At 46.8% G+C, this 72,089-nt stretch overlaps 1 protein-coding gene across 1 annotated transcript; it reads right to left on the reverse strand.

The window, feature by feature from the left end:
• Positions 1-7,373: 7,373 nt before the first annotated feature.
• Positions 7,374-42,238, reverse strand: LOC140721790 (zinc-binding protein A33-like). The gene is made up of 6 exons (XM_073036592.1): positions 42,206-42,238; positions 42,024-42,119; positions 40,982-41,215; positions 39,449-39,471; positions 39,233-39,351; positions 7,374-7,989 (listed from the first exon to the last, which is right to left on the reverse strand). Exons 1-6 carry the CDS (start codon positions 42,236-42,238, stop codon positions 7,457-7,459), a joined length of 1,038 nt encoding a protein of 345 aa, XP_072892693.1. The 3' UTR covers positions 7,374-7,456.
• Between the last annotated feature and the right edge of the window lie 29,851 nt (positions 42,239-72,089).

A 72,089-nucleotide genomic window follows, 5' to 3' on the forward strand; every position in this document is an offset into this window, starting at 1 on the left:
CACTGTACTTACTATCCTGTCTAGCAATCCTAACTGAACAAATGACTGAAGCCTCACGTCACTGAACGTCTCATGCTTCGGATCTCCGATTGGCCGTTGCTCAATCGTTCTTTATGTTTTGTGCTTTTTCTTAGCCGCATCGGATCCGGAGTAACAATTATTTCGTTCTCGTTCACACTTGTGTACAGGAAATAACATTATGGTGCCGCCTTCAACCACAGGGTGGCGGTGACGAGCGGCCCAGAGATCTGCGCAGTTTCACGGTGCAGGATCGCCATCCGCTGTCGAGAATCGGTACTGCAGGAGGAGCGGAAAGAAAATGAGGCAACTCTCGGGGAGGGGGAAACAGGGGCAAGAATTTATTGTTTACGGAATGTGGGCTTCAACAGCAGGGCCAACATTTACTGTCACCGAATGTCCTTGAAAAATGAGCGACTTAAACTACTACATTCCGTGTGGTGTCATCCATATACATGAATTCCTTAACAAAAATGTTAAACAGTGTTTATTAAGGTTAGTATTCTATTAACAGGTGAAGTTATTGGATAATTAATCTCTCTCTCGCTCAGTTCAAATGGGTGGCCACAGGGAGATGACGTGCTGGAATGGGAATGGGAAGTGGAATTAAAATGGGTGACACTTCTGTTGGGGTCATTCACTGTGTTCTATGCTCCCAGTGAGGCCTCCTGTATATCTGTGAGACCAGACGTAGATTGGGAGACAACATCACCGAGCGCCTACGTCCGTCCACCAGAACAAGCGGTATCTCCCAGTGGCCACTCATTTACATTCCACTTCCCATTCCCATTCAGGTATGTGCACCAATGGCCTCGTCTACTGTCATGATGAGGCCACACTTGGGTTGGAGGAACAACACATATTCTGTTTGGGTAGCCTCCAACCTGATGGCATGAATATTGATTTCTCCAACTTCCAGTAATGCCCCTCCACCCTCCCTCCTTCATCATTTCCCCTCCCTCAACTTATCTCCTTGCCCGCCCATTGCCTCCCTCTGGTGTTCCTCCCCCCCTTTTTCTTTCTTCCATGGACTTCTGTCTCTTTCACCAATCTCTTCCCAGCTCTTCACTTTATTCCTCACATAGAACATTACAGCACAGAAACAGGCCTTTTGGCCCTTCTTGGCTGTGCCTAACCATTTTTCTGCCTAGTCCCACTGACCTGCACCTGGCCCATATCCCTCCAAACCCCTCTCATCCATGTACCTGTCCAAGTTTTTCTTAAATGTCAAAAGTGAGCCCGTATTCACCACTTCATCTGACAGCTCATTCCACACTCCCACCACTCTCTACGTGAAGAAGCCCCCCCCCAATGTTCCCTTTAAACTTTTCCCCCTTCACCCTTAACCCATGGCCTCTGGGTTTTTTCTCCCCCAGCCTCAGTGGAAAAAGCCTGCTTGCATTCACTCTATCTATACCCATCATAATTTTATAAACCTCTACCAAGTCTCCCCTCATTCTTCTACGCTCCAGGGAATAAAGTTCTAACCTATTCAACCTTTCTCTGTAACCCAGTTTCTCAAGTCAGGCAACATCATTGTAAACCTTCTCTGCACTCTTTCAACCTTATTAATATCCTTCCTGTAATTAGGTGACCAAAACTGCACACAATACTCCAAATTCGGCCTCACCAATGCCTTATACAACCTCACCATAACATTCCAACTCTTATACTCAATACTTTGATTTATAAAGGCCAATGTACCAAAAGCTCTCTTTATGACCCTATCTACCTGTGACACCACTTTTAGAGAATTTTGTATCTGTATTCAAAGATCCCTCTGTTCTACTGCACTCCTTACTGTCCTACCATTTACCTTGTATGTTCTACCTTGGTTTGACCTTCCAAAGTGCAATACCTCACACTTGTCTGTATTAAACTCCATCTTCCACTTTTCAGCCCATTTTTCCAGCTGGTCCAGATCCCTCTGCAAACTTTGAAAACCTTCCTCACTGTCCACTACACCTCCAATCTTTGTATCACCAGCAAATTTGCTGATCCAATTTGCCACATTATCATTCAGATCATTGATGTAGATGACAAATAACAATGGACCCAGCACTGATCCCTGTGGCACACCACTAGACACAGGCCTCCACTCAGAGTAGCAATCCTCCACTACCACTCTCTGGCTTCTTCCATTGAGCCAATGTCTAATCCAATTTACTACCTCTCCATGTATACCTAGTGACTGAATCTTCCTAACTAACCTTCCATGCGGGACCTTGTTAAAGGCCTTACTGAAGTCCATGTAGACAACATCCACTGCCTTCCCTTCATCCACTTTCCTTGTAACCTCCTCGAAAAACTCTAATAGATTGGTTAAATATGACCTACCACGCACAAAGCTGTGTTGACTCTCCCTAATAAGTCCCCGTCTATCCAAATGCTTGTAGATCCTATCTCTTAGAACTCCTTCCAATAGTTTGCCTACTACCGATGTCAAATTTACTGGCCTATAATTTGCCGGATTACTTTTAGAGCCTTTTTTAAACAACGGAACATGAGCTATCCTCCAATCCTCCGGCACCTCACCTGCAGATACCAACATTTTAAATATATCTACCAGGGCCCCTGCAATTTCAACACTAGTCTCCTTCTAGATATCTGAGGGAATACCCTGTCAGGTCCTGGGGATTTATCTACTTGATTTGCCTCACCTCCTCCCCTTCAATCTGTAATGGGTTCCATGAGCTCACTACTTGTTTGCCTCACTTCCATTGACTCCATGCAAGTTTCCTTAGTAAATACAGACGCAAAAAACCCATTTAAATCTCCCCCATTTATTTTGGTTCCATATATAGCCAACCACTCTGATCTTCAAGAGGACCAATTTTATCCCTTACTATCATTTTGCTCTTAATATACCTGTAGACGCTCTTTGGATTATCCTTCACCTTGACTGCCAAAGTTACCTCATGTCTTCTTTTAGCCATCGTCATTTCTTCCTGAAGTATTTTTTTGCACTTTTTATATTCCTCGAGTACCTTATTTGCTCCGTTTCCTATACATGTCATACATCTCTCTCTTCTTCTTTATCAGAGTTCCAATATCCCTAGAGAACCAAGGTTCCTTATTCTTATTCACTTTGCCTTTAAATCCCTGACAGGAACATACAAACTCTGCACTCTCAAAATTTCTCCTTTGAAAGCCTCCCACTTACCAATCACATCCTTGCCAGAGAACAACCTGTCCCAATCCATGCTTTTTAGTTCCTTTCTCATTTCTTCAAATTTGGCCTTTTTCCAGTTTAGAACCTCAACCCGAGGACCAGATCTATCTTTATCCGTGATCGAGTTGAAACTAATGGTGTTATGATCACTGAAACCATAGTGTTCCCCAACACACACTTCCGTCACCTGCCCTCATTTCCTAATAGATCATCTCATATTGCATCCTCCCTAGTTGGTACATCTATATATTGATTTAGAAAACTTTCCTGAACACATTTCACAAACTCTAACCCATCTAGACCTTTAACAGTATGGGAGTCCCAATCAGTACATGGAAAATTAAAATCCCCTACTATCACAACTTTATGTTTCCTGCAGTTGTCTGCTATCTCTCTGCAGATTTGCTCCTCCAATTCTCGCTGACTATTGGGTGGTCTATAATACAACCTAATTAATGTGGTCATACCTTTCCTGCTTCTCAGCTCCACCCATATGGCCTCGGAAGACAAGCCCTCTAATCTGTCCTGCCTGAGCACTGCTGTAACATTTTTTCTGACTAGCAATGCCACCAACCCCCCCCCCCCCCCCCCCCATCCCTCTGCCTCTATCACGTCTGAAACATCGGAACCCTGAAACATTGAGTTGCCAGTCCTGCCCCTCCTGTAGCCAAGTTTCACTAATGGCTACAACGTCATAATTCCATGTGTCAATCTAGATTACCACCCTTGAGGTCCTGCTTTTTAACTTCCTACCAAGCTCTCTGTACTCACTCTTCAGGACCTCCCCACTCTTTCTTCCTGCGTCATTGGTACCGATCTGTACCATGACATCTGGCTGATCACCGTCACATTTCAGAATGCTGTGCACGCGGTCAGAGACATCCCTGACCCTGGCACCCGGGAGGCAACAAACCATCCGGGAGTCTCTGTCACGACCTCAGAATCTCCTGTCTGTACCCCTGACTATGGAGTCCCCTATCATTACTGCTCTCCTCTTCTTCCTCCCTCCCTTCTGTACTGCAGAACCAGACTCTGTGCTAGAGATCCGGCTGCCACAGCTTGTCCCAGGTAAGCCATCACCCACCCCCCCAACAGTATCCAATCGGTATACCTGTTGTTGAGGGGAATGGCCACAGGGAAGCCCTTCTCTGCCTGTCCTTTCCCCTTCCCTCGCCTGACGGTAACTCAATTACCTGTGCCCTGTTCCTTAGGTGTAACTACCTCTTGGAAGCTACTATTTATAAACTCCTCATTCTCCCGAATGATCCGGAGGTCATCCAGCTCCTGCTCCAGTTCCCTAACGTGGTCTGTTAGGAGCTGCAGCTGGATGCACTTCCTGCAGGTGTCATTGTCAGGGAGACCGGAGTTCTCCAAGGGGAGCATTCCAACATCCTGCCTGGCATTCTCTCTACCTTAAACAAAACAAATCTTACTGGACAAACACGAGGAAATCTGCAGATGCTGGAAATTCAAGCAACACACACAAAATGCTGGTGGAACACAGCAGGCCAGGCAGCATCTATAGGGAGAAGCACTGTCGACGTTTCGGGCCGAGACCCCTTGTCAGGACTAACTGAAAGGAAAGATACTAAGAGATTTGAAAGTAGTGGGGGGAGGGGGAAATGCGAAATGACAGGAGAAGACCGGAGGGTGTGGGATGAAGCTAAGAGCTGGAAACGTGATTGGCAAAAGGGATACAGAGCTGGAAAAGGGAAAGGACGGGAGGCCTAGGGAGAAAGAAAGGGAGAGGGGAGCACCAGAAGGGGATGGAGAACAGGCAGAGTGATGGGCAGAGAGAGAGAAAAAACAACTAAATATGTCAGGGATGGGGTAAGAAGGGGAGGAGGAGCATTAACAGAAGTTAGAGAAGTCAATGTTCATGCCATCAGGTTGGAGGCTTCCCAGCCGGTATATAAGGTGTTGTTCCTCCAACCTGAGTGTGGCTTCATCTTGACAGTAGAGGAGGCCATGGATAGACATATCAGAATGGGAATGGGACGTGGAATTAAAATGTGTGGCCACTGGGAGATCCTGCTTTCTCTGGCGGACTAAGCGTAGGTGTTCAGCGAAATGGTCTCCCAGTCTGCGTCGGGTCTCACCAATATATAAAAGGCCACACCAGGAGCACCGGACGCAGTATACCACACCAGCCGACTCACAGGTGAAGTGTCGCCTCACCTGGAAGGACTGTCTGGGGCCCTGAATGGTGGTGAGGGGGGAAGTGTAAGGGCAGGTGTAGCACTTGTTCCACTTACAAGGATAAGTGCCAGGAGGGAGATCAGTGGGAAGGGATGGGGGGGACGAGTGGACAAGGGAGTCGCGTAGGGAGCGATCCCTGCGGAAAGCAGAAAGGGGGAGGACGGAAAGATGTGCTTGGTAGTGGGATCCCGTTGGGAGGTGGCAGAAGTTATGAAGAATTATATGTTGGACCTGGAGGCTGGTGGGGTGGTAGGTGAGGCCAAGGGGAACCCTATCCCGAGTGGCGTGGTGGGCGGATGGGGTGAGGGCAGTTGTGTGGGAAATGGGAGAGATGCATTTGAGAGCAGAGTTGATGGTGGAAGAAGGGATGCCCCTTTGTTTAAAAATGGAAGACATCTCCTTCGTCCTGGAATGAAAAGCCTCATCTTGAGAGCAGATGCGGCGGAGACGGAGGAATTGTGAGAAGGGGATAGCATTTTTGCAAGAGACAGGGTGGGAAGAGGAATAGTCCAGGTAGCTGTGAGAGTCTGTAGGCTTATAGTAGATATCAGTAGATAAGCCGTCTCCAGAGATGGAGACAGAAAGATCAAGAAAGGGGAGGGAGGTGTCAGAAATGGACCAGGTAAATTTGAGGGCAGGGTGAAAGTTAGAGGCAAAGTTAATGAAGTCAACTTACCGGAATCTACCCTCGCCTCTGCCTGTTCTCGCCGAAGCCTGATTGAGCCAAAGCCGTCCCACTCTGCCTCAGTCCACTCCGACGATGGCCGCTGTATATGGCGGTCTTTTTTTTTCAAACCTTTTCCCAGCTCTTTACTTCATTCCTGCTGGTTTCACCCAACACCTGGTGTTTCTCTCTCCGCTCCCCCCAAACTTTACAATCTGCTCCTCAGCTTTTATTTCTCCAGTCCTGCTGAAGAGTCTTGGCCTGAACCCTCGACTGCTTTTTTCCATAACTGCTGCCTGGACTGCTGAGATCCTCCAGCATTTTGTGTGGTGAAGTCAGCGGCCATGCAGCATCTATGGAAAGGAATACAGTCAGCGTTTTGGGCTGAAACCCTTCAACAGGATTGGAAAGGAAGGGGAGAAGGTGGGGAATGTGAGGAAGATGTACAAGGTGGCAGGTGATAGGTGGAGACTCCAGGAGAGGGAATTGGCATGGAATACGAATTCCACGGATTGGGACTGATGCATATTACCAGCATTTCCTCGAACAAAAATGGGTTTGAAACTAACTAACTGATTCCATGTGGGAACCTGCTGGGATCCCGGTTCTACTTGTCTCGTTCTGTCTGGGCAGCCTGCAACCTAGCGACATTCTCAAACTTCCTGTATTTACCCTCTCTGTAACTTTCCCTTTTTAATTCTGTCTGCCCTTCTGATCCTCCAACCCCCCATCACCCTCTCTCTTCCCCCTCCTCCCCACACTCCCTATCTGCCCATCCCCCAAACACTCCCCCACCTCGTTCCCTTTATTCTGGCTCTACTTTCATCTCCGAACAGATTCCATCATCTTTGTCACTGCCATCTCTCACCTCCCAGCTTCTGACACATTTCCACCCTCTACCCCTCCCTCATCTGTCAATCACCCCCTCACCTGGATCCACCCATCACCTGCCAGCTCTTACCCCACCCTTCCCTTCATCATTCCACACCGGTCACCTCTCCTTTTCTTTTCAGCCCAATTGAAGGGAACGGAACCAGAATGTCAATTATCCATTTCTCTCTATAGATGCTGCCTGACACGCTGAGATTCTCCAGCCTGTTACCATCACGTGTCCCACCTCTGCAAGATTCACCTTGACCTCCCTCTCCCAGACACCATCACCACTACTTGTCCCACTTCACCTGTCCCGGGGCGGGTGGACTTTAGCACCCGGGGGAGCCGGGGAGCTCAGGACCCGCCGCCCGCGGCTGCTGCTGAATCCCCAGTGTTTCTGTTCCGTTGACTGATGCGATGAACGAGTTAAAATTAATGGATCGATAATTCTCACATCGTGTTTATTTCACTCTCTGCACATTTATATTTACACTGACTGACTCCTGACGCCGGTCCCGGACCCGACCCGTTTACAGACCCGGAGCGGAACCGGAGCAGATTCTCAGCCACTCGTTTTCATATCCAGTCCAGAAGAAAGGATAAAGTTTCTCCGTGAATTTATTCCCAATGAAGGTGTGGAGATGGGACTTGGTCTCCGCGTTGTAAAATGAAACTGTCCCGGACTCGTAACTGAGATAAACTCCCACCCTCCCGGGGATGGGACGGGCAGGGAGACGGGACACAGGGGAGGTGTAAACCCGCATCCCGTCATCAACCCGCGCGATGATCCAGAATCCGGTCTCCGGACTCACTCTGACCCATCCCTTCCTCTCCACAGACTCTGCGGCGACTCCCAGCCTCCAGTTCCGATTCCCCGTCACCTCCACCTCCCAGTAATGTCTCCCCGATGTGAATCCCTCCGATCCCAGCACACAAGCCCCGACTGTGAACCTCTTCCCGGTGTCAGGGAGATCCCTCCGGGTCCCGGTCCGTCTCACACTCTTCCGATCCTCAGACACCTCGAGCCCCGGATGCGCCGTTTCCACATCCAGGGTGACAGAGACTGGGGGGAGAAGCAGAGAATTAGAGAGTCCCCGGGGATCGGGGGAGACTCGGGCAGCGCGGCCCCGGGGATCGGGGGGAGACTCGGGCAGCGCGGCCCCGGGGATCGGGGGGAGACTCGGGCAGCGCGGCCCCGGGGACCGGGGGAAGACTCGGGCAGCGCGGCCCCCGGGATCGGGGGGAGACTCGGGCAGCGCGGCCCCGGGGATCAGGGGGGGAGACTCGGGCAGCGCGGCCCCGGGACCGTGGGGAGACTCGGGCAGCGCGGCCCCGGGGACCGGGGGGAGACTCGGGCAGCGCGGCCCCGGGGACCGGGGGGAGACTCGGGCAGCGCGGCCCCGGGATCGGGTGGGCGACAGGACCCTTTCCCGGGGATTTACCCAAACGCAGCGGATGGACAACCAGCATCTTCCCGAGGTTTTTCCAGGAGGAGAGCGGATTTTTCCCGATCAACAATCACAAAATTCTGGAGGATCTCAGCGGGTCAAGCGGCGTGTGATAAGGGAGATGTACAGTCGATGTTTCAGCCGAGACCTTTCCTCAAGATTGGAAAGAAAGACGAGAGATAGCAGTGGAAACGGGTGTGAGGAAGGAATAGAGCAACAACTGGATCCAGATGAGGATGGGGTGAGTGAACACTGGAGGCATTTAAAGAGGAGGTAAGGCAGAATTCATCCGTGACGACCAACTCACTATAATGAACTAGTTTTTATTTGCCTGTATTTGCCCATTATTCCTTTTAACCCTTTCCCCCCCAACCCGTACCCGTCCAGATGTCTTTTAAATCATTGTATCCACCTCTACGGTTTCCTTTGGCAGCCTCCTGAGCTCCAGGAAAAAGACCCAGAATATTCAGCCTCTCCTTATAACCCAAACCCTCCAGTCCCAGTAACACCCTTGTAAATCTGTTTTATACCCTCTCAATTTAATGACATTCTTCCTATAGAAAGATCACCAGCACTGGACAGACTGATCCAAATCATAAAGACAAGAAAATCTGCAGATGCTGGAAATCCAAAGCAACACACACAAAACCTTGGCCCAAATCATCAACTGTTTATTCATATCCAGAGCTGCTGCCTGACCTGCTGAGTTCCTCCAGCAGTTTGTGTGTGTTACTCTGCTCCAAATGTGGCCTTCCCAATGTCTTGTACACTCATAACGTGACGTCCCAGCTCCTGCACTCAGTATTCTGACTGATGAAGGCAATCACCTCCTGGTCTCTCTGTTCCACAACACTCTCCAGGGCCCCCGATTGATGTGTAAATCCTGTCCTGGTTTACCTTCCAAAATGCAACACCCACATCTCTCTGAATTTAAATCAATTTCCATCCAATGGCCCAGAGACCCAATGAATCAAGAACTTGCTGTAATCTTGGATAAACGATGAGCAACAGGGTTATGTAGTGGATAACACAATACTGTTGCACCTCAGGGTGTTCCGGAGTTCAGAGTTCAATTCCGACACCATCCGTAAGGAGTTTGTACTTTCTCCCTGTCACCTCGTGCATTTCCTCCGGGTGCTCCCGATTCATCCCTCAGATTGGGGAGGAGTGGACAGCGAGGAAGACCATCATTACTTGCAGTGGGATCTGGGGCAGCTGGGAAAATGGGCTGAAAAGTGTCAGCTGGAATTTAATGCAGACAAGTGTGAGCTGTTGCTCTTCGGTAGGACCCCAGTGTCGGTCTTTCACAGTGAATGGTCGGGCACTGAGGACTCTGTTCTACAGCAGATCTGGGAACACAGGTCCAGAATACACCGAAAGTGGTGTTACAGGTTGATGGGGACATAATAAAAAGCTTTTCTTTGGCCTTCATAAATCAAAGTATTGAGTACAGGAGATGGATTTTATGTGTAGTTCTATGAGATGTTGGTGAGGCCTAATCTGGGATATTGTGTGCAGTTTCGGTCACCGAGCTACAGGAAAGATGTAAACAAGTTTGCAAGAGTACAGAGAAAATTTCCAGGGATGCAGCTGGGACTGGAGGACCTGAGTCATGAGGAAAGATTGAATAGTTTAGGACTTTATTCCTGTAACATAGAAGACTGAGGGGAGATTTGATAGAGGTATACAAAATTATGAGGGGTAAGCATAGGGTAAATGCAAGCAGGCTTTTTCCACAGAGGGTGTGTGGGATTACAACCAGAGGTCATGGGTTAAGGGTGAAAGATGAAAAGTTCAAGGGGAACATGAGGGGAAACTTCTTCATTTAGAGTGTCGTGAGAAGGTGGAATGAACTGCTGGAGGAAGTGGTGTATGCAAGCTCGATTTAAACACTTAAGAGAAGTTTGGACGGTACATGGATGGTCGGAGTTGGAGGACCATGGTCCCGGTGCAGGTCGATGGGAGCAGGTAGTTTAAATGTTTCGGTATAGAGCAGATGGGCTGAAGGGCCTGTGCTGTTAGTTTCTATCACTCTGTGACGCTCGTACAAAGACATAACGGTTTGTAGGTTAAATGGTCTTTGTACATTGTCCCGTGATTAGGCTGGTTTTAAATAGTTGGGGTGCTGGGTGGAGCGAATCGTTGGTCTGGGATGGCCTGTTTCACACTGTCTCTAAATAAATAAATAACCTCTTCACTGTCCATGAAACCACCAATTTTAGAGTCCTTCACAAACCTACTAAACACATCACCTACATTCTCTCCAAATCAATCATAGGAATGATGAGAAACAGTGGACCCAGCACCGATCCCTGCAGAACAACCACTGGTCACAGGACTCCACCCAGACAACTCTGTATCCTATTCCAGATCGTACTGTATCCCATGTGATCTAACTCTCTGCTACCTTGTCAAATCCCTCGCTAAACTCCATGGAGACGATGTCTACTGCACTTTCATCAGCTGTAATTTATTTATTGAGATACAGCACGGAATAGGCCCTTCCGGCCCTTTGACCCCCACCACCCAGAAACCCCTGATTTAATCCGAGCCTGTCCATGGGACAAGTTACAATGACCCCCACCACCCAACAACCCCTGATTTAATCCGAGCCTGACCATGGGACAAGTTACAATGACACCCACCACCCAGCAACCCCTGATTTAATCCGAGCCTGACCATGGGACAAGTTACAATGACACCCACCACCCAGCAACCCCTGATTTAATCCGAGCCTGACCATGGGACAAGTTACAATGACCCCCACCACCCAGCAACCCCTGATTTAATCCGAGCCTGACCATGGGACAAGTTACAATAACCAATTAACCTGTCAACCGGTACGCGTTTGGACTGTGAAACCGGAGAACCCAGAGGAAATCCACACGGTCACGGGGAGAACGTACAAACTCCTCACAGGCAGTGACGGGACATGAACCCAGGTCACTGGTACTGTAAACCATTGTGCTAACCAGGCTTTTCCAAACAGCCTGTCTTCAATAAAGTTTCAACATTAGTCTCCCTCCAGTCTTCTGGCCTCTCACCCACAGCTATCAATGACACACATATCTCCAAAAGGGCTCCACACTTTCCTCCCGAACTTCCCACAATGTCCTGGGATACTCTTGATCAGGACCTGGGGATTTATCTACCTTTCTGCATTTTAGGTCCTGCAACACATTTGCTTCCGTAATGTGGTAGAAAATGAGGTCGATCATCTTCTGTAACACGGGGGAATTGAGGGCCCTGTGGAACTGGCACAGAAGAGGAGTTGAGACCTGGGACAGAGAAATGATGACAGGGAAGGTTTAGAAGGATACGGGCCAAATGCAGGTAAATGGGCCAATGGGTGATTTGCCAGAAATATAAGGTTATGAGGGAAGTAGATTGAGCTGATGGTTGAAATCTTCTTCCCACAGGAGGGGGATCAAATACAAGAGCTCACATGTCTGAGGTGAGAGGAAGGAGTTTAAAGGTGAGTTTATTTGAACAGGGAGTGGCTGATGTTGGAACTTGCTGCCAGAGGAGGCGATGGAATCAGATACAATCACTGTGTTTCCAATACACTCAGACAGACACTTCAATAGACAAGGCACAGATGGAGACTGACCTAAATAGGTCAGAACAGAGGTGATGGGCCAAAGGACCTTTTTCTCTGCTGTACGACGATGACTCTGTGACTTTAAATGAACTGAATAACTGAGACCCCACAGCCTCCGATGCAGAGAATTCCAGATACACCATCCTCTGAGGGTTCACCCATCCTGAGACAGTGACCCCTGACCCTCGACCCCTCAGACAGGGGAAACATCCTCCCTGCATCCTGCCTGCTGCATTTGGAAAGACAAGGACTGATCAGGGACAGTCACCACGGCATTGTGCATGGAAAATCATGTCTCACAAATTCCAGTTTGTTGAAGAGGTGACAGAGAGGATTGACCAGGACAGGGTGGTAGACATTGTCCACATGAACTTCACCAAGGCCGTTGATGTTGATCATAGACCACACGTGGAGTATTGTGTGCATTTCTGGTTCCCCGACTCTGGGAAGATGTCATTACACCGGTCAGGAAGCTTCAGGAGGCTGTAACAATGGCTGGAGGGCTTGGGTTAGAAGGAGAGACTGGATATGCTGGGGACATTTCCCTGGAGTGATGGATGTTGAGGGGTGACCCCTTACCGAGGTATATAAAATCAGGGGCAGACATAAGGTCATGGTTTTTTTCCCCAGAAAGGGGGAGTCCAAAACCAGAGGGCAGAGAGGGAAGGTGAGAGGGGAGAGATTTTTAAGGGAGCTGCAGAGCAACCAGTGACCAATCGGCATCTGGGATTGATTAGTAAGAGCAAATTAAAGGAAGACGGGCAAGCACAGCGGCCATCGTCTGAGTGGACATCGTCTGAGTGGACATCGTCCGAGTGGACACTGTCCGAGTGGACATTGTCAGAGTGGACACCGTCCGAGTGGACATTGTCTGAGTGGACACCGTCTGAGTGGACACCGTCCGAGTGGACATTGTCAGAGTGGACATCGTCCGAGTGGACACCGTCCGAGTGGACATCGTCCGAGTGGACACCGTCAGAGTGGACACCGTCAGAGTGGACATCGACAGAGTGGACATCGTCTGAGTGGACATCGACAGAGTGGACACTGTCAGAGTGGACACCGTCCGAGTGGACACCGTCAGAGTGGACACCGTCAGAGTGGACATCGACAGAGTGGACACCGTCAGAGTGGACACCGTCAGAGTGGACATCGTCTGAGTGGACATCGTCCGAGTGGACACCGTCAGAGTGGACACCGTCAGAGTGGACATCGACAGAGTGGACATCGTCAGAGTGGACACTGTACTTCTATATTTGATGACTACAACTGTGAGATGTACATCCAGCCGCAGCTTCTAACAAACCACGTTAAGGAGTTGTAGCTGGAACTGGGTGAACTCCAGATCATTCGGGAGCCTGAACGAATGAGAGACAGGACATATAGAGAGGTAGTTACACCCAAGGTGCAGGACACAGAAACTGGGTGATAGTCAGGAAGGGGAAAGGTTTAGGAGCCAGTGGAGAGTACCCCTGTGGCTCTCCCTCTCTATATCTTTTAGGATATGGTCTGGGGGGGGGGGGGATGACCTAACAGAGGAAAGTCACAGTGGTCAAGTCCCTGGTACTGAGTCTGCCTCTGTGGATCAGGAGGGAAGGGGAGAGAAGAGGCATGCTGTGGTGATAGGGGATTTGTTAGATGGGGGAAAGGACAGGAGGCTCTGTGGGTGAGAATGAGATTCCCGAATGGGATGTTTCGGATTGAGTCCTCAGTATTCTTAAGTGTGAGGGTGAACAGCCAGAAGTTGTGGTCCATATTGGTACCAATGACATGGGTAGGACGAGTGACGAGGATCTGCATAGGGAGTTCAAGGCGTTAAGTGCTGAGTTAAAGGGCAGGACCTCCAGCTTTGTGATCTCAGGATTGTTAATCATGTCATGTGCTGGTGAGGCCAGAACAAGCAAGATTATACAGTTTAATATGTGACTGAGGAGTTGGTGTAGGGAGGAGGGCAGAAGAGTTTTGCATCATTGGGCTCCTTCCAGGGAAGGTGGGGCCTGTACAGAAGGGACAGTTTGCACCTGAACTGGAGGGGACTAATATCCCAGTGCGAAGGTTTGTTAACGCTGCACAGTGGAGTTTAAACTGGATGGGAAGTGGAGTTTGAACTGTAGGGGATGGGAACCAGAGTGCCAGAACAGTTAGTGGAGAGGTTGTGGAGGTAAGACCTCAGACAAAGTTAGGAATCCAATGGTTGAGCACGGTGTAATAGTGTCCTGAGCTGCGTATATTTCAATGCAGGAAGTATCGTAGGAAAGGTGGATAATAGTGTTGAAGATGAGGTAGCTGGTTTACAAACAGAGGCAATGAGTAGTGAGGAGAGGCTGTTGATAGGGAAAAATTGTATTCAACAGGATGAGCTGCAACGTAAAATTGAAAAAGTACTGAAGGTGTTGTATCTGAATACACGCAGTATACGGAATACGGTAGATAAACTTGCAGCACAGTTACAGATTGGCAGGTATGATGTTGTAGGCATCACTGAATCATGGATGAAAGATTACAGCAAGGAGTTTAATGTCCAAGGATAAACATTGTATTGACAGGACAGGCAGGAAGGGAGATGGGGCTCCATTGCTCTGTTGGTCATAAATGAAATCAAATCGTTAGAAAGATGTGACATAGGGTCAGAAGGAGTTGAATCATTGTGGATAGAGCTAAGGAACTGCAGGCGTAAAAAGACTCTGATTGGTGTTGTATACAGACCCCTAAACAGCAGTAAGGACTTGGCCTTCAAATTACAATGGGAGATGGAAAATACATGGCAAAAGGGCAATGTTACCATGGTCATGGGTACGCAGGTAGATTGTTAAAATCAGGCTGATGCGGGATTACAGGAGGGAGAACTCCGAGACTGCCTATGAGATGGCTTTTTTGAGCTGCTCGTGATTGAGCCCACAAGAGGATCAGCTACTCTGGATTGGGTATTGATTAGATTTAATTAGATAATTTAAGATAAAAGACTCAGGGACAACTGATCATAATATGATCAAATTCACCCTGGAATTTGCAGGGAAGCTAAAGTCAGATATATCAGGATGACAGTTTAGTAAAGGGAATTACAGAGGCATGAGAGAGGAGTTGGCCAGTATTGATTGGAAAAAAACACTGGCAGGGACATTGGCAGAGCAGGAATGGCTGGAACTTCTGGAAGCAATTCAGAAGGCACAGGATATAGACAATTCTGTCTCCTGTGATCACAGTTCTATCTCCTCTACCATAGCATTGGAGAGGGATAGGAACAGACAAGCTAGGAATGTGTTCAATTGAGTAAGGGGAAATATGAGGCTATCAAACAAGAACTTGAAAGCATAAATTGGAAATAGATGTTCTCAGGGAAATGTACGGCTGAAATGTGGCAAATGTTCAGGGGATATTTGAGCGTAATTCTGCATAGGTACATTCCAATGAGACAGGGAAAGGATGGTAGAGTGCATGAGCCATGGTGTACAAAGTCTGTTGTAAATCTAGTCAAGAAAGATTGAAAAAATTAGGTAATGATAGAGATCTAGAAGATTAAAAGGCTAGCAGGAAGGAGCTTAAGAAGGAAATTAGGAAAGCCAGAAGGGGCCTTGAGAAGGCCTTGGTGCCTGAATGATTCAGGAAAACCCCAAGTCAGTCTACAAGTATGTGAAGAGCAAGAGGATAAGGCATGACAGAATAGGACCTATCAAGTGAGACAATGGAAAAGTGTGTATGGAACCGGAGGAGATAGTAGAGGTGCTAAATGAATACTTTGCTTCAGTATTCACTAGGGCAAGGATCTTGGCGATTGTAGGGATGACTTACAGCAGACTGAAAAGCTTGGGCATGTAGATACTAAGAAAGAGGATGTGCTGCAGCTTTTGGAAAGCATCAAGTTGGACGGATCATATTCTGCATGGAGGTCCGTGACCAGTGGTGTGCCTCAGGGATCTGTTCTGGGACCCCTACTCTTCGTGAGTTTTATAAATGACCTGGATGAGGAAGTGGAAGGTTGGGTTAGTAAATTTGCTGATGACACAAAGGTTGGTCGTGTTGTGGATAGTGTGGAGGGCTGTCAGGGGTTACAGCGGGACATTGATAGGATGAAAAACTGGGCTGAGAAACGGCAGGTGGAGTTCAACCCAGATAACTGGGAGGTGGTTCATTTTGGAAGGTCAAATATGATGGCAGAATATAGTATTAATGGTAAGATTCCTGGCAGTGTGGAGGATCAGAGGGATCTTGGGGTCCGAGTCCATAGGACACTCAAAGCTGCTATGCAGGTTAACTCTGTAGTTAAGAAGGCATACGGTGCATTGGCCTTCAGCAATCAAGTGATTGAGTTTAGGAGCCCAGAGGTAATATTACAGCTATATAGGACCCTGGTCAGATCCCATTTGGAATACTGTACTCAGTTCTGGTTGCCTCACTATAGAAAGGATGTGGAAGCCATAGAAAGGGTGCAGAGAAGATTTACAAGGATGTTGCCTGGATTGGGGAGCATGCCTTATGAGAATAGGTTGAGTGAATTCGGTCTTTTCTCCTTGGAGTGACAGAGGATGAGAGATGATCTGATAGAGGTGTATAAGATGATAAGAGACATTGTTCATGTGGATAGTCAGAGGCTTTTTCCCAGGGCTGAAATGGCTAACATGAGAGGGCACGGTTTTAATGTGCTTGGAAGTAGGTACAGATAATGCTGTCAATGTAGCGATGTAGCGCCAAAATACCCCTACCCCAAAAAGAATTGCAAAAAAAGTTTTATGGTCATTTCTTGTACTTTCAGACATATCGAACAACATCTCAAAAGTTGGACAGAAACAGAGCATGGGAAAGTCAAAAAATCTGATGTAAAAAAATGGCTGCCATTGAAAAGAATTGGACCCATATCTGTCTTATTTTGCTATATTTCACTGTTCCTGACAATGGTAGTGCCATAATTGTGGTATAAAATGTGAATGGGAACAGCTGCAGGGAGTATTTTATCACCATTTTCGGATGATAAATCATTGCGCAACATCATCACAGGGGTTTATGCAAATGAGGATGTCAATGTACATGACCTGTTCGCAATAGGAAATGACATAGGAAGATGGACGGACACTCTGTTTTCTTGTATTTGCACAAAAGGAGTTTGAAGGTCAAGACACTAGCATCCAGCAGGGCAGTCAAGGTTGCTGAAGACCATACCATAGATCCAGTATTGTTATTCCAGAGGTTGCTAGTTGTGTCACAGACAGGTGATCTCCAGCTGGACGAAGTGATGAACTCTGAACTCTGTCCATATCCGCTGTCTTTGTTTGAAGCAAAGAACATCTTGCGCCAGCTGGATAAGCCACAACTGGCAGAAGCGGTAAAAAACTATGTCACCTCCAAATTGGACAATGCTGTTACACAGACGGTCCCAGTGGCAGATCACTCTGTTCTAGATTGGGGGGGGGGGGGGGGGGGGGGTCCTCTTCTGCACTGCTTAAAATGGACAGAGGGGTGCACCAACAGTTCAATTGTAGATGACTACGCTTCATTCACTGTCAAACATTATGCCAAAGCCACTGTAGTGTTTAATGGTTATGGGGTTGGGCCGAACATAAAGGACTGTACTCATCAGCATCAAAGTAGACATTTCAAAGTGAACATTATAGGGGTGATAACATTTGTTGGTCGAAAGGAGGACTTCTTGTCGAATGAGGTAAACAAGCAGGTAGTTATCCAGCTCATCATGGAACGTTTGCGAAATAGAGGCTGCGAAGTGATTCAAGCTGAAGGAGATGCCAACGTTGAGATCAGAAAAGCAGCCATTAAAATATCCGCTTTCAAATCTACCACCCTCGTTGGAGAAGACACAGATCTCCTTGTACTCTTGCTCTATCATGTAGTGGAAACAAACTGCACTGAACTCTATTTCCGCTCGGACAAGGTGAAATCAAATGCCTATGATATCGAGGTCCTTAAGCAGATACTTGGAGAAGCAGCTTGTAATGATCTATTGTTTCTCCATGCCTTTACCAGAAGCGACTCAGAGTATTTGGGATCGGAAAGAAATCGGGGTTCCAAAGAATCTTCAAGAAAGAAAGGGGAATCAGAAACTGTTCGTAAGCGTTCTATTCATCAAAGCAAAGTCAGGATGTTGTGGAAACCAATGGCTGTAGGGCAATGGTGGCATTGTTCAATAGAAATCAGAGCGACTCCCTGCATCTATCAGATACGATATGCTCTGCAAGAAAGTTGTGAGAGGTAAGACTTTTGTCACGCCTAAAAGATTGCCACCAGCCACCTCGGCCTGTAAATTTCACTCCCTGCGGACTTACTACCAGGTTATGGAGTGGATGGGCTGTAGTGATGAAATGGAGCCGTCTGAGTGGCGATGGAGGGTAGAAGGGGAAAAACTCGTTCCAGCGATGACAGACAAAAGGTCTGCTCCAGAGGTACTTATTCAGATGGTTCACTGCAACTGTTCAGGAGGGTGCAATGCGCTAAAGTGTACCTGCAGAAAGCACGGGCTGGAATGCACCAGTGCATGTGGGCGTTGCCAATATGGCAACTGTGACAATATGGCAAATGAGCCAGTGATAGAAGAGGATGATGAACAAGACTGCATTTGAAAAGCCATAAGGTAGTATATTATATGTCATGACGTCTGTACTTAATAGCAGAGTTGTCCCTTGATTGCGTCATTGATGACATCATGACATCAGTACAAATGCAACTTTCATTCCAGGAACTACTGTTATTTGAAAAACATTGGTGAAAAGAGCATTCATTAAGACATCAGGTTAAAAAAAACTTGCAATTTCATGGTTATCAGTCAGATTTTTGACTTTTTCTGCTGGTGGCCATCTTAGAACATAGAAGTTAGGATAGTACAGCACAGTACAGGCCCTTCGGCCCACAATGCTGTGCCGACCCTTAAATCCTGCCTCCTATATAACCCCTCCACCTTAAATTCCTCCATATACCTGTCTAGTAGTCTCTTAAAATTCACTAGTGTATCTGCCTCCACCACTGACTCAGGCAGTGCATTCCATGCACAAACCACTCTCTGAGTAAAAAACCTTCCTCTAATATCCCCCTTGAACTTCCCTCCCCTTACCTTAAAGCCATGTCCTCTTGTACTGAGCAGTGGGGCCCTGGGGAAGAGGCACTGGCTGTCCACTATATCTACTCCTCTTAATATCTTGTATACCTCTATCATGTCTCTTCTCCTCCTCCTTCTCTCCAAAGAGTGAAGCCCTTGCTCCCTTAATCTCTGATCATAATCCATACTCTCTAAGCCAGGCAGCATCCTGGTAAATCTCCTCTGTACCCTTTCCAATGCTGCCACATCTTTCTATATCCTTTCTATAGTGAGGCAACCAGAACTGGACACAGTTAGGACACAGTGGCCTAACCGGAGTTTTACAGAGCTGCATCATTACCTCGCTACTCTTAAACTCTATCCGTCGACTTATGAAAGCTGACACCCCATAAGCTTTCTTTACTACCCTATCTACCTGTGAGGCAACTTCCAGGGATCTGTGGACATGTACCCCCAGATTGCTCTGCTCCTCCACACTACCAAATATCCTGCCATTTACTTTGTACTCTGCCTTGGAGTTTGTCCTTCCAGAGTGCATCACCTCACACTTCTTTGGGTTGTACTCCATCTGCCACTTCTCAGCCCACTTCTGCATCCTATCAATGTCTCTGCGATCTTCGACAATCCTCTACACTATCCACAATACCACCAACCTTTGTGTCCTCTGCAAATTTGCCAACCCACACTTCTACCCCCATATCCAGGTCGTTAATAAAAATCACGAAAAGTAGAGGTCCCAGACCCGATCCTTGTGGGACACCACTAGTCACAACCCTCCAATCTGAATGTACTCCCTCCACCACGACCCTCTGCTTTCTGAATCCACCTGGCCAAACCTCCCTGGATCCCATGCCTTCTGGCTTTCCGAATAAGCCTACCGTGTGGAACCTTGTCAAATGTCTTACTAAAATCCATGCAGATCACATCCACTGCACTACCCTCATCTGGTCACCTCCTCAAATAACTCTTTCAGGCTTGTTAGACACGATCAGCCCTTCACAAAGCCATGGTGACTGTCCCTGATCAGACCATGATTCTCTAAATACCCATAGATCCAATCTCTAAGAAACTTTTCCAACAGTTTTCCCACCACAGACGTAAGGCTCACTGGTCTCTAATTACCCGGACTATCCCTACTACCTTTTTTGAACAAGGGGACACATATTCGCCTCCCTCCAATCCTCCGGTACCATTCCCATAGACAACGAGGACATAAGGATCTAGCCTGAGGCTCAGCAATCTCTTCCCTCGTCTCATGGAGCAGCCTGGGGAATATTCCGTCAGGCCCCGGGGACTTATCCGTCCTAATGTATTTTAACAACTCCCAACACCTCTTCTCCCTTAATATTAACATGCTCCAGAACATCAACCACACTCATATTGTCCTCACCACCATCAAGTTCCCTCTCATTGGTGAATACCGAAGAGAAGTATTCATTGAGGACCTCGCTCACTTCCACAGCCTCCAGGCACATCTTCCCACCTTTATCCCTAATCGGTCCTTCCTTCACTCCTGTCATCCTTTTGTTCTTCACATAATTGAAGAATGCCTTGGGGTTTTCCTTTACCCTACTTGCCAAGGCCTTCTCATGCCCCCTTCTTGCTCTCCTCAGCCCCTTCTTAAGCTTCTGTCTTGCTACTGTGGTGACCCACTGTCTGTTCAGGCGAACCAACTTACAAAATGGCCCGCGCGTCGGCAGAAAGGCCAGCCCCTGCGCGGGAAGAGACTTTTTAAATGCACCACTGACGTCATTTTCGCCTGGAGAGGGCGGGAACGGGACTGCGTAAAAGCCAGTGCAGCGAAGTTTAAATAAACTAATCTTGAGTGCAACTTACAGACTGCGTGACGTTATTTCTAGCTCTGTGTGTAGCACTTCACATCATTGGTGACCCCGACAATCCAAACGGGATTTGAACCAAAGATGATCGACCCTTCATCTGTTCATGCAGTTTCGCTAAAACTGCCAACTTTCAGGATGCTGCGACCACGCGTGCGGTTTGACCAAGCAGAAGCCCAGTTCCAGATTCGGCAGATGTCTTCCGATTCCTCGCGTTACGATTACGTGGTGAGCTCCCTTGACCAGGAGACGGCCGCCCAGGTTGCTGATTTCATACAGTCACCCCCGGAAGAAGGCAAATATGCAGCGTTCAAAGCGCTGCTCATTGGGACCTTTGGCCTCTCACGGCGTGAACGAGGTGCCCCCTTGCTACACTTGGATGGTTTGGGAGGCAGGCCGCCGTCAGCATTAATGAACGAGATGCTGTCCCTGGCCGAAGGACACATGCCCTGCCTCATGTTTGAGCAGGCGTTCCTAGAGCAGCTACCTGAGGACATACATCTGCTGCTGGCCGACGCAGATTTCAGTGACCCCCGGAAGGTGGCAGCCCGGGCAGATGTGCTGTGGAAAGCCAAGAGGGAGAGCAGGGCATCCGTCGGAAAGCTTACCAAGCCACACGCCCAACAGCAGGCCAGACCAGGCCCAGCAGCGGCGCGCACACAACCCAGAGGCAGGAGTGAGGAGGCCGATGAACAGTGGTATTTTTACCACCAGCGGTGAGGCACAGAAGCACGCCATTATGGCCCACCCTGCAAGTTCCCGGGAAACGCCAGGGCCAGCCGCCGCTGATGGCTACGGCTGCTGGCCATCAGGACAGCCTCTTGTACGTCTGGGACAAACAGTCGGGACGCCGCTTCTTGGTCGACATCGGAGCGGAAATCAGCATCTTGCCCCCGACGGGTTATGACACCCACAACAGGGAGCTGGGTCTCACCCTGAGGGCCGCAGATGGCAGCACGATATGGACCTACGGCACCCGTACAGTGCAGCTGCAGTTCGGTGCCAGCTGGTTCACATGGGACTTCATACTGACCGCCGTGGCCCAACCACTCCTGGGGGCGGACTTCTTGCGAGCTCACAGCCTGCTGGTTGACTTGCAAGGGAAAAGACTGGTACATGCCGAGACTTTCCAGACGTTCTCCCTGGGTGAAGCCAAGTTGCCAGCCCCACGCCTGGACTCCATCATGCTGTTGGACAACGAATTCACCAGAATCCTGGCAGACTTTCCAATGGTTCTGGCACCGCAGTTCACGGCAGCCATGCCCAGACACGGAGTACAGCACAACATCCCGACCCAGGGACCACCCCTCCAAGCCCGTGCACGAAGGCTCCCCCTGGACAAGCTCCGCCTGGCGAAGGAGGAGTTCAAGAGGATGGAGGAATTGGGGATTGTACGGCGGTCCGACAGCCCATGGGCCTCCCCCCTGCACATGATGCCCAAAGCAGCCGGGGGCTGGAGACCATGAGGTGACTACCACAGACTGAACGAGGCTACAACTCCAGACCGCTACCCCGTGCTGCACATACAGGACTTTGCAGCAAACCTGCACGGGGCAAGAATCTTTTCCAAAGTAGACCTCGTCCGGGGATACCATCAAATCCCGGTGCACCCTGAAGACATCCCCAAAACAGCACTCATCACCCCGTTCGGCCTGTTCAAATTCCTCCAAATGCCGCTCGGCCTGAAGAATGCCGCACAGACGTTCCAGCGGCTAATGGATGCGGTGGGACGCGACCTGAATTTTATGTTCATCTATTTAGATGATATCCTCATAGCCAGCAGTAGTCGTCAGGAGCATCTGTCCCACCTCCGCCAGCTCTACTCCCGCCTGAGTAATTTCGGCCTCATGATCAACCTGGCCAAATGCCAGTTCGGACTCGACACCATCGACTTCCTGGGCCACAGGATTACCAAAGACGGGGCAACACCTCTGCCCTCCAAGGTAGACACCATCTGCCACTTCACCCGGCCCAACACGGTCAAAGGCCTGCAGGAGTTCGTTGGTATGGTGAACTTCTACCACCGTTTCCTCCCCTCAGCAGCCCGTATCATGCGCCCTTTGTACACCCTGATGTCGAGTAAAGGCAAGGACATTACTTGGGTCGAAGACGCCACGGTCGCTTTCGTTAAAGCCAAGGAAGCCTTGGCAGATGCCGCGATGCTGGTGCACCCCAGAACGGACGTTCCAACTACCCTCACAGTAGACGCATCCAACACAGCAATCGATGGGGTGCTGGAGCAACTCATCGAGGGGCGCTGGCAACCCCTGGTGTTCTTCAACAGGCACCTACGACCACCCGAACTCAAGTACAGTGCCTTCGACCGGGAGCTGTTGGCACTATGTCTGACAATCCGGCATTTCAGGTACTTCTTAGAAGTTCACCGCGTTCATGGACCACAAACCATTGACCTTCGCGTTCACAAAGTTGTCCGATCCCTGGTCGGCCCGCCAGCAGCGACATCTGTCCTACATCTCCGAGTACACGATGGACATCTAGCATGTCTGGGGAAAGGAGTGCGTCTTGACAGACGCACTCTCCAGACCAGCTATCCAGGTCCTGTCCCAGGGTGTGGACTATGCAGCACTGGCGGAGGTGACAGCAGGCAGATGACGAGATGCCCAGCTACAGGACCGCAGTCTCGGGTTTTCTGCTGCAAGACTTCCTCGTAGGCCCAGATGAGAAGACCCTCCTGTGTGACGTGGCTACCGGCCAACCTCGTCCCATTGTCCCGGCAGCCTGGTGGCGGCGAATTTTCAACTCCATACACGGCTTGGCGCACCCATCTATCAGGACAACCGACTTCGCAAACAGGTCAGCGAATGGGCCAAAACGTGCGCGCAGTGCCAAACAGCCAAGGTGCAGCGGCACACCAAAGCCCTGCCGCAGCAGTTCGAACCCACCTGCCGAAGGTTCGACCACATTCATATGGATATCGTGGGGCCCCTGCCAGTGTCGCGAGGAGCGCGGTACCTCCTAACTATGGTAGACCGGTTCACAAGATGGCCAGAAGCAGTCCCGCTCACCGACACCACCGCCGATTCCTGCACCCGAGCGCTGATTGCGACCTGGGTAGCACGCTTAGGGGTACCGGCCCACATCACCTCCGACAGAGGCGCCCAGTCCACCTCCAGCCTGTGAGGAACGCAGCTACACCACACAACTGCCTACCACCCACAGTCGAACGGTCTAGTGGAATGCTTCCATCGTCTATTGAAGTCGGCTCTCATGGCCCACCTGAGAGGACCTAACTGGGTGGACGCACTTCCCTGGGTCCTGCTCGGAATCCGCACAGCGCCCAAAGAGGATCTGCACACCTCGTCGGCCAAGCTGGTGTGCGGCGCACCCCTGGTCGTCCCAGGAGAGTTCATACCAGCCCCAAGGGGGCAAGAGGAAGAACCCGCAGCAGTCCTGGACAGACTAAGCGAACGACTCGGCAACCTGCCCCCCATACGGACTTCACAGCATTGCCAGATCCCGATCTGTGTACCCAAAGACCTACAGAACTGTAAGTTTGTATTTGTACGAAGTGGCGCACACCAGGCACCGTTACAGCGGCCGTACAAGGGACCATTCAAGGTGATCAGAAACAACGGGTCCACATTCGTGCTGGACATTGGGGGGAAAGAGAAGGTTTTCACGGTGGACCGACTCAAACCGGCCCATGTGGACTTGGCGCAGCAGGTCAAGATTCAGGCACCGAGGCACAGAGGCAGACTGCCCAGACAGAGACTGGTCCAGACTGTGGACAATGGGGGGTGCATCGCCGGTTCTGGGGTGGGGATTATGTGGCGACTCACTTTCTGCTCAGGCGAACTGGCTCACAAACTGGCCCGCACGTTGGCAGAGAGGTCAGCCCCAAAATGGCGCTGGGCCTTCTTCTTCACTAGCAAGGGGAGAAAGCCCGCGTGCGGGAAGAGACTTCTGTAATGCACCTTTGACCTCATTTCCGCCCGGAGAGGGCGGGAATGGGACTGCGTAAAGGCCAGTGCCGCGAAGTTTGAGAAAACTAGTCTCCAGTGCAACTTACAGACTGCGTGTCGTTATCTCTAGCTCTGTGTGTAGCACTTCGCTACACTACCCTATATTCCTCATTAGTCCCATCTGATCCTTGCTTCCTAAACCTCATGTATGCTGCCTTCTTTCACCTGACTAGATTTTCCACTTCACTTGTCTCCCATGGTTCCTTCACCCTACCATTCTTTCTCTTCCTCACCGGGACAAATTTATCCCTAACATCCTGCTAGAGATCCCTAAATATCGACCACATGTCCATAGTACATTTCCCTGCAAAAACATCATCCCAATTCACAGCCGCAAGTTCTAGCCTTATAGACTTATAGCCTTATATCTTCTTTATGTCATTTTTGGAGACTTACCCGTGTGTCAAAATTGTCCAACTTTTGATATGTTGTTCTCAACAATGAATAGTACAATAAAAGATCATAAAACGTTCTTTTGAAATTTTTTTGGGGTTAGGTGGTATATTGACCCGCCTCAGAGGAGATGTCAGCGGTACGTTTTTTTATGCAGAGAGTAGTGAGTGCGTGGAATGGGCTGCCGGCGACGGTGGTGGAGGCGGATACGATGGGGTCGTTGAAGGGACTCCTGGATAGGTACATGGATCTGAGAAAAATAGAGGGCTCTGGGTAACCCTAGGTAAATTCTCAGGTAAGGACATGTTCGGCACAGCTTCGTGGGCCAAAAGGCCTGTATTGTACTATAGGCATTCTATGTTTCTACATCCCAAAGAAGAAGTATTCTAAAGGCAAGATGATATAACTGCAGCTGACAAGAGAAGTCAAAGCCAACATAAAAGCCAAAGAGAGGGCATACAATAGAGCAAAAATTAGTGGGAAGTTAGAGGATTGGGAAACTTCTAAAACCAACAGACGCCAACTAAAAAGTTATAAGGAAGGTAAAGATGGAATACCAAATTTTGTTAGCCAATAATATTAAAAAGGTTAACAAAAGTTTCTTCAAATACATAAAGTATAAAAGACCATAAGACATAGGAGCAGAATTGGGCCATCTGTCCATTGACTCTACTCTGCCATTCAATCATGGCTGATCCTTTTTACTATCTCTTCCTCAACCCCAGTTCTCAACCTTCTGCCCGTAACCATTGAAACCATGTCCATTTGAGAACCTAGCAATCTCTGCCTTAAATACACCAACGACCTGGCGTCCACAACTGCATGTGGCAACAAATGCAACAAACTCACCACCCTTTGGTTAAATAAATTTCTTCGCATCTCTGTTTTGAAAAGGCGCCCCTCTATCCTGAGGCTGTGCTCTCTTGTCCTGGACTCTCCCACCATGGGAAACATCCTTTTCACATCTACTATGTCTAGGCCTTTCAACATTCAAAAGGTTTCAATGTGATCCCCTTCATCCTTCTGAAATTCAGACCCAGAGCCATCAAATGTTCCTTGTATGATAACCCTTTCACTCTTGGAATCATTCTTGTGAACCTCCTCTGGACCCTCTCCAATGCCAGTACATCTTGAGAAGTCCAAAACTGTTCATAATACTCAATGTGAGGCCTCACCAGTACCTTATGAAGCCTCAGCATCACATCCTTGCTCTTGCATGCTAGACCTCTTGAAATTAATGCTAACATTGCATTTGCCTTCCTCACCACTGACTCAACCTGCAAGTTAACCTTCAGGGTGTTCTGCACAAGGACTCCCAAGTCCCTTTGCATCTCAGAGTTTTGGATTTTCTCCCTGGTTAGAAAATAGTCTGCACATTTATTTCTACTACCATGTGCATGACCATGTATTTCATTTGCCACTTTCTTGCCCATTCTCCTAATCTGCCCAAGTCCTTCGGCATCCTACCTGTTTAACATGCAGGTCGATTGGGAAAGTCAGGCTGGTAATGGATCTCAAGAGAGTGATTTTGTTGAATGCCTTAGAGAAGACTTTTTACAGCAGTATGTCATTGAGCCTACAAGGGGATCAGTCATACTGGATTGACTGTTATGTAATGTACATGAAATGTATGGCTGAGGAGTTGGTACAGGGGGCAGGGTTTTAGATTTTTGGATCATTGGGATCTCTTCTGGGGAAGGAGGGACCTGTACAGATTGGATCGGTTGCACCTGAACTCGAGGGGGAGCAATAACCTTGCAGGTAGGTTTGCTAGCATGGTTTGGGAAGGTTTAAACTAATTTGCAAGGGAGATGGGACCCGGAGCCATAGAGCAGTGAAAGAAGTGCATAGAGTAAAGCCAGATCTAACGTAGAGAGGCTTTGAGGAAGGAGAAGCAGAATAAAGGATGTAAAGGTAGTAAGGTAGAAGGGCTAAAGTGTGTGTACTTCAAAGCAAGAAGCATCAGGAACAAAGGTGATGAACTGAGAGCTTGGATACATACATGGAATTATGATGTAGTGGCCATTACGGAGACTTGGCTGGCTCCAGGGCAGGAATGGATTCTGAATATTCCTGGATTTCAGTGCTTCAAAAGGGATAGGGAGGGGGGAAAAGGGGAGGAGGGGTGTCATTACTGGTCAGGATTACTATTACAGCTACAGAAAGGGTGGGTAGTGTAGCAGGATCCTCTTTTGAGTCAGTATGGGTGGAAGTCAGGAACAGGAAGGGAGCAGTTACTCTATTGAGGGTATTCTATAGGCCCCCTGGTCGCAGCAGAGATACCGAGGAGCAGATTGGGAGGCAGATTTTGGAAAGGTGCAAAAATAACAGGGTTGTTATAATTGGTGACTTCAACTTCCCTAACGTTGATTGGCACCTGATTAGTTCCAAGGGTTTAGATGGGGCAGTTTGTTAAGTGTGTCCAGGATGGATTCCTGTCACAATATATTGACAGGCCGACTAGGGGGAATGCCATACTAGATCTAGTATTAGGTAACGAACTGGGTCAGGTCACAACTCTCTCAGTGGGTGAGCATCTGGGGGACAGTGATCACTGCTCCCTGGCCTTCAGCATTATCATAGAAAATGATAGAATCAGAGAGGACAGGAAATTTTTTTAATTGGGGAAGGGCAAATTATGAGGCTATAAGGCTAGAACTTGCGGATGTGAATTGGGATGATGTTTTTGCAGGGAAATGTACTGTGGACATGTGGTCGATGTTTAAGGATCTCTTGCAGGATGTCAGGGATAAATATGTCCCGGTGAGGAAGATAAAGAATGGTAGGGTGAAGGAACCATGGGTGACAAGTGAAGTGGAAAATCTAGTCAGGTGGAAGAAGGCAGCATACATGAGGTTTAGGAAGCAAGAATCAGATGGGTCTATTGAGGAATATAGGGTAGCTAGAAAGGAGCTTAAGAAGGGGCTGAGAAGAGCAAGAAGGGGGCATGAGAAGGCCTTGGCGAGTAGGGTAAAGGAAAACCTCAAGGCATTCTTCAATTATGTGAAGAACAAAAGGATGACAGGAGTGAAGGTAGGACCGATTAGGGATAAAGGTGGGAAGATGTGCCTGGAGGCTGTGGAAGTGAGCGAGGTCCTCAATGAATACTTCTCTTCGGTATTCACCAATGAGAGGGAACTTGATGATGGTGAGGACAATATGAGTGAGGTTGATGTTCTGGAGCATGTTGATATTAAGGGAGAGGAGGTGTTGGAGTTGTTAAAATACATTAGGACGGATTAGTCCCCGGGGCCTGATGGAATATTCCCCAGGCTGCTCCATGAGATGAGGGAAGAGATTGCTGAGCCTCAGGCTAGATCTTTATGTCCTCGTTGTCCACAGGAATGGTACTGGAGGATTGGAGGGAGGCGAATGTTGTCCCCTTGTTCAAAAAAGGTAGTAGGGATAGTCCGGGTAATTATAGACTAGTGAGGCTTACGTCTGTGGTGGGAAAGCTATTGTAAAAGTTTCTTAGAGATAGGATCTATGGGCATTTTGAGAATCATGGTCAGATCAGGGATAGTTAACATGGCTTTGTGAAGGGCAGATCGTGCCTAACAAGCCTGATAGAGTTCTTTGAGGTGGTGACCAGGCATATAGATGAGGGTAGTGCAGTGGATGTGATCTACATGGATTTTAGTAAGGCATTTGACAAGGTTCCACATAGTAGGCTTATTTAGAAAGTCAGAAGGCATGGGGTCCAGGGAAGTTTGGCCAGGTAGATTCAGAATTGGCTTGCCTGCAGAGGGCAAAGGGTCATGGTGGAGGGAGTACATTCAGATTGGAGGGTTGTGACTAGTGGTGTCCCACAAGGATCTGTTCTAGGACCTCTACTTTTTGTGATTTTTATTAACGACCTGGATGTGGGGGTAGAAGGGTGGGTTGGCAAGTTTGCAGACGACACAAAGGTTGGTGGTGTTGATAGTGTTAAGGATGGTCCAAGATTGCTGAGAGACATTGATAGGATGCAGAAATGGGCTGAGAAGTGGCAGATGGAGTACAACCCAAAGAAGTGTGAGGTGGTACACTTTGGAAGGACAAACTCCAAGGCAGAATACAAAGTAAATGGCAGGATACTTGTTAGTGTGGAGGAGCAGAGGGATCTGGGGGTACATGTCCACAGATCCCTGAAAGTTGTCTCACAGGTACATAGGGTAGTTAAGAAAGCTTATGGGGTGTTAGCTTTTATAAGTCGAGGGATAGAGTTTAAGAGACGTGATGTAATGATGCAGCTCTATAAAACTCTGGTTAGGCCACACTGGAGTACTGTGTCTGGTTCTGGTCGCCTCACTATAGGAAGGATGTGGAAGCATTGGAAAGGGTACAGAGGAGATTTACCAGGATGCTGTCTGGTTTAGAGAGTATGGATTATGATCAGAGATTAAGGGAGCTAGGGCTTTACTCTTTGGAGAGACGGAGGTTGAGAGGAGACATGATAGAGGTATACAAGATATTAAGAGGAATAGATACAGTGGACAGCCAGCGCATCGTCCCCAGGGCACCACTGCTCAGTACGAGAGGACATGGCTTTAGGGTAAGAGGAGGGAAGTTCAAGGGGGATATTAGAGGAAGGTTTTTTAGTCAGAGAGCAGTTGGTGCGTGGAATGCACTGCCCGAGTCAGTGTGGAGGCAGATACACTAGTGAAGTTTAAGAGACTACTAGACAGGTATATGGAGGAATTTAAGGTGGAGGGTTATGTGGGAGGCAGGGTTTGAGGGTCGGCACAACACTGTGGGCTGAAGGAACCAGTGATCACAGTATGATTGAGTTCAACTTGAAATTTGATAAGGAGAAGGTAAAGTCTGATGTAGCAGTATTTCAGTCGAGTAAGGGAAATTACAATGGTATGAGAGAGGAGTTGGCCAAAGTAAATTGTAAATAGCTGCTGGCAGGGATGTCAGCAGAGCAGCAATGGTGTGCATTTCTGGGAAGATGAGCAAGGTGCAGGACATGAGTATTTCTTCATTTCTTCCAACAATGAAGAAATACTCAAATGGTAAAATAGTACAACCATGGCTGACAGGGGAAGTCAAAGCTATTGTAAAAGCAAAAGAGAGGGCATACAACAAAGCAAAAATTAGTGGGATGATAGTGGATTGGGAAGTTTTTAAAAACCTACAGAGAGCAACTAAAAATCTCCCATGATACCATAACATTGCCCTTTTGACACACCTTATCTATATCCTGTTCTAATCTGTGGTCCATCTCCCAGCTCTGTTGGGAAGCTCGTATATAACTGCCTTTTACCCTTGAAGTTTCTTAACTCAACTCACAAGTATTCAACATCTTCTGATCCTATGTCACATCTTTCTACTGATTTGATGCCATTATTTACCAGTAGAGCCACACCACCCCCTCTGCCTACCTTCCTATCACTCCGATATAATGTGTAACCTTGGACATTCAGCTCCCAACTACAACCATCCTTCAGCCACGATTCAGTGATGGCTACATCATACCTGGTAATCTGTAATCGTGTAACAAGATCATCCACTTTATTTCTTACACTACGTGCATTTAGATACAACAGCTTGAGTACCGTATTTGCTGTCCTTTCTGATTCTGCATCCCTAATGTTTTGATACTCAGCCTGTTGGCTGCAACTGAGTCCCATCACCTGCCTGTCCTTCCTGACAGTCTGACTGAATGCTATCTTTACATCTTTACCATCTCTCCTATCCAGAGTCCCTTCACTCCAGTTCCAATCCCCCCTGCCAAATTAGTTTAAACCCTCCGCAATAGCTCCAACAAACCTGCCCGCAGGAATATTGGTCCCCCTCGGGTTCAGGTGCAACCCATCACTTCTGAACAGGTCATTCCTCCCCCAGAAGAGATCCCAATGATCGAAGTCCCTGAAGCCCTGCCACCTGCACAGGCTTCTCAGCCACACATTTATCTGTCAAATCATCCTGTTTCTACCCTCACTGGCGCGTGGCACAGGCAGCAATCCAGAAATTAGTACTCGGGAGGTCCTAATCTCTGGATTAGAGAGAGGCGAGAGTGGATATCGGACTGCTGGAAAACAATGCTGGAGAGGTAGTAATGGGGGACAATGAACAGGTGGACAAACTGAAGAAATATTTTGCACCAGTCTTCACTGTGGAAGTGACGAGCAGTATGGTGGAAGTTCCAGATGTCAGAGGGCATGATGTGTGTGAAGTTGTAATTACTAGACAGGAAGTTCTTGGGAACCTTAAAGATCTTAAGGTAGCTATGTCAGCTGGACTAAATGGTGTACATGTCAGGGTTCTGAAAGAGGTGGCTGAAGAGATCATGGAGGCATTAGTAATGATCCTTCAAGAATCACTGGAAAATTGCAAATGTCACTCCACTGTTCAAGAAGAGAGAGGCAGAATAAAGGAAACTCTAGGCCAGATAGTCTGACCTCAGTGGCTGGGAAGATGTTGAAGTTGATTATTAAGGAGGAGTTGTCAGGGTACTTGGAGGCACATGATAAAATAGGCCGTAGTCAGCATGGTTTCCTCAAGGGAAAATCTTGCCTGACAAATCGGTTGGAATTCTTTGAAGAAATGACAAGCCAGATAAACAAAGGAGAATCAGTTGATGTTGTGTACTTGGATTTTCAGAAGGCCTTTGACAAGGTGCCACACATGAGGCAACTTAACAAGCTATGAGCCCACAGTATTACAGGAAAGGTCCTAGCATAGACAATGCAGCAGCTGATGGGCAGGAGGCATCGAGTGGGAATAAAGGGAGCCTTTTCTGGCTGGCTGCCAGTCGCTAGTGGTGTTCCACAGAGGTCTGTGTTGGGACTGAGTCTTTTTATATCGTATGTCAATTATTTGGAAAAAGAAGTGGCGTATTGAATACAGTGTCGGGAAGTGTATGGTCATGCACCTTTGTAGAAGAAATGTAAGGCTTGACTATATTCTAAATGGAGAGAAAATATTAAAAAAACTGAGATGCAAAGGGACTTAGGATTCCCTAAATATTAATTTGCAGATTGAGTCTGTGGTGAGGAAGGTAAATGTGATTTTAGGATTCATTTCAAGCAGACTAGAACATAAAAGCAAGGATGTAATGTTGAAACTTTATAAAGCACTGGTCAGGCCTCATTTGGAGTATTGTGAGCAGGTTTGGGCCCTTTATCTTAGAAAGGATGAGCTGGAACTGGAGTTCAAACGAGGTTCATGAAAATGATTCCAGGGTTGAATGACTTGTCATATGAAGAGTGTTTGATGGCTCTGGGCCTGTATTCACTGGAATTCAGAAGAATGAGAGGTGTTCTCATTGAAACCTATTGAATGGTGAAAGGCTTTGATAGAGCGGATAAGGAGAGGATGGTTCCTATGAGAGGGCAGTGTAAGACCAGAGGACATAGCCTCAAAATGGGGAACCTGTCATGGATCGGTCCGTGAAGCACGTATTCCAGTTCACGGTCCGGTCCATGTTCCTTTTTCCAGGTTTTCTGGGTTTCCCCAGTTTCTGTTGAGGCAGCTGATTCTTGTTCGGGCTGGCCTCATAAATAGCTTCAGGATTCAGACTCTGGCTGCTGGATTGTTCCTGTCCAAACCCCCTGTCTGTATCCCTTCCCTTCACCTTCTGCCTGGAGCCTTGCCTCGCCTCACCTTGCATCACCTCCCCTTGCTTCTGCCTGGAGCCTTGCCTCACCTCGCCTGTGTCTGGAGCCTCACCCTGTTTGGAACTGTCCATGCCTTTGCTAGGTAGGTCCGGCCGTTTTGCCGCTACCTAGCGTTGGGAATTGTCTCGTTGTGTTCAGCGTTCTGTGTTATGAGTCCCGGCCCTACGTCCTGTACCCAAGGACGGGTCCCGGCTCTGTGTTCCGTGTTCCTGCTCTTCCTCGACCCAGGCTCTGTGTTCAGCATTTCTGTTCTTCCTTGACCCAGGCTCTGTGTTCTTCGATCCCATTCTTCCTCAATCAAGGCTCTGTGTTCTTGTCTCTCCCTCGACCAGGCTTTGCATTCCTGTCTCTTTGTCGACAAAGTCAAGGTTTCGTGGTCTCGTCCAGTCCTAGTCACGTCCAAGGTCCTTGTCCTGTCAAAGCTATGGCTTTGTGTTCTCGACTTGTCATCAGCCTCGCCTAGCCCAGGAGTATCTTGCCCAGCCCGGTGCTGGGTTTCCCTTGTCCTGTCAATGAGTCTCACATCCAGTCCTGTTGCCTCTCCTCGTCCTGTAGCCATGTCTTGTCCTTGCCTTGGTCTGGAGTCCAAGCCCGAGTCAAGACCCAGGTTCTGGGTCCTTGTCCAATCTCTGGCTTGGAGTCCAAGCCCAGGCTCCTAGTTCCCAGTTCCATGTCCTGGTTCCGCTATCCTCGTCAAGTCCTAGCCCAGGCCCGGAATCCTTGTCTCGTTCAGGGCCTGTGTCATGTCCAGCTTCCTTTCTTCCCCATTTTTCTTGCTTCCTTCTCACACCTCGTCCTGTTCCTGGTAGTTCAGTGCCTGTGTCTTGCATTTGGGTCCGCTCCTTATGACATCAGCATTCTTTTAAGACGGAGATGTGGAGGAATTTCTTTAGCCAGAGAGTGGTGAATCTATGGAATTCTCTGTCACAAGCTAATGTGGAGGCCAAGTCTTTTTGTATATTTAAGGCAGAGTTTGATAGATTCTTGACTGGTCAGTGCATGAAGTGATATAGGGAGCTGGCAGGAGATTTGAGCTGAGAGGAAAATTGGATCAGCTTCGATGAAATGGTGGAACAGACTCGATGGGCCAAATGGCCTAATTCTGCTCCTATATCTTAGTCTTATGGTCTATAGTACGATTAAAATATTTTCAAATAAATTTAGACAGGTACACGGATAGGAAATGGTTAGAGGGATATGGGACAAACACACGGAAATGGGACTTACTCAAGAAGACATCTTCGCCCGGATGGATGAGTTGGGCCATGGGTTCAACATCTACCAAACCCCTTCCCAGATCATCCTCCTGAGGAATCTCACCCTGGAGTCTGTCTGTGAACTGTTGGTGTGACGTCAGTTCAGCACCACAGAAGCAGGCAGATTGGATAAAGGTGGCAGATTTCATTCTGAAATGTAAATTTGCGTCTGTGTCTGACGATGTGTCCCAGTCTGCTGGTGAGTCTCTGTGTGTGTGTGTGTGTGTGTGTGTGTGTGTGTGTGTGTGTGTGTGTGTGTGTGTGTGTGTGTGTGTGTGTGTGTGTGTGTGTGTGTGTGTGTGTGTGTGTGTGTGTGTGTGTGTCTAATAATATGCCATGTTGAGGCTCTGACTACACTATCAATCGTCCTTGTGCACGTGTGCGAGGGAGATTTGCCAGGCTGGTTACATGATCTTCTCCCGTCGTTCACCGAGATCAATGCTGATTGGTGTGTCTGGGTTCAGTCTGACGATGCTTCAACGTGGTGGTTTGATCACAACAGTGAGACTCATGAGTCCAGCAGGGGGCAGAGCTGAGTCAATCAGACTGCGGTCACGGACAGGTCAGACAGGGTGAGTGTGGCACGAGGGACTGGTCTATTTTTCTGACAATCCCTGTCACCACAGTGATACCAGATTTTATCCCCTTTAATGTCATTCATTGAATGTTAATTCAAGAGCTACTGTGTTCGGATTCAAACTCATGCAGTGGCGTATTTGTCCAGTGCGAATGGGATCAGGATGCTGTGGTTCATATAACAGTGCTGTGTATGGGTTGTATGTTGCCCCCTGTGTTGGTCTGTTCAGGGATTTGACATCTCCAGCTGACCATGTGACAAGGGTGGAAGTTGGAGGCTAAGTGGATGAAATCGACAAGTTCAGCATTGGTGCAGGAAGTAGCACCAATACAGTTGTTGATGTAGCGTAGGAAAAGTGTGTGGCGACCACCAGGGTGGGATTGCAACATAAACTGTTCCGTGTAGCCAGCAAACAGGCAGGCATGGCTGGGACTCATGCGAGTGCCCATGGCTACCCCTTTTGTTTGAAGGAAGTGGGAGGACCCAAAGGAGAAGTTATTTAGAGTGAGGATGTTCTGCTAGGTGGAGGAGAGTGGTGGTGGAGGGGAATGGATGTCCATCCATGGTTGGGACAGGTTTATCCAGAAAGAAATGGAGAGCTTTGAGGCCTTCCTGGTGGGGGATGAGGGTGTATAGGGGCTGGACATCCAGAGTAAAAATAAGATGATGGGTGCCAGGGAACCTGAAAAATTAAGAGCGTGTGTGGTGTCACAGATATAGGTGGGAAGGGACTGAACCGGGGGATAAAACAGAGTCTAGAAATGCAGATATGAGTTCAGTGGGGCAGGAACAAGCTGAAACAATGGGTCTACCTGGACAAGCAGGTTTGTGGATTTTGGGTAGGATGTAGAAATGGAAAGTGTGTAGTGTGGGCTGTGAGAGTCTGTTGGTTTATAATAGACATCGGTTCCCTTCCTCCACCATCAACGCCACCCTCAACTGCATCGCTTCCATTTCACACACAACTACTCTTACCCCATCCTCCCGCCACTCTACCAGGGGTAGGGTTCCACTTGTCCTCACCTACCACCCCACCAGCATCCACGTCCAGCACATAATTCTCTGAAACTTCCACCACGTTCAATAGGATCCCACCACCTAACACAGCTTTCCCTGCCCGCCCCCACCAACTTTTTGCTTTCTAGAAGGATCACTCCCTACGCGACTCCTTGTCCATCCATCCCTCCCCACTTATCTCCCTCTTGGCACTTATCCTTGCAAGCAGAAAGGCGATTCACCCGCCCCTCCTCCCTCATTTACATTCAGAGCCCCAAACAGTCCTTCCAGGTGAGATGACAATTCACCTGTGAGTCTGTTCGGGTCATATGCTGTGTTCGGTGCTCCCGGTGTGGCCTCTTGTGTGTCAGTAATACCCAACATAGATTGGGAGACTGCTTTGTCAAGCATCTATGCTCCATCTGCCGGAAAAAGCAGGATCTCCCAGTGGCCACCTATTTTACTGATAATTTCCATTCCCAAATATGCCTCCATGGCATCCTCTGCCGTCATGATAAGGCCACACTTAGGTTGGAGGAACAACACCTTATATTCTGTTTGGGCAGCCTCCAACCTGATGGCATGAACATCAATTTCTCAAACTTCAAGTAATGCCTCCATCCCCCACCCTTCACCATTTCCCACCCCCTTTCCCTCTCTCATGTTATCTCCTTACCCACCCATCGCCTCCTTCTGGTGCTCCTCCCCCACCCCTTTCTTCTTTTTTCTTCCATGGTCTTCTGTCTCTTTCATCAATCAACTTCCTAGCACTTTGCTTCATCCCTCCCACTTGTAAGTTTCACCTATCTCATTGCGTTTCTCTCTCTCCTCCCCCCATCTTTCAAATCTACTCCTCAGCTTTTTTTCTCCAGTCCTGCCGAAGGATTTCAGACAGAAATGTTGATTGTACTTTTTTCCACAGATTTTGCCTGGCCTGCTGAGTTCCTCCAGCATTTTGTTTGTGTTGCTCAGATTTCCAGCATCTGCAGATCTCCTCTTGTTTGTAATTTGGCAAATTAATGTGTGGCTGAGAAGCTGGTGCAGGGAGCATGGCTTCAGGTTCTTGGATCATTGGGATCTCTTCTGGGGGAGGTTTGACTTGTTTAAAAGTGACAGGTTGCACCCGGAACCGAGGGGGACCAATATTCTCGCGGGCAGGTTTGTTAGAACTGTTGGGGAGGGTTGAAACTAATTTGGCAGGAGGTGTGAGCCAGAGTGAAGGGACAGGATAGGAAGTATGGTAACAAACCAAAGATAGCCTACAGTCAAGACTGTCAGGAAGGGCAGGCAGGTGATGGGACATAGTCTCAGCCAACAGGGTGAGTATCAGTACTTTAGGAACGCAGAATCAAAAAGGGTAGCAAATACAGTACTCAAAGTGTTATATCTCAATGCACAGAGGATAAGAAAAGAGGTGGATGATCTTGTTGCACTATTACAGATTGTCAGGTATGATGTTGTGGCCATCACTGAATCGTGGCTGAAGAATGGTTGTAGTTGGGAGATGAATGTCCAAGGTTACACTTTGTATCGGAGGGATAGGAATGTAGGTAGAGGGGGTGGCATGGCTCTGCTGTTAAAGAATAACATAATTTCCAAGGTAAGGACATGTTCGGCACAGCTTTGTGGGCTGAAGCGTCTGTATTGTGCTGTAGGTTTTCTATGCTTCTATGTTTCCAAATCAGTAGAAAGATGTAACAAAGGATTGGAAGATATTGAATCCTTGTGGGTTGAGTCAAGAAACTGCAAGGGTATATACAGGCCTCCCAATAGTAGCTGGGATGTGAACCATAGATTACAACAGGATATGGAAAACACTGTCAAAAGGGCAATGTTATAACAGTCATGGGAGATTTCAACATGCAGGACAATTAGGAAAATCAGGTTGGAAATGGATCTCAAGGAAAGTAAATAGGGAGAAAGTAAAGTCCGACATAGCAGTAATATAGTGGAATAAGGGAATTTACAGTGATGTGTGAAAGGAGTTGGCCAGAATAATTTGGAAGGAGATGCTGGCAGGGATGACAGCAGAGCAGCAATGGAGTGAGTTTCTGGGAAAAAATTAGAAGGTGCAGGATGGATGTATTCCGAAAACAAAGGAACACTCAAATGGAAAAATAGTACAAGGGAAGTCAAAGCTAATGTAAAAGCAAAGGAAAGGGCATACTGTAAAACAAAGCAAAAATTAGTGGGAAGAAAGGATTGAGAAGCTTTTAAAAACTACAGAGCACAACTAAAAGAATCATCAGGAGGAAAGAGATGAAATATGAAAGCAAGCTTGCAAACAATATCGAAGAGGATAGTAAAAGCTTTTTCAAGTATGTAAAAATAAAAGAGAGATTAGTGTGGATGTATGACCACTAGAAAATGAGGCCAGAGAAATAATACCGGAGGCCAGGGAGGTGGCAGGTGATCTAAGCGAGTGCATATAATTTCAGAAATCATTAGAATCCGGCATGGTGCCAGACGACTGGAAAATTGGAAATGTCACTCTATTCTTTAAAAGAGGAAGACAGCTAAAAAGAAATTATGACCAGTTAGCCTGACCTCAGTGGTTGGGAAGATGTTAGAGTCAATTGGAAAGGTTGAGGTTATGGTGTACTTGGTGACACAGGACAAAGTCAGCATGGTTTCCTTCAGGGAAAATCTTGCATGACGAATCTGTTGGAATTCTTTGATGAGATTACACATAGGATAGATGAAGGGGATGTTGTATAAAAGGACTTTCAGACGGCCTTTGACAAGGTGCCACACAAGGCTGCTACCACGTTAAGAGCACATGGTATTACAGGAAAGTTACGGACATGTTCATAGAGTTGGCTGATTGGTAGAAGGCAGCAACTGAGAATAAAAGGATCATTTTCTAGTTGGCTGCCAGTGACTAGTGGTGTTCCTCAGGGGTCGGTGTTGGGACCACTTCTTTTTATGCTGTATATCAATGATTTAGATGATGGAATAGATGGCTTTGTTGCCAAGTTTGCAGGTGATATGAAGATTGGTGGAGGGAAAGACAGTGTTGAGGAAATAGGTATGCTGCAGAAGGACTTCGACAGATTAGGAGAATGGGCAAGAAAGGAGCAAATGAAATGCAATCTTGGAAAAAGCATGGTCATGCACTTTGGTAGTAGAAATAAATCTGCAGACTGTATTCTAAGTGGGAAGAAAATACAAAAAATCTGAGATGCAATGGGACTTGGGAGTCCTTGTGCAGAACAACCTAAAGGTTAACTTGCTGGTTGAGCCAGTGGTGGGGAAGGCAAATGCAATGTTAGCATTCGATTCAAGAGATCTAGAATACAAGAGCAGGGATGTGTTGCTGAGGCTTTATAAGGTACTGATGAGGCTTCACCTTGAGTATTGTGAACAGTTTTGGGCTCCTGATCTGAGAAAAGATGTGATGGTATTGGAGCGGGTTCAAAGGAGGTTCAAAGATGGGCCAAATAGATAATTCTGCTCCTATGTCTTATTGTCTCTAGTTCCCCTTCAGCCCTATTATTACAGCCATATTTTGCGTCGAATTATAACTTAATTGTGTCTCATAAACAAGGTGAAATGAATCTGTATGTTTTACCTCGCTTAATGCTGTCAAACACTTCTTCCGACACTATGTCGAGCAAATAGGGATGATCGAATTTTTCAACCAGTAGTGCACCATCTGTCACTGCCAAGGTATGGATTTCATCACTGACCCTGTAAATATGATACAGCTGATTAGGAACTTAGCATCAGCAATATTTAAACTATTTTAGAAAATCCATACAGAGTTTCAGTCAAGACCATCTCCTACCTCCTCTTCCAACGAGCTTCCTCCTGAAATAAATAAAACACAGATCTCAATTGACTGAGACTGACTGTCGGCATCCGAACAGCAGGAATCTGAGACAAGTTATTACAAACTGCTGAAAATTCCCACTTACTCCCACTAACACACATAGTGAAAGAAACATAGAAAACCTACAGCACAATACAGGCCCTTCGGCCCACAAAATTCTACTGAACATGTCCCTACCTTAGAAATTACTAGGGTTACCCATAGCCCTCTATTTTCTAAGCTCCATGTATCTATCCAAAAGTCTCTTAAAAGACCCTATCGTTTCTGCCTCCACCACCACCATCGGCAGCCCATTCCACACACTCACCACCCTCTGCGTAAAAAAACCTACCCCTGACATCTCCTCTGTACCTACTCCCAAGCACCTTAAACCTGTGCCCTCTTGTGGCAGCCATTTCAGCCCTGGGAAAGAGCCTCTGACTAGTCACACGATCAATGCCTCTCATCATCTTATACACCTCTATCAGGTCACCTCTCATCCTCCGTCGCTCCAAGGAGAAAAGGCAGAGTTCACTCAACCTGTTTTCATAAGGCATGAAAGAGGGACACAGAATGATGGGAGAAAGTACAAGGAATGTTTATGAAAATCACACCATAACTGAGAGGATGGAACTTACAGGAGAGACTGGACAGGTTGTGTATTTTTATCTGGATATGATGTCAGGGAGGATCAGAAGGAGGAATTTAAGATTCTGAATGGATTTGATGGGGTGGGAGTGGAGAAAATATTTCTGCTTGGCCAGAAACCAGAAGTCAAAGATGAAACATCAGTTGGCCGTTAATAAATGCCACAAGAAATGTAGTGAAGAGAACGTGGAACTCACTGCCACAGGAGTGGCTGAAGTGGTACAGCAGAGATTGAATGTAATGGGGAAGCTGCATGAACACATGAGGGACCATGGAGTTTGGGGCACTGTTGCTCAGTGTGGTGAATGTGTGGGAGGTTGCTTGTGAAGCAGGGAAATTGATAGGAGAAGAAGGGCTGAAAGAAAACGTGATGTAATCCGAAAAAGAATATATCTGAAAAACAGAACAGATGGTACAAAATTCTCCAAAACAATGAACCTGATACAAACCAGATATTGATGACAAATCTGATGTGTGGGTCACATTCTGCAATTCAACCTCAGTTCCCACTGATCGGCAGACAGACCCTCACACCCACCACACCAGACACACTCACAATCTGTGACTGTAACTGGGTGTTACTCTGAGTCTCAGGGGATATTATACGTGGGAATCACAGAAACGATCACCAGCTCAGCGCTCTGATCAGAGTAACTCATTCCCGAGAAGGTTGCAGACTGTCCTGAGATGTACAGATGCTGGGAGAGGCTGGTTTGGGACAATGACAACAGTCCTGAACAGTCACAATATCTGCCAGGTTTAAATCCGTATACAACTACAGTATTTGTAAATACAACACTGATTTAAAATACATCATTTTGTGACAGTGCACATTTACAAAACCAAACTGAAATCTCTCACCATGAGGAATATCACATTGTCTTGTTGATCCATCCGTTCCTGTAACTTAGAGATTTCCTCCTGAATAGAATTTAAATTCTCTTGAATCTCTCGAAGATTTTTCTCCATTGGATTTAGAATCCTCTCCTCTTCTTCCCTGAGATCTCGGAGTGCGTGCTGCTCTTTCTCGGCGATAATCCGGCGCAGTTCATCAAACTGGGATGTGATCTGGGACTGAATGCTTTGTGATTGTTCCTGTCGAATGAAAGGAGAGGCTGGTTTATTATTTGGCCCTGACGTATTTCCTTATGATATGGAAGGGTCTGTCCAGCCCATTATCATCCAAGAGGACCACAACCTTGCCGTTGGGTTTGGGGCTTGTGTGCCTCAATGACCCAAAGAACTCTGTTGGCTGGAATGTGGGCTTTATGCTTTGACCCTTGGTGGGGTCACCCATGCCAAACAGGTCAAAGGGTAGAGGCCAGAGTAAGAGTGGTCTACTGGTCCTCCAGGTTCATGGGTTCATCTCAGGGCTAACAATACTGACTGGTAAAACAAAACTGTTACGTAAACAATGAAGAGTCTTTCTACATCTGAGTGCCATGTTATTCCCGAGTCTCCACTCAGGACCTGCATGACTGACAGCAGTGAAAACCGAGAAGTAGCTACTGACATGTTGAATGAAGACATGAACACTGCCGGAGATGGAGGACCTTCATTGCTGTCCCAAACTCCAGTGGCATAACAGGCAGCAAGTAAGTGGTTCTCAGATCTTCATTACATTTCCATGAAACCCAGTCTTCCTCACTGACCCATTAACTCCCACCTGATTCACATACAAACCACACTTCACGGGGTTAATTACAGTCGCCAATTTATGTTCAACCATGGAATGTTGGCTAAAAGAAGGTACTGGTTACGGACAGAACATGCAAACTCCACGCAGATAGCTCCAGTAGTCAGGATCGAACCTAGGACACTGGAGCTGCGATACTCTGCTATTCTGCATTAAAGGGAACAAAACTACATAACGATATTGCAAATTCTGCTCAGGAAGCCTCACCAGAACTCCAGAAATCTTCTCTTTCTGTTGCTGCTCCATTTCCTGAACGTCCGATTTCTTTTTTGAGAGAGAGTCCAGGGAAGATTTAACCCGATCCTGGGAATCAGAGAGTGAATGGATTAGACGAAAAGATGACACTTTTGGATTAGACAAAAAGACGATCGAAAGCGGGTTATTTTTACCTTGTAATTTTTAACGGCTTCTTTAATTGGCATGAAGTTGTGAGACTTGTGTTCCCACGCACCGCTACAGTTCACACAGATCAGTTTCCTGTCCGTTTCACAAAACAGCTTCAGTTCTTCCTCATGTTCCTTGCAGTGAAGTTTACTTTCCTTCTCTTTCGGGTTCAGGTTTCGTCTCCGAGCTTTCTCAGAGGGATTTGCCTGTCCTTTTGAAGCCATGTTGACTCTCGGCACTTCCTGGTTCAAGGTCCTTTCACTTTCGGGAGCTGCTGAACTCTTGCAGTACCGCGATTATCCACTAGGCGCGCTGCCGTCGCGGGAATGAACAGAACGTTGCTACAAATGTTCTCCGGGAAGGAATCGCGGCAATTTCCACGTCAGGGTGGGATTAGAAATACATTAAAGAGGTCTGAATATAAATGAAACCGGAGCGCGGAGCTTGGTTCAGTGTAAGGCAGAACCGAATGGGACAATTACTGAAAAGCGAGACAGACTGTTGGCCCTGCTCCTGGGTGCTCCTGTCCCACTGAACTCGTGTCCTCATACATCGACTCCACTCTATCCCACTCGAGTCAGTCCCTTCCCCCCTACATCCGCGACACTTCTCATGCCCTCAATCTCCTCAGCAGTTTTCAATTCCCTGGCACTGACTGCCTCATCTTCACCATGGATGTCCAGTTATAACTTCTATCCCCCATCAAGAAGGCCTCACAGCTCTCCGTTTCTTTCTCAATAAAAGAACAAACCAGTTCCTCTCCATCTGGAAGGACTGGTGCTCACCCTCAACAATTTTCCTTCCGCTCCTCCCACTTTCTCCAGACTCGGGGGCTATCCACGGGTATCTGCATGAGCCCCAGTAATGCCTGTCTCTCAGTTGGCTACGTAGAACAGCTCATGTTTCAGGCGTTCCTCAGTAATGCTCCCCAAACCTTCCCCAGAAACTTTAATGACTGCTTTGGTGCTGCTTCATGCACCCATGCTGAGTTTATCAATTCATCAACTTTAACTTCCACCCTGCACTTGAATTCACTTGGTCCAGTTCAAACACCTCCTTCCCCTTTGCCCTTCTCTCTGCCTCCATCTCTGGAAAAAAACTGTCAACCGACATATTTTATAAATCTACTGATTCCCACAGGTAGCTTGACTATACCTCTTCCCACACTGTCTCCTGTAAAAATGCTATTAACTTTTCAAAATTCCTACGTTTCCACTGTATCTGTTCCCAGAACGCAGTTTTCCCTTCCAGAACATCAGATATGTCCTAGAACCACAGAACCATAGAACACTACAGCACAGTACAGGCCTTTCAGCCCTCCATGTTGTGCCGACCCATATAATCCTTAAAAAGAAAGTACAATACCCACATTACCCCATAATCCTCTATTTTTCTTTCATCCATGTGCCTGTCCAAGAGGCGCTTGAATACCCCTAATGCTTTAGCCTCCACCACCATCCCTGGCAAGTCATTCCAGGCACTCACTAACCTCTGTGTAAAAGAACTTACTTCTGATGTCTCCCCTAAACTTCCCTCCCTTAATCCAGTAGAAGTGGTATAAGTGGTAGAGGCAGGTTTGGTATTGTCATTTAAAGTAAAATTGGATAGATATATGGACAGGAAAGGAATGGTGGGTTATGGGCTGAGTACAGGTCAATGGGACTAGGTGAGAGTAAGCATTCAGCACGGACTAGAAGGGCTGAGATGGCCTGTTTCTGTGCTGTAATTGTTATATGGTTATATGGTTAATTTTGTACATATGCCCTCTGGTGTTTTCTATTGGTGCCCTGGGAAACAGGTACTGACTATTCACCCTATCTATCCCTCTCATAATCTTGTAGACCTCTATCAAGTCCCCTCTCATTCTTCTACACTCCAAAGAGAAAAGTCCCAGCTCTGCTAACCTTGCTTCATATGACTTGTTCTCCAAACCAGGCAACATCCTGGTAAATGTCCTCTGCACCCTCTCCATAGCTTCCACATCCTTCCTATAATGAGGTGACCAGAACTAAACACAATGGGTCTCACCAGAGAGTTGTGAAGTTGCAACATGACTCCAAGTGCAGTCTCACCAGAGTCTCACTTTTCCTCTGGAAAGATCAGGGCTTCCTTTACTCTGCTATTGATGTTGCCCTTACCTGCATTAATTTCCTGAACGTCTGTGGTCACCCCATCGTCCCTCTGCCTTAACAGTGATAGAGTTCCTTTTGTCCAAACCTACCACCACATAAGTGTCCACTTCCAACACATCATCCTCCGAAACCTCCACCATTTCCAAAGAGATCCTACCACCAAATGTATCTTTACCTCCTCCCTTCTCTACTTTCTGCAGGGATCACTCCCTCCATGACTCCCTTGTCCATTTCCCTACCCGCTAATCTCACTCCTGACACTTACCCCTGCAAGCAGCTAAAGTACCTATTCACCTCCTCCCTCACCTCCATTTGAGGACCCAAAATGTCCTTCCAGGTGAGACAACACTTCATCTGCTGGGTCATTTATTTGGTCTGCCGCTCCCACTGCAGCCTGCTCTACATTGGTGAGACCTGTTGTAAATTGGGGTTATGTTTCATCAAACTCCTCTGTTCCATCTGCCAAAGATGGAACATTTAAATTCCAATTCTCATTCCCATTCCGACCTGTCAGTCCATGGCCTTCCCTTGTGTGAAGGAAAAACACCGTATACTATTTCTGGGTAGCCTCAAACCTGATGGCATGAATTTTATTTCTGCTTCCAGAAAAATATTCTGTCCCCCTTCCCTCTTCAACTATTCCCCACTCTGGCCTCTTACCTTCGCCTAACTGACTACCATCTCCCCATGCGTCCCTCCTCCTTCCCTTTCTCCTATGGACCATTCTGCTCTCGTATCAGATTCCTTCTGGATTCACCTACCACTTTCCAGCTATCTTCCTTTCCGTCCCCCCTCCACCTATTATATTCTAGGGACTTACCCCTTCCTTTCCCATTCTGAAGAAGGATCTTGGCCCAAAATGTCATTTCCAGAGATGCAGTCTGACCTGTTGAGTTCATCCAGTATAGAACATAGAAAATCTACAGCACATTACAGGCCCTTCGGCCCACAATGTAGTGCTGGCCATATAACATACTGTAGAAGCTGCCTAGAATTTCCTACTGCATAGCACTCTATTTTTCTAAGCTCCATGTACCTATCTAAGAGATTTTTACAAGACCCTTTTGTACCTGGCTCTAAAACCTTCATGACAATGCATTCCACACACCCACCACTCTCTGTGTGAAAAACGTACCCCTGACATCCCCTTGTACCTACTTCCAAGCACCTTAAAACTATGCCCCCTCGTGTTAGCCATTTCAGCCTCTGGCTATCCACACGATCAATGTTCATCATCTTATACACCTCTATTAATATTATATTCTGTCTTCAAATTTGACGTACGGAAATGAACCACTTCACTCTTATCTGAGTTGAACTCCATCTGCTACTTCTCAGCCCAGTTCTGCATCCTATCAATGCCCCGCTGTAACCTCTGACAACCTTCCAGACTATTCACAACATCCCCAACATTTGTGTCATCACCAAACTTACTAAACCACCCTTCTACTTCCTCATCTAGGTCATTTATAAAAATCATGAAGAGAAGGGGTCCAAGAACAGATGCCTGCAGAACACCACAGGTCTCCATCCTCCATGCAGAATACAAAATATCCACAATCACACTTTGCCTTCTGTGGTCAAGCCAATTCATGATCCACAAAGCAACGTCCCCTTGGATCCCATGCCTCATTACTTTCTGAATGAGCTTCGCATGGGGAAACTTATCGAATGCCTTACTGAAATCCATATACACTACATCCACTGCTCCACCTTCATCAATGTGTTTTGTTAATCATATAACCATATAACAATTACAGCAAGTAAACAGGCCATCTCGGCCCTTTTAGTCCATGCTGAATGCTTACTCTCACCTAGTCTCACTGGCCCGTATTCAGCTCATAACCCTCCATTCCTTTCCTATCCATATACCTATCAAATTTTACTTTAAATGACAATAACGAACCTGCGTCTTCCACTTCTACTGGAAGCTCATTCCACACAGCTACCACTCTCTGAGTAAAGAAATTGCCCCTTGTGTTCCTCTTAAACTTTTGCCCCCTAACTCTCAACTCATGTCCTCTTGTTTGAATCTCCCCTACTCTCAATGGAAAAAGCCTATCCACATCAACTCTATCACCCTCATAATTTTAAATACCTCTATCAAGTCCCCACCTCAACCTTCTATGCTCCAAAGAATAAAGACCTAACTTGTTCAACCTTTCCCTGTAACTTAGGTGCTGAAACCCAGATAACATTCCAGTAAATCTTCTCTGTACTCTCTCTATTTTGTTGACATCTTTCCTATAATTTGGTGACCAGAACTGTATACAATACTCCAAATTAGGCCTTACCATTGCCTTGTACAATTTTAACATTACATCCCAACTCCTATACTCAATGTTCTGATTTATAAAGGCCAGCATACCAAAAGCTTTCTTCACCACCCTACCCACATGAGATTCCACCTTCAGGGAACATTGATGTATATGACAAACAACATATACATTAATATATATAATATCATTAATGTATATGACAAACAACATTGGACCCAGTACAGATCCCTGAGGCACACCACTAGTCACCAGCCTCCAACCTGACAAACAGTTATCCACCACTACTCTCTGGCATCTCCCATCCAGCCACTGTTAAATCCATTTTACTACTTCAATATTAATACCTAACAATTGAACCTTCCTAACTAACCTTCCGTGCGGAATCTTGTCAGAGGCCTTTCTGAAGTCCATATAGACTACATCCACTGCTTTACCCTCGTCAACTTTCCCAGTAACCTCTTCAAAAAATTCAATATTTGTCAAGTATGACCTTCCGCGAACAAATCCATGTTGACTGTTCCTAATCAGACCCTGTCTATCCAGACAATTACATATACCATCTCTAAGAATACTTTCCATTAACTTACTCACCACTGACGTCAAACTGACAGGCCTATAATTGCTAGGTTTACTCTTAGAACTCTTTTTAAACAATGGAACCACATGAGCAATACGCCAATCCTCTGGCACCATCCCTGTTTCTAATGAAATTTGAAATATTTCTGTCAGAGCCCCTGCTATTTCTACACTAACTTCCCTCAAGGTCTTGGGGAATATCCCGTCAGGACCCGGAGATTTTTCCACTTTTATATTCCTTAATAGCACCAGTACTTCCTCCTCTTTAATCGCCATAGTTTCAATAACTTCCCTACTTGTTTCTCTTACATTACACAATTCAATATCCTTCTCCTTAGTTAATACCGAAGAAAAGAAATGGTTCAAAATCTCCCCATCTCTTCCGTCTCCACACATAGCTGTCCACTCTGATTCTCTAAGGGACCAATTTTATCCTTCACTATCCTTTTACTATTAATATAACTGTAGAAACCCTTTGGATTTATTTTAACCTTACTTGCCAAAGCAACCTCATATCTTCTTGTAGCTTTTCTAATTTCTTTCTTAAGATTCTTCTTACATTCTTTATATTCCTCGAGCACCTCATTTACTCTATGCTGCCTATATTTATTGTAGATATCACTCTTTTTCCTAACCTAGTTTCCAATATCCCTTGAAAACCATGGCTCTCTCAAACGTTTAACCTTTCCTTTCAACCTAACAGGAGCATAAAGTTTCTGTACCCTCAAAATTTCTCCTTTAAATGACCTCCATTTCTCTATTACATCCTTCCCATAAAACAAATTGTCCCAATCCACTCCTTTTAAATCCTTTCACATCACCTCAAAGTTAGCCTTTTTCCAAGCAAAAATCTCAACCCTGGGTCCAGTCCTATCCGTCTTCATAATTATATTGAAACTAATGGCATTGTGATCACTGGACCCGAAGTGCTCCCCAACACATACCTCTGTCGCCTAACCTATTTCATTCCCTAACAGAAGATCCAACACTGCCCCTTCTCTAGTCCATACCTCTATGTATTGCTGCAAAAAACTATCCTGCACACAGTTTACAAACTCCAAACCATCCATCCCTTTTACAGTATGGGCTTCCCAGTCTATGTGTGGAAAATTAAAATCTCCCACAATCACAACCCTGTGCTTACTACACATACTACACATCCTTGTAAATTTGCTCCTTCAATTCTCGCTCCCAATTAGGTGATCTATAATACACTCCTATAAGTGTTACTACACGTTTCCCATTCCTCATTTCCACCCAAATAGCCTCCCTAGATGAGCTCTCTAATCTATCCTGCCAGAGCACCGCTGTAATATTTTCTCTGAGAAGCAATGCTACACTTCCCCCTCTTGTCCCTCTGATTCTATCACACCTAAAGCAACAGAATCCAGGAATATTTAGTTGCCAATCACACCCCTCCTGCAACCATGTTTCACTAATAGCTACAACATCATATTTCCAGGTATCAATCCATGCTCTAAGCTCATCCACCTTTCTTACAATGCTCCTAGCATTAAAATAAATGCATTTAAGAAATTCTCCACCTCTTCCTCTCTGTTTATTTCTAACAGTACAAAGAACTTTCCTGTCTACTTTTTCTTCCTTCTCTCATACATCCGTTCCTACAGTTTGGTTCCCCTCCCCCCTCGTATCTAGTTTAAATCCACTGGAACCTCTCTAGCAAACTTACCTGCAAGAATATTTGTCCCCCTCCAGTTCAGATGTAAACCATCCTGCTGGAACAGGTCCCACCCTCGCTGGAAAACTGCCCAATTATCTATAAATCTGAAGCCCTCCCTCCTGCACCATGTCTTCAGCCACGTGTGGATCTGCACTATCTTACTATTTCTAAACCCATCTGCACGTGGCACCGGTAGCAATCCTGAGATTGCTATCCTGGAGGTCCTGTCCTTTAACTTGGCACCATGCTCCCTAAACTGACCTTTCAGGACCTCCTCACTCTTCCTACCCACGTCATTGTTCCCTACATGGACCACGACATCCGGCTGCTCACCCTCCCTCTTGAGAATACTGAGAACTCGATCCAAGATATCGCGGACCCTGGCACCAGGGAGGCAACAAACCATCCGGGATTCTCAATCTCTTCCACAGAAACTCCTATCTGTCACCCTAACTATCGAATCCCCTATCACTACTGCTCTCCTCTTTTCCCTCCTTCCCTTCTGAGCTGAGAGTCCAGTCTCGGTGCCAGAGACGCAACCACTGCAACTTGTCCCTGGTAGATCATCCCCACCAACAGAATCCAAAACGGTATACTTATTGTTGACGGGAATGGCCACAGGGGTTCTCTGCTCTTCCTGTCTATTCCCCTTCCCTCTCCTGACAGTCACCCAGCTACCTGTCTCCTGACTCCTAGGGGTAACTATCTCCCTGAAACTCTCTGCCTCCCGAATGATCCGAAGTTCATCCAGCTCCAGCTCCAGTCCCCTAACACGGTTTGTCAGGAGCTGCAGCTGGATGCACCTTTTGCAGGTGTCGTCATCAGGGACAGCTGTGCTCGCCCTGACTTCCCACATACTGCAAATGGAGCACTCAACTGCCCTAACTGCTGCCTCCATTACCTACTCCTAAGCTAATTAGATTAATTAAAGGAGCTTACCTGGCCTTACCTCACCTGGAGTGAAGCTCGTACTCAGCCTCTGCTCGCTTTTTAAATTCCCCCGCTGATCTCAGAGACCGACTTTCACGCGCTTTCACAGAGTGAGACCGTCCCACTCTGCCTCACTCCACTCCGACGATGGCCGCTGTATATGGCGGTCTTTCTTTTAAACATTTGGCGCGCTACATCACGCAACTGCGCAGTCTAGCCTCTTGCCCCGAACAGTTAAAAAAAACAGCTTCTCTCCGAGCTTCTTTTACCTCTTCTCTCTCCGCCTCTTGCTTCGACTTACATCCCAAAGTATTCAAACAGGTTCGTAAGGAATAACCTGCCCTTGGCAAAACCAGGCAGACTTATTCCTGATCAGATTATGTCTCTCCAAATAAACAAAAGAGATGGTTGTTGACTTCAGGAGGGCATGGAGCGACCACTCCCCACTGAACATCGACGGCTCCTCGGTAGAGATTGTAAAGAGCACCAAATTTCTTGGTGTTCACCTGACGGAGAATCTCACCTGGTCCCTCAACACCAGCTCCATAGCAACAAAAGCCCAGCAGTGTCTCTACTTTCTGCGAAGGCTGAGGAAAGTCCATCTCCCACCCCCCATCCTCATCACATTCTACAGGGGTTGTATTGAGAGCATCCTGAGCAGCTGCATCACTGCCTGGTTCAGAAATTGCACCATCTCGGATCGCAAGACCCTGCAGCGGATAGTGAGGTCAGCTGAGAAGATCATTGGGGTCTCTCTTCCTGCCATTATTTACATTACATGCTGCATCTGCAAAGCAAACAGCATTATGAAGGACCCCATGCAAACCTCATACAATCTCTTCTCCCTCCTGCCGTCTGGGAAAAGGCAACAAAACATTTGGGCTGTCACATCCAGACTATGTAACAGTTTCTTCCCCAAGCTATCAGACTCCTCAATACCCAGAGCCTGGACTGACACCTTACTGCCCTATTGTCCTGTTTATTATTCATTGCAATGCCTGCACTGTTTTGTGCACTTTATGTAGTCCTGTGTAGGTCTGTAGTCTAGTGTAGTTGGTTTTTTTTCTCTGTGTTGTTTTTTTACGTAGTTCAGTCTAATTTTTGTACTGTGTCATATAACACCATGGTCCTGAAAAACATTGTCTCATTTTTACTATATACTGTACCAGCAGTTATGGTCAAAATGACAATAAAAGTGACTTGGCTTGACTTGACTTGACTTGACTTGATAAATCCTGCCTCTCAGGATCTTCTCCAACAACTTGCCCACCACTGGAAAAAGGGGAAGGGATGGTGAAGGAGAAGTGGGGGCATTACCATGGCCTCCTCCACTGTCGTGATGAGTCCACAATTAGGTTGGAGGAACAACACCTTATATTCTGTCTGGGTAGCCTCCAGCCTAATGGCATCAACATCGATTTCTCGAACTTCCGGTAATGCCTCCAACCCCCTCTCCTTCACCATTCTTTCTTCCATGGCCTCTCTGATCAGACTTCCCCTTCTCCAGCCTTCTACCTCTTTCACCAATCAACTTCCCAGCTCTTTACTTCAGCCCTCTCCCTTCAGGTTTCACCTATCACCGTGTGTTTTTCTCTCCCTTCCTCCACTTTTAAAATCTACTCCTCAGCTTTCTTCCTCCAGTCCCGCTGAAGGGTCTCAGCCCGAAATGTCAATTGTACGTTTTTCCATAGATGCTGCCTGGCCCCCGAGTTCCTCCAGCATTTTGTGTGTGTTCACCGTGTACATCGAGTCCTTCCTGGTGACTTGTGGTCAAAGGTGTTAGTCTGGAGGAACTGTGCCCAAGTTCATTAATGCACAGACGATAAACAAAGTTACTGGCAGGAGCTTCTTGTGAATCTGAGAACAAACCCTTTGCTTCCATCAGACTGAAATCTGCAGTTCATGGAGGTGTTCCGTCAAGCGCAAGAGGAGAAGCACCAATGACCCTTTCTGCTGTCCTCAACCCTCCTCCTCTCTCTGGTCACCCCGCTCTGGATCTTTACATTGCAAACTGCCGATGGGACGTTAATCATCTCCATTTCACCACTCCTCTCTCCAATTCCAACATCACTACTTCCGAACGCTCTGCTCTCCACTCCCTCAACACAAATCCTAACCTCACCCGCGGATCAGTGGGGTGCTGTAGTAGTCTGGCGTACTGACCTCTACCACTGAGGCCCAATGACAATTCTTAGACTTCTCCTCCTTACTTACCCCTCGAACAAGACCTCACTAAGGAGCACCAGGCCACTGTCTCCCACACCATCACCGACTTTATAAGCTATGGGGATCTCCCATCCACTGCCTCCAACTTCATAGTTCCTGCACCCTGTACCTCCAGTTTCTATATCCTATCCAAGATCCATAAACCTGCCTGTCCAGCTAGACCCATTGTTTCAGCTTGTTCCTGCCCCACTGAACTCATATTGGCACACCTCGACTCTGTTTTATCCCTCCTGGTCCAGTCCCTTCCTCCCTACAACAGTGGTGCTTCACACAGTCTGGATCTTTTCAATGATTTCAGGGAACAAAATCTTTTAAAAGCACGCAATAATGCTTTTAAATCTGGTGATGCCTCAGCTTACAGTGCTGCCAGGTCAAACCTGAAAAAAGGCTTAAAAAAGGCCAAAGACATCCACCGGCATCGGGTAGAAGACCACTTTAACAGTGCTAACAATCGGAGCATGTGGCAAAGCACTTGGGCTATTACTGACCACAAGAGTAACCCTGTCTGCCCCCACAGTGATGTCACACTGGCCAATGAACTCAACACCTTCTTTGGCTGGTTTGAAATTAACGACAATGTGAGGAGTGCAAGAATCCCAGCCATAGAGGATGAACAGGTTCTTACACTGAGCACATATGATGTACAGCGCATGCTGCAGAGGGTCAGTCCACGAAAACCTGCAGACCCAGATGGAGTTCCAGGACGAGTACTTAAAGACTGAACTAACCAACTGGCTGATGTATTTACTAGAATTTTTAATTTGTCTCTATCTCAGGTCCCCAAGTGCCTGAAGTTAGTCATTATAGTGTCCGTCCCAAAGAAAACGTTCATCAACAATTTGAATGACTATCGTCTGGTTGCCCTAACACAAATAATAATGAAGTGCTTTAAGAGATTGGTCCTCTCCCACATTAAAGTCACTATCCCTGCCACACTGGACTCACACCTGGAGGCAAAGGGCACATACGTGAGGATGTTGTTTGTTGATTATAGCTCTGCTTTTAATAACGTCATCCCCAGCAAGCTCATCTCCAAACTCCACCAGCTAGGCCTCAGCTCATCACTCTGCAACTGGGTCCTGAATTTCTTGTCAGAGCATTCACAGGCAGTGAGACTGGGCCCTCACCTGTCCTCCACTACTATCCTGAACACTGGTACACCACAAGGTTGTGTACTGAGTCCCATACTCTACTCTCTCTTCGCTTACGACTGTGTACCTGCATTTGACACCAATACCATCGTCAAATTCGCAGACGCCACAACAGTGATCGGGTTAATCTCCAACAGAGATGAATCAGCGTACAGAGCGGAGTAACAGAATTTAGTGAGCTGGTGCTCAGAGAACAACCTGTCTCTTAATACAGTAAAGACTAAGGAGCTAATTATCAACTTTGAAAAGTCACAGGATGATGAGTATGCTCCAGTCTACGTTAACGGAGACACAGTGGAGAGAGTGTCCAGTTTCAGGTTTCTGGGAATACACATCTCAGAAGAACTTACATGATCCACTAACACCACAACAATAATTAAGAAAGCACAGCAACGCTCGTTTTTCCTCAGGACGCTGAAGAAAGCTGGTCTACCTGAACAGATGCTGGTGACCTTTTACCGCTGCACCATAGAGAGCATCTTAACATACTGCAGCTCTGTGTGGTATCTCAGTTGTACAGCAGCTGATAGGAAAGCAATTTAGCAAGTCATCTCTAGCGCACAGAGGATCATCAGGACACGGCTCCCAGCCCTGGAGAACAGCTACAGCTTACGCTGCCTAAGGAGAGCTACAAGCATCTGTTAGGACAATACACACCCATGCATCATCTGTTTGAACTTCTTCCATCTGGCAGCTGTTATGAGATTTTCAACGCCCGCACTCCCAGACTGAAAAAATAGCTTTTTCCCCAGAGCTATAATTGCTCTGAACCAATTGATCAAGCATCATCCATAAATTTGTTATATTGCTACTTTTAATACTGTTTTTTTTTTTGGCCATCATGCATCTGAGTTGCGGTTTTGTACAGCCGGAAATTGATTGTATTGGCTGGTTACTTGACTTTATTTATTGTTTATTTATTTTATTTGTTGTTTTATACCATTGAGTACGAGAGTTGCAAACTCATTTTCGCTGTATTGGTGCATGAAAAATTGCACTATGTAATGACAATAAAGGTATTTCATTTCATTTGAATAATTTCAATCATCTGACTTCCACTCTGGTTGTCCTGTGCCTATACACCTGCACACCCCACCAGGAAGGCCTCAAAGCTCTCCATTTCTTTCTGGACACCAAAACCACCCAGTTCTCCACCACCACTCTCCTATATCTGGCAGAAATTGTCCTCACTCTCAGTAATGTCTCCTTTGGCTCCTACCACTTCCTTCAAACAAAAGGAGTAGCCATGGGCACTCGCATGGGTCCCAGCTGTGTCTGCCTTTTTATCAGCTACATGGAACAGTTTATGTTACAAGCCAACACTGGTGTCTGTCCCCCACTTTTCCTACGCTACACTGATGACTGCATTGGTGTTGCTTCCTGTACCGATTCCCAGCTCTTTGACTTCATCAACTTTGCCTCCAACGTCCACCCTGCCCTCAACTTTACCCGGTCCATTTCCAACACCTCCCTTCCCTTTCTCGACCTCACTGTCTCTCTCTCTGGACACACCTTATTTACTGATGCCTGTTATAAATCTACGGACTCTCACAGCTACCTGGACTGTACCTCTTCCCACCCTGTTACTTGTAGAAACACCATCCCCTCTCTCAGTTCCTTTGTCTCCACCGCCTCTACTCTCAGGATGAGGCTTTTCATTCCAGAAATAAGGAGATGTCCTCTTTCAAAGAAAGGGGCATCCTTTCCTCCACCACCAAAGCTGCCCTCAACTGCATCTCTTCCATTTTGCGCATGTCTGCCCTCACCCCATCCTCCTGCCACCCCACCAAAGATAAGGTTCCTCTTGTCATCACCTACCACCCCACCAGCTCCTGCGTCCAGCACATAATTCTCCATAACTTCCACCATGTCCAACGGGATCCCACTGCCAAGCACATCTTTCCCTCCCCCTCACTTTCTACTTTCCGCATGGTTCTCCCCCTACGTGACTCCCTTGTCTGTTCACCCCTCCCCACTGATCTCCCTCCTGGCAAATAGAACATATGGTACACCTCCTCCCTCACTACCATTCAGGGCCCCAAACAGTCCTTCCAGGTGAGGCGACACTTCACCTGTGACTCCTGGTGTGGCCTCTTGTACATCGGTGAGACCCGGCGTAGATTGGGAGACTGCTTTGCTGAGCATCTTGCTCCATTTGCTAGAAAAAGCAGGATCTCCCAGTGGCCACCCATTTTAATTGTACTTCCCATTCCCATTCCAATGTGTCGCGATGAGGGAGGCCACAGTCAGGTTGGAGGAGCAACACCTTATATCCTCCAACCTGATGGCATGAACATCGATTTCTCACCCACCCCTTCTTCACCATTCCCCATTCCCTTTTCCCTCTCTTCCTTTACCTCCTTGCCTGCCCATCACCTCCCTCTGATGCTCCTCCCCTTTCCTTTTTCCCATGGCCTTCTGTCCTCTCCTATTGGATTTCCCCTTCTCCAGCCCTGTATCTTTTTCACCAATCAACTTCCCAGCTCTTTACCTCACCCCTCCTCCTTCCCAGTTTTACCTCTCACCCTGTATTTCTCCTTCCCTCCCCCAACTTCTAACCCTGACTCCTCATCTGTTTCTCTTTGGTCTTGATGAAGGGTCTCGGCCCGAAACGTTGACTGTACTCTTTTCCATAGATGCTGTCTGGGCCTGCTGAATTCCTCTAGCATTTTGTGTGTGCTGCAAAGTTAAACTTATGTTTTAAGAAATTAAACTTTATTTGTAATAAAATATCTGCAAGAGATTTAAACAGTTCCAATGTTGAGTAGAATTGAGACAACACTGATATATTTGTGCACAAGAGGAGTTGATCATGAAGCATACTCCTCCACCTCTGCTTTTGAGAGACTCTATAGATCTATCCTGACGGTGTATAGTAAACCCGTCAGTCTGAATCGCTGCATCCGGTATGGAAGGGGTTAACCAGGATTCCATGAAACAAAGGACACACTCTCTGATTCAGCACCCTAGCTCTGAGATCACTGATTTTATCTACCAGTTTAAAACCCCATTTCTTTAAATGCGCTTGTAAACCCACTTTACACCCGCGCTTCCTCTGAGGTGGACGTGTTTAGTAGGTTTGTGAAGGACTCTAAAATTGGAAGTTTCATGGACAGTGAAGAGGTTACAGTTGAAGTCAGAAGTTTCCATACACCTGAGCCAAATACATTTAAACTCAGTTTTTCACAATTCCTGACATTTAATCCTAGAAAACATTGCCTGAGTTAGGTCAGTTAGGATCATTATTTTATCTTAAGAATGTGAATTGCCAGAATAATAGTAGAGAGAATGATTTATTTCAGCTTTTATTTCTTTCATCACATTCCAAGTGGGTTAAAAGTTTACATACACTTTGTTAGAATTTGGTAGCATTGGCTTTAAATTGTCTAGCTTGGGTGTAACGTTTTGGGTAGCCTTCCACAAGCTTCTCACAATAAGTTGCTGGAAATTTGTTTCATTCCTCCAGACAGAACTGGTGTAACTGAGTCAGGTTTGTAGGCCTCCATGCTCGCACATGCTTTTCCAGTTCTGCCCACAAATTTCCTATTGGATTGAGGTCAAGGCTTTGTGATGACCACTCCAATACTTGACTTTGTTGTCCTTAAGCAGTTTTGCCACAATTTTCAAGGTATGCTTGGGGTCATTGTCCATTTGGAAGACCCATTTGTGACCGGGTTTTAACTTCCTGGCTGATGTTTTGAGATGTTGCTTCAATATATCCACATAATTTTCCTTCCTCATGATTTTGTGAAGTGCACCAGTCCCTCCTGCAGCAAAGCACCCCAACAACATGATGCTGCCACCCCCATGCTTCACGGTTGGGATGGTGTTCTTCGGCTTGCAAGCCTCACCCTTTTTCCTCCAAACATAACAATGGTCATTATGGCCAAACAGTTCAATTTTTGTTTCATCAGACCAGAGGACATTTCTCCAAAAAGTAAGATCTTTGGCCCCAGGTGCACTTGCAAACTGTAGTCTGACTTTTTGTGGCGGTTTTGGAGCAGTGGCTTCTTCCTTGCTGAGCAGCCTTTCTGGTTATGTCGATATAGGACTCGTTTTACTGTGGATATAGATACTTGTCTACCTGTTTCCTCCAGCATCTTCACAAGGTCCTTTGCTGTTGTTCTGGGATTGATTTGCACTTTTCGCGCCAAAGTATGTTCATCTCGAGGAGACAGAGTACGTTTCCTTCCTGAGCAGTATAATGGCTGCGTGGTCCCATAGTGTTTATATTTGCATACTATTGTTTGCACAGACGAACGTGGTACCTTCAAGCATTTGGAAATTGCACCCAAGGATTAACCAGACTTGTGGAGGTCCACAATTTTTTTCTGAGGTCTTCACTGATTTCTTTTGGTTGTGTTTGTAAACTTCTGTCCCACTGGAATTGTGATATAGTCAATTAAAAGTGAAATAATCTGCCTGTAAACAATTGTTGGAAAAATTACTCGGGTCATGTACAAAGTAAATGTCCTCAATGTCTTGCCAAAACTATAGTTTGCTAATGTGAAATCTGTGGAGTGGTTAAACAATGAGTTTCAATGACTTCAACCTAAGTGTATGTAAACTTGTGACTTCAACTGTATTTATTTATTTAGAGACAGTGTGAAACAGGCTGTCCAGACCAATGACCCGCTCCACCCAGCACTCCAGCTATTTGAAACTAGCTTAATCACGGGGCAATGTACAATGACCATTTAACCTACAAACCGTTATGTCTTTGTACGAGCGTCACAAAGTGATAGAAACTAACAGCACAGGCCCTTCAGCCCACCTGGTCTGTACCGAAGCATTTAAACTATCTGCTCCCATCGACCTGCACCAACTCCGACCATCCATGTACCTGTCCAAACTTCTCTTAAGTGTTTAACCATGTAACCATATAACAATTACAGCACAGAAACAGGCCATCTCGGCCCTTCCAGTCCGTGCCCAATGCTTACTCTCACCTAGTCCCACCTACCTGCACTCAGCCCATAACCCTCTATTCCTTTCCTGTCCATATACCTATCCAATGAAGGCCAAAGAAAAGCTTTATTTATGACCCTATCTCCCTGTAACACCACTTTCGATGTATTCTGGACCTGTTCCCAGATCTGCTGTAGAACAAGGTCCTCAGTGCCCGACCATTCACTGTGAAAGACCGACACTGGGGTCCTACCGAAGAGCAACAGCTCACACTTGTCTGCATTAAATTCCAGCTGACACTTTTCAGCCCATTTTTCCAGCTGCTCCAGATCCCACTGCAGTAATGACCACTTCTCCCCAGTCTGAGGGATGAATCGGGAGCACTCGGAGAGGGGGAGACCGTACAAACTCCTTACAGATGGTGTCACAATTGAACTCTGAACTCCAGAACGCCCCGAGGTGCAACAGTATTGTGTTATCCACTACATAATTCGCACTGCCCGAGTCTCCCTTCGATCCCCGGGGACTCTCTAATTCTCTGCTTCTCCCCCCAGTCTCTGTCACCCTGGATGTGGAAACGGCGAATCCGGAGCTCGAGGTGTCTGAGGATCGGAAGAGTGTGAGATACACCGGGACCCGGAGGAATCTCCCTGACACCGGGAAGAGGTTCCCATACTGGCTTTGTGTGCTGGGATCGGAGGGATTCACATCGGGGAGACATTACTGGGAGGTGGAGGTGACGGGGAATCGACGCTGGGGTCTGGGAGTCGCCGCAGAGTCTGTGGAGAGGAAGGGATGGGTCACACTGAGTCCAGAGACCGGACTCTGGACCATCGGGCAGGTTTGATGATGTGATGAAGGTTCTCACCTCCCCTGAATTCCATCTCCCTGCCGGTCCCATCCCCGGGAGGGTGGGAGTTTATCTCAGTTCCGAGGCCGGGACAGTTTCATTTTACAACGCGGAGACCAAATCCCATCTCCACACCTTCACTGGGAATAAATTCACGGGAAAACTTTATCCTTATTTCTGGATTTGGAATGAAAACCAGTGGCTGAGAATCTACTCCGGTTCCGCTCCGGGTCTGTAAACAGGTCGGGTCCGGGATCGGCGTCAGGAGTAATTTAGTGTAAATATAAATGTGCAGAGAGTGAAGTCCCATCTCCACACCTTCACTGGGAATAAATTCACGGGAAAACTTTATCCTTACTTCTGGACTTGGAATAAAAACCATTGGCTGAGAATCTGCTCCGGTTCCGCTCTGGGTCTGTAAACGGGCCGGGTCCCGGGACCGGTGTCAGGAGTCAGTCAGTGTAAATATAAATGTGCGGAGAGTGAAATAAACACGATGTGAGAATTATCGATCCATTAATTTTAACTCGTTCACCACATCCGTCAACGGAACAGAAACACTGCGGATTCAGCAGCAGCCGCGGGCGGCGGGTCCTGAGCTCCCCGGCTCCCCCGGGTGCTAAAGTCCACCCGCACCGAGACAGCTAAAGTGGGACAAATGGTGTTGACTGAAAGAGGGAGGTCAAGGTGAATCCTGGTAACACGGGACATGTAGTTGTGGTAACACACAAAGCGCCTGGGTCTCCCAGCGTGTCAGATATAATCTATGGAGGGAAATGGACAGGTGACGTTTTGGCTCGAGGCCCTTCATCTGGACTGTAAGTCAGAGCGGAAATGACTGGTGCAGAATGGTGGAGAGAAAGATGGAGACAGAGCTGGCAGGTGATCCAGGTAGATGAGGGAGGGGTGGAGTGTGGAAATGAGTCAGAAACTGGGAGGTGAGAGGTGTCAGTGACAAAGGGCTGAAGATTTTGGAATCTGACAGGAGGGGAGCCTGGAATAAAGGGAGGGAGGTGGGGAGGAGTGTGTGTGTGATGGACAGATGGAGAGCAGGGGAGGAGTGTGTGGGTGATGGGCAGATGGAGCGGGTGGGGAGGAGTGTGTGGGTGATGGGCAGATGGAGAGGGTGGGGAGGAGGGGAAAGAGATAAGGTGATGGGGCTGGTGGGTCAGGAGGAGAGAGACAATTAAACAGGAAAAGTGACAGAGAGGGAGCACTACCAGAAGTTTGAGAAATCGATGTTGATGCTGTCAGGTTGCCGGCCTCCCCGGTGGAACATGAGGAGCCGTTCCTCTAATTTACGAGACAAATAGAGCCGGGATCTCTACATTGAATCAGATATTTATTTTAAGACCATAAGATACAGGAGCAGAAATAGGCCATTCAGCCCATCGAGTTTTCTCTGCCATTCAATCATGGGCTGATCCGATTCTTCCAGTCATCCCCATACCCTTTCATGCCCTGGCTAATCAAGAACCTGTCTATCTCTGCCTTAATGATTTGGCCTCCACAGCTGCTCGTGGCAACAAATTTCATAGATTTACCATCCTCTGACTAATAGTCTGCCATTTATTTCTTCAACCAATGTGCATGATCATACACCTTCCAATGACCAAACACATTCCATAATTTGCCATAGACTTTTTAACATTGTAATTTATTTGCCACTTTTTTCCCCATTCCCCGAAATTATCTAAGTCTCTCTGCAGGTTCTCTATTTCCTCAACACTACCTGCTCCTCCACCTATTTTTGTATCATCGGCAAAGTTAGCCACAAATCCATTAATCCCATAGTCCAAATCATTGACATACATCGTAAAAGCAGCGGATTCAAATTCGACTCCTGTGGAACTCCAGTGGGAACCAGCAGCCAGCCAGAATACGATCCCTTTATTCCCACTTTCTGCTTTCTGTCAGACAACCAATACTCCACCCATGCTAGTAACCTCCCTGTAATTCCATGGGCTCTTATCTTGCTAAGCGGCCCACCCCTACACCCACATTACACATATTTCTTTTGGTGATGGCAGAACCTTTATACCTGTGAGCATTCCACGCAGCTGTGTGATGCTTGTAATGGTGGAGCAGCCAGCACAGCTCTGAGCCATGCTCCAGCAGAATGATGGTAAACTAGAAAAGGGATCGGGATGTAAGAAACGGAGAATTGGAGATGAAAGTTCAAGTTCAAGTTTATTGTCTTCTGGCTGTACATATATACAAGCAAACAAAACAATGTTCCTCTGGATCATGGTGCACCCACAAAACATGTAATACACACAGCATATAAACTAAATTATCACCACACATTCAAAATATAATTCAAAATACATTTAGTAGACAGCACAAGTAAACAATAAGCAGTACAATAAACAGGAAATAGTTCACTGTTGAGATCGGTGGACAGGGATATTGTGTAGATCCAACTCTACTGCAAGGGATGTTATGTCCTTAACAAGGATATTCATTCTCTTTCTCTCTCTCCCTTTCCCTCTCTCTGTTTTTCTCTCCCTCTATCCTTCTATCACTCTCTCTCTCTCCCTCTCACATCCACCTTCTGTCTGCAATCAGCGACCCTCTGCAACAGGTGCAGGGATAATGGGTTGGGAGAGATTGAAAGAAAAAACAGGGAAGTGAGAGGGAGATAAGGGTAGAGATTTGTACATAGATGGAGAAGGGGTACATGATATCTTTGTTTCTGGGAGGCTGGGGAGAAAGGTTTTTTCAATATGCTGCATGTCTTGGTCAAAGGTACTTCCTGAACTTTTTATTATCCACATGCATTCACGTTTAACACTGTTCAAAGGACAGAGAAGAGATTACTCACTAAGTCAGGAGCTGGGCGATTGAAAGCTATAAAGTCCACAGATTCCCCACTCTAGCTAAAGATCTTCCTCCTCATCTCTGTTTTAAATTGTCGTGCCTCTACTCTGAGACTGTGCACTCTGGTCCGAGACACCTGCGATAGGAAACATCCTCTCAACATCCACTATCTCGGCCTTTCAACAGTTGATAGGTTTCAATGAGATCTCTACTCATTTTTCCAAATTGTGGAATCCTGCATGATAACTCCCAAGGCTCTTTGCAGCTCGAAATTTTTCATTTTTCTCCATGATTGGAAAATAGTCTATGCTTGTATTCCTTCCACCAAAGTGCACGACTGTACACTACTTGACACTGAATTCCATTTGCCACTTTTTTGCCCATTCTCATCTGTCCAAGTCCTTCTGTAGCCTCCCTCCCTGCTTCCTCTGCACTGTTTGCCCTTCCACCTATCTTTGTATTGTCCACAAAACCATAAATTCCATCATCCAACCATTGACATACAACCTAAAAAGAAGCGGTCCCACCACCAGTCCCTGCGGACCACCATTAGTCACCAGCAGCCAATCAGGAAAGGCTCCCTATATTGCCACACTTTGCCTCCTGCTTATCAGCCATGCTAATCTTTCCTGTAATACTATGGGCTGTTAGCTTGTTAAGCGGCCCATGCCGCACCTTTTCAAAGGCTTTCTGGAAATCCATGTAGACCACATCCACTGATTCTCCTCTGTCTTTCCTGCTTGTTATTTCCTCAAAGGATATGGCGAGAAGGCAGGTGTATGGGGTGAGTGGGATCTGGGATCAGCCATGATGGAATGGTGGAGAAGAGGCAGACCCAGTGGTCTGAATGGCCTATTTCTGCTTCTATGTCTTACGGTCTTATGGTACACACTAGAAAAGTGTTTCAATGCTTTCCATTGTCTTATTCTTTGCTATTCTGACTGAAGTTTCAAGTTTCAGGATTCAAGATTGTTAAATGTCATTTCCAGTACACAACTGAACGGCACAAAATTATTGTTACTACAGATTCGATGTTGCACAAAAAACACAATAAGATAAAGGAACACAATGATAATATAAAAACACAATAAATATAAGTATATGAGATAGCTTATATACATAGATTAATTGTATGTCCATAATGTGAGGCACAGTAGTGTCTGAACATAAGGTAACTCTGACAGGAAATGATAAAGTGGTGGTTATGGGGAATGTTCAGGGGTGGGTTAGTGAGTGGAGGTGTTGCTCAGCCCTTCAGCTTGCCGAAAGTAATTGTGTTTGAGTCTGGTGGAACTGATGTGAATGCTACATAGCCTCCTCTGTTATAGGAGTAGGACAAACAGTCCATGAGCAGGGTGGGTGTGTTCCTTCATGATGTTACTGGTCCTCTTCCAGCACCTTGCTGAATATACGTTCTTGATGACCGTGATTCATTGGGCAGTTCTGACTGTTGTGAAATCTTATCTCGCTCAACCTTTCCTCATAAATCATGCTCCCTAACCTAGACAGCATCCTGTAAGTCTCTGCACCCTCTGCGTATCTTCAGCTATTTTATTTACAACTTGTAGAGTACGGACCTCCCCACGGATGAGTAATGTTGGTTGGTGCAGGAAGCAGAGTGTGAGAGAACCTGGTTCAATCCCGACCACAGATTCGGTTGTGAATGGCTTGGACCTCGAGGATGAAACGGTCAGTTTGTTTCTCTCCCCAAAAATTCTGCCTGACCCACTGAGTGCTTCTGGCATTTTCTGTTTTTATCTCAGGTTTCCAGCTTCTGCATTTCTTTCACCCTCTAGTTCATGAATCCACATCTCTGAAAAAGACTGCGCATGAAAATCGGAGTCAGGTTTTATCTCACTGGCATACGTCATGACATTTGTTGTTTTGCAGCAGCAGTGCATTGTAATACATCGTAATAATAAATAACTAAGTTCCAAGAAGAAATGTATATAAAATAAAACAACGCACACGAAATGCTGGGAACACAGCAGGCCAGGCAGCACCTATAAGGAGAAGCACTGTTGATGTTTTGGGCCGCGACCCTTCGTCAGGACTGACTGAAAGGAACGATAGTAAGAGATTTGAAAGTAGTGGGGGGAGGGGGAAATGCGAAATGATAGAAGACCGGAGGGGGTGGGATGAAGCTAAGGGCTGGAAAAGTGATCGGCGAAAGTGATACAGAGCTGGAGAAGGGAAAGGATCATGGGACGGGAGGCCTTGGGAGAAAGAAAGGGAGGAAGGAAGCACCAGAGGGAGGTGGGATCAGGCAAACAACTAAATATGTCACGGATGGGGTAAGAAGTGGAGGAGGGGCATTAACAGAATGTTCATGCCATCAGGTTGGAGGTTACCCAGCCGGTATATAAGGTGTTGTTCCTCCGACCTGAGCGTGGATACATTTTGACAGTAGAGGAGGAATAAAATAAAAATTAGTCCTTGGTGCAAAAACAGAGAAACATGTTGAGTAAGTGTTCATAGGTTCACTGTCCATTCAGAAATCTGATAGTGGACAGGAAAAAATTGTTCCTGAAATATAGAGTGTGTGTCTTCAGGCTCCTGTACCTCCCTCTTGATGGTAGCAATCAGAAAGGGGCATGTCCTGGGTGACTGGGGGTCCTTAATGATGAGTGCCGCCTTTTTGAGGCATCACCTGCTGAAGATATCCTCGATGCTGGGGAATCCAATGTCCATGATGGAGCTCGGTGAGTTTACAACTTTCTGAAGCTTTTCCCGATCCTGTGCAGTGACCCCTCCATACTAGATGGTGAGACAACCCATTAAAATGGTCTCCATGGTACATCGGCAGAAATTTGTGATAGTCATTGGTGTCTGTGTCCCTCACAATTTTACACACCTCTATAAGTTCACCCTTCAGTCTCCTGCACTGTGAAGAATAAAGTTCAGCCTGGTCCACCTTTCCCTGTGACTCAGTCCCTTGACAACTGACAGTGTCCTTGTAAATGTCTTTTTGTCGTGCTGGGCTCATCAGGAGTCATTCACTGTGGGGACGACACGTGACTCCCCGGCGTGAAGCACAGGGTAATGTCGATGGAGCTGAGGGCTCGAGAAGAATGATAAATGTAAGTGATTCTGTAGATTCCTGATATCCAGAGCAACACACACACTCACTCACGCACGTGCGCACACACACACACACACACACACACACACACACACACACACACACACACACACACACACACACACACACACACACACACACACACACACACACACACACACACACACACACACACACACACACAGTGCTGGAGGAACTCAGCAGGTCAGACAGCATCTGAGAACCTCCATTGGTCAGGCTCAGCTATGGACGTTGCATCCTAGCTGTCTACATTGCCGGTGTGCAGGTCAGGGCAGTACGATATGGAGAAAAGCTGTTGTCCAGGCAGGAGGCTCCCACTCTCCGTGTAGCTGATGAATCCCGAGGAAGAGCAGAGACCGATACAGTCTGACACCAGCATCGTTGCAGGCTTTGCCAGTCAGTATTCAACTCAACGTCGAACTGCCTCCGGGACTCCAGCTCAGGATTTTTCCTCGGGGTTTACCACCGATGCCTTCCCCATGAGTGGGTATAGCTGCAAAGCAGGGGAGGTGAGAGATCAGAGTTTTCCTTCTCCTCTATGAGCTACCAGCCACAGGTGACTCGCTCTTTCTGCCCGAAAGGCAGCATCTATGGAGAGGAATAATCAACATTTTGGGCCATGACTCCACATCGGTGTTGCTCTGGGAGAATGAGCCCCACTGAGAGTGTACCACACCTTTGATCTGGCCTGGGTTTGGTTCTCACCCTCTGGGGAGGCAGTTGGAGCCCACACCCTGTGTACATGGAGATTGGAGTGGGTATGGTCCCACTCCCCAACCCCATGGACTGAGATCAGTTGAGTTGTGTGGCTTCTGCCTGTCCTCTCCTGACACTCTCTGTGAGGCAGTCTGGTCCATACGACCCAAACACATTGGAGCAGAATTAGGCCTTTCATCCCATCCCCTCCTCTCTGTCATTCCAACATGGTGGATTTATGATCCATCTCCAACCCATTCCCCGGCCTTCTTCCCATAACCTTTCATACCCTTACTGATCAATAACCTATCAACCTCCATGTTAAACGTACCCAATGACATGGTCTCCACAGAAATCTGTGGCAATGAATTCCACACACCCACAACCATATGGGGAAAGAAATTCCTCCTCATCTCTGTTCTGAAGGGGAGTCCTTCCAATTTGAGAACGTGACCACTGGTCCCAGACATCCCGTGACAGGAAACATCCTCCACATCCACTCTATCAGGGCCTTTCAATATTCATTTAGTTTAATGAGATCCACCCACACTCCCTATTCTTCCAAACCCTTGTGAGTACAGGGCAGAGTCATCAAATGTTCCTCAGACATTAACCCTTTCATTCCTGGGATCATCATTGAGTACCGTCTCAAATGCCATCATATTCTATGTTAGATAAGGGGCCCAAAACTGCTCACAATACTCCAGATGCAGTCTAACCAATGCCTTATAATGCCTCTGCATTACATCCGTGATTTTATATTCCAGGCATCTTGAAATGCATATTGAAATGCATTCCATACAACTGACGTAAACTGCAAGTTGCTCTTTTGTGAATTCAGCGTGATGACCCACTGAATTCACTCCTCTTTTGAAATACTCTATTCCTTTATTCCTTCTACCAAACTGCATGACCATTAACGTCCTTCACTGTACCCGCCACTTCAACGAGGCTTTGGATGCTGAAATCTGAAGCAACACACAAACAGCTGGAAGAACCCAATGGGTTGTTTATTTTCTCCGTGGAGAGATAATACAAAAATCTGAGGTGCAGAGGGGCTTGGGAATCTTTGAGCTTGATTCCCTAAAGGTTAATTTTCAGGTTGACCCTGTGGTGAGGAAGGCAAATGCAATTTGAAGAGGACTAGAAGGGAATGTTGAAACTTTATAAAGCACCGGTGAGGCCTCACTTGAGGTTTTGTGAGCAGGTTTGCTCCTCTTTCAGAAAGGATGTGCGGAAACAGGAGAGAGTTCAAAGGCAGTTCGAAGAATGATTCCAGGATCGAATGGCTTGTCATATGAAGAGTGTTTGATAGCTCTGGGCCTGTATTCACTGGAATGCAGAAGAGTGGGGGAGACATGACCTCATTGAAACCTATTCAATGATGAAAGGCCTTGATAGAATGAATGTGGAGAGGATGTTTTCTATGATCTAAGACCAGAGGACACAGCCTCAAAATAGAGGTGCGTGCTTTGAGAATGGAGATGAGGAGGAATTTCTTTAGCCAGAAAGTGATGAATCTGTGGAATTCTTTGCCACAGGCAGCCGTGGAGGCCTGGTCTCTATGTATATTTAAAGCAGTGGTTGATGGATTTTTGATTGGTCAGGGCAGGAAGGAATACATGGAGAAGCAGGAGATTGGTGCTGAGAGGAAAATTGGATCAGCCATGATGAAACAGCAGAGCAGACTCGATGGGCCAAATGGCCTAATTTAGCTCCTATATCTTAAGGTCATATGAGATGTTCAAATGATAATTAAGCACCACTGTCCACCACACAACCAATGTTGGTGTCATCTGCAAGTTTAGAACATAGAACATAGAATAGTACAGCACAGTACAGGCCCTTCTGCCCACAATGTTGTACTGACCCTTAAACCCTGCCTCCCATATATCCCCCCAAATTAAATGCCTCCATATACCTGTTTAGTAGTCTCTTAAATTTCGCTAGTGTATCTGCCTCCACCACTGACTCAGGCAGTGCATTCCACACACCAACCACTCTCTGAGTGAAAAACCTTCCTCTAATATCCCCCTTGAACTTCCCACCCCTTACCTTAAAGCCATGTCCTCTTGTACTGATCAGTGGTGCTCTGGGGAAGAGGCGCTGGCTGTCCACTCTATCTATGCCTCTTAATATCTTGTATACCTCTATCATGTCTTCTCTCAACCTCTTTCTCTCCAAAGAGTAAAGCCCTAGCTCCCTTAATCTCTGATCATAATCCATACTCTCTAAACCAGGCAGCATCCTGGTAAATCTCCTCTGTACCCTTTCCAATGCTTTCCAATACTGATCACTTCACCCACTTTCTTATACAAATCATTAATGTATCAGTCAATATATCTGAACATAAAAGAAACAGGATGATGCAAATTTTATTTAATGATTAGATGAATATGATTTCAGCAAAGTTCTATTAAAATCCACCTCCGCTTGTAGCTTTTTCCATCTTCTCTGTGGAAAAGAAGGATAGGGTAAGATCTACGAGCATTTGGAGAAGTACAGTCTACTCATGGATAGTCAACATGGCTTTGTGAAGGGAAGATCGTGCCTCACGAGCCTGATTGAGTTTTTTGAAGAGGTAACAAAATAAATTGATGAGGGTTGGGCAGTGGATTTGGTCTACATGGACTTTAGCAAGGCATTTGACAAGGTCTCTCACAAGAGACTCATCAAGAAAGTCATGAGGCATGGGATAAGTGGAACCTTGGCTGTTTGGATAAAAAATCGGCTTAAGGGAAGAAAGCGGGGGTAGTTGTGGAAGGAAAGTATTCTGCCTGGAGGTCGGTGACTAGTGGAGTGCCGCAGGGATCTGTCCTGGGACCCCTGCTATTTGTGATTTTTATAAATGACCTGGATGTAAAGGTGGAAGGATGGGAGAGTAAGTTTGCGGATGACATGAAGATTGGAGGAGTTGAGGATGGAGCTGTAGGTTGTCGAAGGTTACAAGAGGATATAGAAAGGCTGCAGAGTTGGGCAGAAAAATGACAGATGGAGGTGATCCATTTTGGAAGGACAAACCAGAAGACTGAGTACAGGATTAATGGTCAGTTACTTAAGAGTGTGGATGAACAAAGGGACCTTGGGGTTCAAATCCATACATCCCTCAAGGTCGCTGAACAGGTTGATAGGATAGTTAAGAAGGCCTATGGGATGCTAGGCTTCATTAACAGGGGGATTGAGTTCAAGAGTAGAGAGGTCATCTACAAATCTCTGGTGACTTAGAGTATTTTGTTCAATTCTGATCACCTCATTATAGTAAGGATGTGGAAGCTATGGAGAGGATGCAGAGGAGACTTAGCAGGATGTTGCCTGGTTTGGAGAACAAGTCATATGAAGCAAGGTTAGCAGAGCTGGGACTTTTTTCTTTGGAGCATAGAAGAATGAGAGAGGACTTGATAGAGGTCAATAGACAATAGACAGTAGGTGCAGTGTAGGCCATTCGGTCCTTCTAGCCAGCATCACCATTCACTGTGATCATAGCTGATCGTACACAATCAGTACCCCGTTCCTGTCCTCTCCCCATATCCCTTGACCCCGCTATCTATAAGAGCTCTATCTAAATCTCTCTTGAAAGCATCCAGAGACTTGGCTTCCACTGCCTTTTGGGGCAGAGCATTCCACATATCCACCACTCTCTGGGTGAAAAAGTTTTTCCGCATCTCTGTTCTAAATGGCCTACCCCTTATTCCTAAACTGTGGCCTTTAGTTCTGAACTCACCCATCAGCGGGAACATGCTTCCTGCCTCCAGCATGTTCAATCCCTTAATAATCTTATAGGTTTCAATCAGATCCCCTCTCATCCTTCTAAATTCCAGTGTATACAAGCCCAGTCGCTCCAATCTTTCAACATATGATAGTCCCGCCATTCTGGGAATTAACCTTGTGAACCTACGCTGCACTCCCTCAATAGCAAGAATGTCCTTCCTCAAATTTAGAGACCAAAACTGCACACAATACTCCAGGTGGGGTCTCACCAGGGCCCTGTACAGCTGCAGAAGGACCTCTTTACTCCTATACTCAATTCCTCTTGTTATAAAGGCCAACATGCCATTAGCTTTCTTCACTGCCTGCTGTACCTGCATGCTTGCTTTCATTGACTGATGTACAAGAACACCTAGATCTCGTTGTACTTCTCCTTTTCCTAACTTGACTCCATTTAGATAGTAATCTACCTTCCTGTTCTTGCCACCAAAGTGGATAACCTCACATTTATCCACATTAAACTGCATCTGCCATCCATTTTCCCACTCACCCAACCTGTCCAACTCACCCTGCATTCTCATAGCATCCTCCTGACATTTCACACTGCCACCCAGCTTTATGAGAGGCATAGGTAGGGTGGATAATCTAATACAAGATTATGAGAGGCATAGATAGGGTGGATAGTCAGTACCTGTTTCCCAGGGCACCAATAGCAAACACCAGAGGGCATATGTACAAAATTAAGGGTAGGAAGTTTAGGGGAGACATCAGGGGTAAGTTTTTTATATAGAGGGTTGTGAGTGCCTGGAATGACTTGCCAGGGATGGTGGTGGAGGCTAGAACATTAGGGGTATTTAAGAGCCTCTTGGACAGGCACATGGATGAAAGAAAAATAGAGGGTTATGGGGTAGTGTAGGTTTAGTACCTTTTTTTAAAGGATTATATGGGTCGGCACAACATGGAGGGCTGTATTGTGCTGTGGTGTTTTATGGTTCTATGGTTCTAAAATGTTTCCTTACAGCTCTTCCTAAATATTTTTTCATCCATAAAATTACTGGCCATGGTGAATATTTTATCCATTTGGATAGTTGCCCCAGGATCCCATGCTGAATGGCCTGATCCTGTGCTGTACTGTTCTGTTTAATGTTCCATATATCTCAGCTGTGTCCCCAGCAATTTCTTCCCTGGATCCCCACAAGTTCCGAAGATGCAATCGATCAGGCTCCAGGGATTTATTCAATTTTGTGTTTAAGACTGTCAGTACCTCCCCGTTGTCATGTTTCAGAGCGTTACTATTCTCTTCCCTGAATTCCCACCTTCCATGTCCTTCTCCACAGTAAATACAAACGAAGAATCAGACCTCACACATCTCCCATAGCTCCACACACCAATGACCAAAATTATCCTTAAGGAGACATTTTCGCTCCTGATTTAACCTTTTGCACATAATATACTTAAAAAAATCTTTTATGACTCTCCATTACTTGAATAAAACCCTGTCCCATGTCCTCTGTTTGCCTCTTCATTTCCCTCTCAGTGTACTCCCACATCCCTTATTCTCTTCAAAGGATTCACTTGATCCAACCTGCCTTCAGCTGACCTGACACATTCCTGTTTCTTCTTCCTGATCGGTGCCTTAATATCCATCATCTATCATGGTTTCCTAATCCTACCGTCCTTGCAGTAACATGCTGAAATGAATCTGTGAACAGCCTCGACCAATCAACCATCACGTTCCTGTCTGATCCCATCAACATCTCCCTTTGTTCCAATTCAGGATGAGTCCGCAAGTATTTCCATAAATATTTTATATCTAACAGAATGATGGTCACCGGTTCCAATATGACCCTCGCCCCCCCCCCCCCCACTGACACATCACACAATTGCCCAGAATCATTTCCTGAGAGGAGGTCAAGTGTGACCCTCTAGTCGGGCAACTACACGTTGCTTGTGAAATATTCGAATCCACACTCACAAATCCTACCCCGTCAAATCCTTCAGCACTATGTCTGTCCCAGTCAATATTAGGGAAGCTGAAGTCTCTGTCTATTACAACCCTGATATTCCAACAGTTATCTGCATTCTCACTACACATGGGCTCTTCTGATTCTCACTGACTTCTGGGATCCTATAGTACAATCCCAGCAAAGTGACCATCTCCATCTCCTACCAATAAACTCTCACTGGCCTTTCCCCACAGGGATCTCTCTAAGTGCTGTGGTGATGATCTCCCTAATCAACATCACAACACCCCTCCTCACTGACCTCCACTTCTGTCGCGTCCTTTGCATCTGTAGCACAGTGAGGTGGTTTTGATCTTATTCAATGAGAGAGCAGGTGTGAGGGGCTGAACAGCCTCCTCTTGCTTCTATTTATGATGTTCAGAGCAGTGAACAGACAGTGAACAGAACAGTGAGGGAGGATAGAAGGGGTCAGGTAAAAAAATGGAGGTGTAGAACAGGACGTTGTTCCCAAGTAAATGGATATCTGGCAAGTGAGCGGCTTTAAAACTGAGTTTGTAAGGATACAGGATCAGACGTGTCCCTGCTGGAGTGAACAGCAAGACTAGCAGGATGAGGAAACCCTGGCTGATGAGGGTTGTTGAGGCTCTCGTGTGTCAGAGGAAAGAGGCTGGGATCGTTGAAGAGAAGAAGGGGTGTAGGAGAAGTTAAAAGGGAAAATCAGGAGGGCAAAAAGGGGACATGAGATAGCTTTAGCAGGCAAGATTAAGGTGATTCTGAAAAAAGATTCTGAGAGTCTGTGGGAAACAAAAGGGTAACTAGTGAGGGAATATGTCCCTTGAAGGATCAGTGTGGTCATCTGTGTGTGGAG

The sequence above is a fragment of the Hemitrygon akajei genome, chromosome 2 (genome assembly GCF_048418815.1).
Source record: "Hemitrygon akajei chromosome 2, sHemAka1.3, whole genome shotgun sequence".
Taxonomy (NCBI): Eukaryota; Metazoa; Chordata; class Chondrichthyes; order Myliobatiformes; family Dasyatidae; genus Hemitrygon; species Hemitrygon akajei.

Bases quoted from the DNA above. Each gene is read 5' to 3' on its own strand.
- LOC140721790 (XM_073036592.1), bottom strand. From the start codon at position 42,238: ATGCCAATTAAAGAAGCCGTTAAAAATTACAAG. The intron at 42,120-42,205 runs GTAAAAATAACC...TCTGATTCCCAG, and splicing joins AAGCCGTTAAAAATTACAAG to GATCGGGTTAAATCTTCCCT. The intron at 7,990-39,232 runs GTAAAACATACA...TTCTCCCCCCAG, and splicing joins GTTTGACAGCATTAAGCGAG to TCTCTGTCACCCTGGATGTG.